This window comes from Cavia porcellus, unplaced genomic scaffold (assembly GCF_034190915.1).
Source record: "Cavia porcellus strain 051 isolate PalLab524CR breed Dunkin Hartley unplaced genomic scaffold, mCavPor4.1 scaffold_6, whole genome shotgun sequence".
In the NCBI taxonomy this organism is placed as follows: Eukaryota; Metazoa; Chordata; class Mammalia; order Rodentia; family Caviidae; genus Cavia; species Cavia porcellus.
In genome coordinates this window covers 17,138,402-17,210,490 of record NW_026947489.1, presented here as the reverse complement: position 1 = coordinate 17,210,490, position 72,089 = coordinate 17,138,402, and positions in this window count along the sequence as shown.

Here is a 72,089-nt window from a genome sequence, read left to right as displayed (position 1 = left end):
ATATCAAGAAGCTATTTACAGAAGTAATACCTGAAATTTCCCAAACATGAGAATGGAAACTGACATTCGGATTAGTGAAGCATATAGACTCCAAATAGCCATAACCAAAATAAGACTACACCCAGACATGTAATAATCACCATCCCAGAAATCCAACATAAGAATAGAATACTAAAAGCTGTCAGAGAGAAAAGACACATTAACCTATAAAGAAAAACCTATCAGACTCACAGCCAACTTCTCAACACAAACAATGAAGTCAAGAGAGCATAGAGTGAAGTATTTCAGATCCTAAAGGAAAATAATTTCCAACCTAGACTGATGAACCCTGAAAACTGTCCAAAACGGATGGAGAAATAAGATACTTCTATGACAAAGAACAGCTGAAGAACTTCATGCTCACCAAACCAACCCTGCAAAGAATACTGAAAGACAGTCTAGGTACATACCGGAAGAAACTACTAAGCAAAGCAGACAATTAAACAGAATGGAAAGATAAAGATGCAATAGCAGAAAGATAACAAGTCAACAATAAACTGATATATAACAGTTATAACCATTAATGTAAAGAGTCTCAATTAAACAATTAAAAAAAACAGACTGGCAGAATGGATCAAGAAACAACATCCAACCATATGCTGTCTACAAGAAATCCATCTAACCCAAAAGGGTACACAGTCTGAAAGTCAAAGGATGGAAAACAATACTTCATGCAACAGGAACTGAAAAAAAAAGTGGGAGTAGCTATTCTGTTTCCAGACAATGTGAACTTCAAACTAAGAATGATCCTAAGAGATAAAGAAGGTCACTACATAGTAGTTAGGGAAAAACTTCAAGAGGGAGAGATAACAATTTTAAATATACACACACCAAATTCCAGAGCACCCAGTTACACAAAGCAAGTATTAACAGAAATGAAAAATCAAATAAACAATAACACAATTATAACAGGAGACCTTAACACACCATTAACACCAAGGGACAGATCAACCAGACCGAAAATCAGCAAAGAAATAACAAAACTGAATCACACCTGTGAACAAATGGACTTGATAGACATATACAGAGTGTTCAGTTGAACAACATCAAAATATACATTCTTCTCAGCAGTACATAGGACATTCTCTAAAATGGACCATATACAAGCCCAGAGAACATATTTAACTGAATGCAAAAGAGTTGAAATTATCTCATGAATGTTATCAGATCATAGCAACATGAAACTAGAAATTAAAGATATAAGAAACTGCAAAAACCCCACAAACAAGTGGAAATTGAATAATACACTCTTGAGCAATCAGTGGGCCATAGGGGAAATTAAAGAAGAAATTAAACAATACCTATAAACAAACAAAATAAAAATACAGGTTACCGGAATCTGGGATGCAATGAAAGCAGTCCTCAGAGGAAAATTTATTGCACTGAGTTCCCACATGGGGAAAACAGAATGAAAAAAAGTAAACACCCTAATGCTACACCTCAGACATCTAGAAAAAGAAAAGAAAGTCAAACCCAAAGCCAAAAGAAGGGAGGAAATTATAAAAATCAGAGCAGAAATTAATGCAATAGAGACTAAGAAAACAATCCAAAGAATCAATGAATCAAAGAGTTGGTTCTTTGAAAGAATAAATAAACTTGATAAGCCCCTAGCCAACCTTACTTTAAAAAAGGGAAGAAAAAGCTCAAATTCATGTAATAAGGAATGAAAAATGTGAAGTCACTATAAACTCTGGAAATACAGATGATCATCAACACCTATTTCAAAAGCTCTACTCTCATAGGTTTGATAACTCAGAGGAAATGGACAGATTCCTAGAAACATATGAATTACCAAAGTTGGGACAAGATGATGTAAAACTGCTGAATAACCCAATTTCTATTAATGAAATTGAAAATGTAATTAAGTCCCTATTTACAAAGAAGAGCCCAGGCCCAGATGGATTAACTACAGAATTCTACAAGAAATACAAAGAAGGCTTAATGTCAACACTCCTCAGTATTTTAAATGAAATTGAAAGGGAAGCAATTCTTCCTAAGTCATTCCTGGAAGCAAATATTACACTAGTACCAAAACCTGAGAAAGACCCAACTGAAAAAGAGAACTACAGGCCAATTTCCCTAATGAGCACAGATGTAAAAATCCTCAATAAAATATTGGCAAACAGGATGCAGCAAATCATCAAGAAGATTATACACCATGACCAAGTGGGATTCATCCCAGGCATGCACAGTTGATTCAACATATGCAAATCAATAAATGTAATGCACCATATCAATAAAACCAAAGGTAAGAATCACATGATCATTTCTATAGAAGCAGAAAAAGCTTTGGATAAGGTCCAACAGTCATTCATGATAAGAACCTTACAGAAAATTGGAATAGATGGTCTTTACCTCAATATGATAAAGACCATGTATGACAAACCAACAGCCAGCACCATATTAAATGGCCAAAAATTGAAGGCCTTTACCTTAAAATCAGGCACAAGACAAGAATGTCCCTTATCATCGCTCTTATGTCACATAGTACTGGAAATACTAGCCAGAGCAATTAGACAAGAGAGAGAAATACAGGTGTAAAGATAGGAAAAGAGGAATTTAAATTATCAATATTTGAGGAAGACATGATACTCTACATAGAAGACCCTCCAAACTCCAATGAAAGACTCCTAGATATAATAAATAAATTCAGCAATGTAGCTGGGTACAAAATCAATACTCAAAAATCAATAACATTCCTATACACTAACAGCAAAATCATTGAGAGAAATGAGAGAAGCCATACCCTTCACATGGCATCCAAAAAAATGAAATACTTAAAAATGAATCTCACAAAAGAAGTGAAAGATCTCTACAGAGAAAATTATAATACCCTGAAAAAAGAAATTGAAGAGGATCTCAGAAAATGGAAAGACAACCTTTGTTCATGGATAGAAAGAATAAATATTGTGAAAATGGCCATATTCCCAATACTGCTATACAGATTCAATGCAATCTCAATAAAAATACCATCAACATACCTCATAGATCTAGAGAAATTACTCCTAAAATTCATCTGGAACCACAAGAGACCTGGAATAGCAAAGGCAATTCAAGCAGCAAAGACAATCCCTGTCTTTGGAGTCATCACATCACAGGAGTCATGACAATCCCTGACTTGAAGTTATACTACAAAGCTACTGTAATAAAATCAACGTGGTACTGGAATAAAGACAGATCTTAAGATCAATGAAATAGATTAGAAGATACAACCACAGCTACAAATACACTCAAAGGTATTTGATAAAGGGGCAAAACATGTTCCCTGGAAGAACGACAGTTTCTTTAATAAATGGTGCTAGAAAAACTGGCTCTCCATATGCCGAAAACTAAAACTAGACCCATGCCTATCACCATGTACTTAACTAAAATCTAAATGGATCAAAGATCTGAATATTATAACAGAAACACTAAATCTTTTGGAAGACAAATTAGGTAAAAATCTTGAAGACGGGGGTAGGTAGAGAATTCATGAACAGGAATCAAACTGCAGGGGAAATACTTCCCAGAATCAATAACTGGGATCACATATTACTAAAAAGTTTCTGCATGTCCAAAGAAATCTCCTGCATAGTAAAAAGAAAACCCACAAACTGGTAAAAAAATCTTAGTGAACTATCCCTCAGACCAAGGACTTCTGTCTAAAACATATAAAGAATTAAAAAAAAAATCAGACTCCAAAATTCAAAGACCCAGTCCAAAAATGGACATCTGAGATGAATACACCCTTCTCAGATAAAAAAATACAAATGGCAAATGAATACATGAAAAATGTTCATCTTCATTACTCATTAGATAAATGCAAATTAAAACCACACTGAGATTCCATCTCACTTAAAAAGAACAGCCAGGATCAAGAAAACTACCAACAACAAATGCTGAAAAAAAAAACAACAAATGCTGGAGAGGCTGTGGATAAAAAGGAACTCTCCTACACTGTTGATGGGAGTGTAGACTGGTGCAACAATTGTGGAGTTCAGTCTGGAGAAACCTGGGATTGGAAGTTCCATTTGATCCAGCTAGTCCACTTCTAGGCATATTCCCAAAAGAAGTGAAAACATCATACTACAGTGATATGTGTGCACCATGTTTATAGCAGCACAATGTGTACTAGTCGGATCTTGGAAACAACGTAAGTGTCTATCAACTGAGGAAGGAATAGAAACTTGTGGTATTTTTATACAATGGAGTACTACTCAGCTATAAAGAATGATCACATTGAGATACTTATAAATAAGTGGATGCAACTTGAGACCATACTCATAAGTGAAATAAATCAAACTCACATATATAAATACCATACAGTCTTCCTAGTGTAAGAAATGGTAAGAGTACATAAGAGTTTATGGTAATCATGATTCCCCATTACATTACTTTGAAGCCTTATAATGTTTTCATTCATTAGTTGGAATGGTTTTATCCTGGTTTGTTTGATTCTATTATCTGTGAACAATTTTGAAGAAAATTTTGAAGAAGACATTATAATAGCCAGTGCTGATTTAATATCATCTTTCTTTGAAATCCTATCATGCTTTTGTTCTGTTTTCATTGGTTCTATCATGTTGTATCTCATTAGGTTTCATTGTGTGTGAAATATAAACAAATTTTTATGGACAATGAGATAATATAGTAGCCATTGTTCATTTTCTGTTTTTTTTTATTTTTTTTATTTTTTTAGTTTTCTGAATGCCCTGTAATACTTTCATTCTCTTAAATGGTTTTATACTATTTTGTTATGTTTGATACTATGTAAAGGTGTGTGAAGGTATGTTCAACTATTTAAAAGGAAGAGAAATTATGGTAGCTACTGTTATATCAGGTTGTCTTGTGGTGAAGTAATGTGTTGCTTAAATTGTTTTGTTTTGATATGCTTTGTTATGTCCTCTTTTGTCTTAATGTCTCTAAAATAAAAAAAATTTAAAAAAAGATAATAATTGTGATAACCATTTATTGAATTCTTTCTATGAGTTAGTCATTACACTAAGTGGTTTATAGAAAACCTAATTCTATGTAAAATTCTGTGTTTAGTAATTTATGTCCACTTTAAATGACAGCAAACTGAGGCTAAGAATAATTAATTGATTACTGCAAAGCCCACTACTTAGCATAAGGTAGATTTAGAAATTCAATATTGTTTGCTTCAAGTACTTTGGGTTCTTAAATATTAGACTATACATCCCAAATGTGAACTGTAATAAAGTACTTCAAATTAAGTTATCACTGTGATTTAAGCAGAAGATAGTTCCTGGACAGTTAATCGGATGCAGTCTTTGTTTGTGGGGAATAAGCGGCCTGTTTGGTTCCATAGAAAACAGGGGAATCACAGGAGTGCTGGGCAAGCCTAGGTTCACCACTTAGCAGATGTAACGTACTGGCCAGTTTGTAGAACTTTGCCCCTCTGGATCTCTTTGCCTCAGCCTCCAGGCTGCTGGATCACAGAGCAGACCCAGTGTCAGAAATGGGGAGGGCACTGAAATCGCCATATTTCTTCCCCTGGCCCTCAAGCTTAGTCACTGTGTGTGACCCCTGAGACCATCACCACTGTTCAACATTTTCCTCAGCACAGCTCCTCTGTGGATCATGGACCCACAACTCTTTGTGGCTGTTTTTGCTGGCTGCAGGTCACCCCCTTCTTGTTAACTAACCCCTTTCATTAAACTTCAGGCCCAAGTTTAAGTGTCCTTTGTTCTCTTTTTTCAGAATCTGATTCATAAAAATGGCACAGTCTGTTTTCTCATATGTACAATTGATAGTAAAGCCCCCATCATATGCAGTAGGAGCTTAAATGAGGTAACAAATGGACCTGGTATGCTGCAGGATTTCATAAACACTCAAGGAAATGATCTTGGTAATCCTACCCTCTATTTTTTCACCTTCTCTGTGATAGCAAGTCAACACATTCTGGAGCATGGATAAAGATGGTTGCCCAGAGACTGGAGGAAAACTGTTTTATAGACCATCACATTCGTTAAAATATCAGAAAATGTCACATAAAATTCAGATTCCAAGTTCTTTTGCAAAGTTAGAAGCCCTGTTATTGGGCCAACTTGATCATAGAACAACTTCTAGTGGGAGCAGAACATAGGTGGCTTCTTTTCTTTTAGATAGGACAGGAGCTGTCGAGTTTACCACCATCTCCACTGTCCCTTATTGGACATTCACCATCTTGACACATGATAGTATCTGCCTTGTCTTGTAAACCTAACCATTTGACTTCTGATTGAAATTATGAAGTTGTAGAGGGCAGGTACCATTATGTATCCTCCTTTGTTCTCAACTGACTTGGTAATATATTTTAGTGAAGTAAACAACTTCCCATTACTCTTTGGTCTCCAGACATCTCTATGCTGCCACCTCCCACTCTAACCATCTGCTCTGCTAACCATCACAGCCCCTATTTGTCTGGATAAGTGAGGGAGACAGGAGGGAGGGTCTTGGTGGAGAGAAAGGACTAGGTCAGGAGCTGGCAGAGGCCACAAGTACTGGTGACAGGTGTAACTCAAGGGACAAGGTAAAATCATCCTGGTCCTGGAGGAATCATTTGTTTGTTTTCTGTCCTATCAGATGTCTCCCTAATTGGTTTAACATGGTGTGCCCCAGTCCCTCATTCCTGGTGCTAATTACTCAGTCCTGAATGTTCTCCAGATTGCATAGTTAATGCTCTTAAAGCTGTAAGCACTGTCCTTCTGCTATGCTATTCAGCTATAATTACCCTCCCTGCACCCAAAGCCAGGCAGTACGGGTTCCTTTTACTGGCTCTGGGTGCGTCCAGGACCCGGCTCCTGAATCCTCAGCTAATGGCAAGGGAATAACACAGCATCTGCGGATCATATCACTCTGTTGCCCCGCCTTTTTTAAATACAGACAACAACAACAAAAATCCACTCAGGTCTGCGTTCTATTATTTCCTTTTTAATAAGGGCCTTGAAATGTCAGCCTCAGCGATTACACTGGCAGGTGCCTGGACATCAAAGAGGGCACCTGTCACCAGAGGGATAATTGACTTTATTCAACCAATTGTCTCCCGGTTGTAATCAAGCCATTTCATTCAAATGGATTGTTCACACTGTTCTTTTGAGTGGGTGGGAAGGCAGCAGCGCTGCAATGGATGTAATTACCGCGGGTGGGGGCAGGGTGGGGGGAACTGAGCGCCTGAGCAGAGCTGTCTGCTCTCCTAATGCAGTGACCTGTCCAGGGGAGGGTTTTTGGGTGGAAAACCTAAGCGGGATTCCCTGAAGGTGGGGCTGCCTGCCTTACCTCTGTGCACTTTAGAAGCAAGCATTCTGCCTATTCATGTAGTCTGCCTCTGGCTGTGGGCAGCTTCCCCAGTCTGGGCATTGTCTCCAGAGGTACCACAGGCTGGTGAACCTCTGAGCCCAAGCATCCCCTGCCCACCTTGGGTATTTCAAAGAAGTGAGTGGAGCTATTGACCAAGATGGTTTAAGGGTCTCTGCTCTCCTGAAAGGAACTCAATTCTTCTTACTCATGAAATGTCTCTCAGGATTTAACAGATCTGGTCATCCATGGAGCAGAGGGCTCAGGCTCTGAACCAGAGGGAGCCTCAGGCAGTGACAGAAATCAGTGGTCCTCAAATTCCTCGCACTGCAGGCAAAGTAACGCTGACCTCTGAAGGGCTCTGGTGTTGGGTGGGGTACTGCAGGGTGACTTGCTGTCTATGAGGACCACGGGCTGCTTACAGCTGATTTTAGGTTTTAGATGAGCGTGAAGTCTGGACAGGGGCAAGGCCTGTGAGACAGTCGTGTGCTGCAGATGTGCCAGTGTCTGGCTGCTGGCTCACCAGCTATCTGCTGTGTGGTTTTCCAGCAGGTTATATTCTCTACTTCCATTTTCTCAAAGACAAAACAGGACAATAGTGTTATGAAATGAAACAAAAACTATTAAACTACATAGCTCAGTGACACATTCTTTGGGTGCTTCTTTAGGTGCTCAGAGACATGGAGCTGTCTCCTCTCAAAAGGAGCAGTGCTGCCGGACCCCAGCCTGCACTGGGCTGTTGAATCCCACCCTGCTTTGGGGACTTGTGAGCCATGAGAGTCAGGCCCAGGGCACTGTGAGCTTCTGGACCCGCCTTGGCGGCCCTGTGCCTCTGCCCCCAGGCTGCATCTTAAGTAGCAAGTCTGCATCAGTCTCACCAATGCTCATTTTCATTCCACACATCCTGTTCCTATGCCGCTCTTCTGGTACTTAACCACTTTCTATGATGTGTCCACTTCTCCTGAAGGGCACCCAGTTTGGTATTTTACACATAGTAAAGAAATTAGTTACATTAAAAATATAGGTACACATATACATACATATGTACAAGCATGTGTATAAGTGCATATTTCTGTAGACAAGTTTTTTAAAAAATCCACATTCTAATCTGTTTCGTTGGTCTTTGGGTATTTTTTTTTTTTGGCCTGTACCATGCTGATCTTATCCCAATAACTTTATAATATAATTTAAAGTCAGGAGTTGTGATGTCTCCTGTCTTGCCTTTGTTGCTCAAAATTGTGTTGCTCTTATAAGTCTCTCCTGGTTCTAAATAAATTTTAGGATTGTTTTCTCTAATTCCTTAAAGTTATTGGTATTTTGAACAAGATTTCATTAAATCTCAAACCAACATAGTGAAAATGGCTGTACCCCCAAAATTTTTGTATAGATTTAATGCAACCTCAATCAAAATACCAATAGCATACCTCAGAAAATTTAATAAGTGAAAATATTGCTAAACTAAGGCATCTTAAACATATATAGGGAATGAACAGTATGAGCCTATGACACTAGGAGTGATTAGCTTTTAGCCAAGAACCATAATTAATACAATCACACTTGGTACTGACCAGGCCACAGACAGGAACAACTCAGTTAGCTCATCTACCTTCCATTACCGAGATACTGTCCTGGTTGGTCAGAAAAATGGTAATTTCTTATTCAGAAGAAGAAAATGGCATAGAATGAGCTAGTAGGGGAAGTTATGTCAATAACTTTATAGAAATCTGCCACAGAAGGAAGAGAGACAGGACAAAAGGAGAACATAGTAAGCTGGATTTTATTTATGGAACCACCCAAGTTAGGACAGTCAAGAACATAAAGGGAGCATGGCCGGCCGGCAGAAATCAAAGTCACAGCCTAGTTAAAGATCACACACAGAGCCCAAGGTCACAACCTGCTCAAGATCACATGCACAGTTTAAGCTTCTCCACAAGTTCTCTTCCCATGCCTATCTTGGTTGCTATGACAACACATACTGACTTTATATAAATTATTGGTTATTATAAATTTTTCTCATTTTAACAAAGAAAGCCCAGGCAAATGACATGGTGGCCAACAGAGCAGCCACCCTTTGTGGCCCAATTAATGACATCATGTGTGAGGGTCCAGAGGAGAGACAGAGGAGTTTACACAACAGGGAATAAACAACATCATAAAGTAGGTAGAACTGGTATATTTGCTTGAGCCCCAATTGTCACCATGTCTTAGGTGGTTTTTGTTATTAAAAAGTAAAAGTGGGTAAATATTAACAATTTCACAGGGTTCTACCTAATATACAGAAAGGTAAGCTTGAGTCTCAGCTCCAATGAATCTCTGGGTATTGGATTCTGGATTCAATGTCTGCAGACATTCTAGCTATTTTTCATCTATTGTGGACTGCTTTTGCTTGCTAACTTTTGGTAGTTAGATTAATGGAAATAATCACAGATTTTTTCATGCCTATGTTTTCTCACAGGCATTATGAAGGAGACACTGGAGAGCTGGAAATGACCTGCTTACCAAGGTCACTCACATGCGTACATGGCCAGCAGAGTCACAGCAGAGTCTTCTGAGAGCAGAGCCATGCTTGGGAATTATTGTACTGTTGATGCTGTGTTGACACTTTTATCACTTTTGTCATCGAGTTTGTGCTTTGTAAGTGCAGTTCATGTGGCAGTAGAGCGTGCACAAGGGGCTTGGAGGCCTGATGGGCTTAGACATTGTGTTCTGAACCAGCGTGAGGCCCTGGACATCTGTCAGCATTCACCCCTCAAGGACCTCTGTACGTAAGATAATGAAAAATTAAACTGGAATTTAAAAATGCTAGGATCAGCTTACAGAAAGATGAAAGGAAAAAGGGACAAAAAATACATTTTCTTCTGAGTTTTGGGAAAAAGCTCTGTACTTTGCTATTACATTGGGCCCTGAAGACTATGGAACTAACCCCGATGGCCAGTCCCTGGGCAATTTCTCTCCACGTACCTGGGGGATCAACAATGGGCAAAAGCATAGGGTGGGAGACACAACCTGCGCTCAGGTTGTACCTTTGATGTTTAATATGGCCTAGTTGTTATATTTCAGAGAGGGGAATGCTCATTCTCTTTGGAGACTGGATAGTGTTCCATAGAAATGGGAAAACCTGGCAACTATCAGTGGTTTATGACTGAACATTTTGACTTTGGATTATATCTTTAAAGTCCTCAGTTTTGCCTTGGTGATAGCTCCATGAACTGAGGTGGCAGGTGAGTTATGAGATGATTTTCTTATGGTTTGATTTACCTTAAATATCAACTATTAGAATTCAATATTGTCCTGTGTATTAGATTACAGCTTTCTTTTAACTTGCCTGTTTTCCGCCAGAGATTAATTTTGATCCTGCCTATGTTACAGGTTACACACAGACACAGACACACACACACACACAGACACAGACACACACACACACACAGACACACACACACAGACACACACACACACACACACACACACACACACACACACACAGTAGCACCCAGAGCATGACATCATTTTATTTATATTTTGGGATGGATAGGTAGCAGCTGAATTCTCTAATCAGGAATATGCACTCCAGGGATAGTTAGTATTTTAATGAATTTAATTAGAAGCCCATATTCTAGGAGAAGCTACTATAAGCTTTTGACTATTTTTATAACATCTGCTAGTTAACATGAAAGATGTTAAAAATGATTTTTATTGGTGAAATGAGTGGTTATGTTAGACTACTTAAAATAATTATACAGAAGTAATTTCCTTCCATATGTTGGTCATAAGTGTGCCCACCAATCTGCTTTACGACAATTCACAATATATCTTGTGCCCAGTTCTGTTTAGGACAGGAGTTCTTGTTCTTTTTAGATTATAGTAATAAATGTAGTTTACAGGATGACATTACACGCGTGCATGTGTGCGCGTGTGCACACACACACACACACACACTCTATTTCTAGAGAAAACACCTCCTAGTTTACTTCATATAGTGCCTTCTGTTATTTTTACTGAATTCAATTGTACTACCCTGTTGTTGCAAATCACTAAATTCATTTCAAAACACATTTAGTGAGAGGCACACTGCAGTTGAAAAATCATAGAATAGATGCTTTAGCTTCTCATTGCTGTAATGAAATACCTGAGGTAGAATCACCTCATAAGAGGCTTATTTAGTCCAGTTGGTAGGATGAATGGCCAATGGTACCATACGACTCTGTGTTAAGAGTGGGTATGGGAACTGGGGATCACATCTCCAGCCAGGAAATGGACAGAGGAAGCGGGGACAAGCTCACCCTTTCGAAGCATCCCTCTCAGAAGAGGTGGCAAGGGGATGCAGAAGTACTCATCCTTATCACCTGAAGACCTCCCACTAGGGTCTTCCTCTTAAAGGTCCTACACCTTCCCAATAGTGCTGCACTAGGGATCAAGGCTCCAACTACACAGACCTTCAGGAGACACCCAAACCATTCCAAAACCATAGCAAGGGGACTAGCAGGAAGAACCCTGCCCCTAGAATATCAGTGCATACTCTGTGAATGAATCTTTCCTACTAGATACTGGTTAGGGGTCCTGCCATAGCTAAACACAAGGGTTTGTTGAGTTATAGAGCATGAGACACATGCTTTGGCACCAGGGTGCTAGGGGATGCCTGTGTGTGGATGTGGCAGAGTTTGGTCTAGGACTTGGCTCCACTGTCACATACCATCCGGTATGAAAGAGAAGAGACCCATAGCTCCCACCGTATTCAACCACTAGACATTTATTCCTGCCTCGAACAACCCAGTAATTATAATAACATTGGTTTAATTGCACTTGCAATCAATTTAGTTTTTAGCTGAAACATCATTATGGATTTTGGTGGATTGAATGATGCCACCTCCAAAGACAGGTCTATACAAAATCTGCAAATGGAAACTTATCAGGAAAAAGGAACTTTGCAGATGGAATTAAAACAATGATTTAAAGTGGAATCATACCAAATTGTTTGAGTGGGCCCTATGTCAAATGATGAGTCTTTATAAGAAAAAAACCAGACAGGATTGGAGACAAAAGAAGAGAAAAGAAGGCATGTGAATGTGGGGGCAGAGACTAGATAGTGAGGAGCCACAAGCCAGCAAAAGCTTGGAGCTACCAGAAAGATTTCCTGGGATGTGGAAAAAAAAGAATTCTTTCCTAGGGTCCTTGGAGGCAAGACAGGTCTATGGTACCTAGACTTAGGATTTTGACCTCTAGAAAGGTGAGGGAATCCATGTCTGTCTGGTTTTAATCACCAAGTTTTTGATAATTGTTGTGGCAGCCCTGGAAAATCACCACAGGCATTACAGGGCCAAAGAAAATAGAGATCTCTGATAATCATAGCAGTCGCTCTGCCTCAACCAGTATTATCTCATTCCAAACAATGAGCTGAAGATCTATTATGTAGGGCTTCTTTATCTCCACCAGCTTATTTAGAGTTGGCTTTCAGCAAAGAACTGTATCTTGTTTGATTCAAAATATTTTGAAACATTATTCACCATCTCTGATGGTGTTTGTAGCTCAACACTTCTTATGCCACCAGGATGAGTACTAAATTAGAAGCATCTTTCAACAATTGTGGGGGACATGCTTACCATGCAAGCAGGGATGAGCCAAATTTTTCACGTAGGAATAAGCAGATATATAAGACCAGGGCAGTGAATAGAAATGCTGCCTTTGTGAAAGAAAAAAGATACCCACTATCCATCAGAGTTTGGGATTTGAGATACAGGTTTAGGATAACACAGATAACGTCCTATTACAAACAGCGTAACAGAGAGAAGGAAAAACAGCAACCTTAGAATCTCATGCTTCCTTTAGAATATCAGGCTAAATCAAAACGTAAGAGATGCTGACATATATCTGTTAGACTTTTGAAGTCAGTTTGTCTCCAACAACGCTGCTAAAAACCAACTGTTTAAAAAATCTGAGGCAAAAACGTGCATCCCACACACTAAACACAATAACCTTCTTTGTTTTACCTTCAAACATAACATGACATAGGTATGCATTTTGAAGCTAAATAATGAAAGAAAAATAGATCAGCGTATTTATTTTCAATGGTTACTGAGACAGTAATTTGATCATTTCTACTGAATCAGTAAATCAGAAAGGTTGCAAAATATGATGGAAATTATTTGTGCAAATTGCCTTTGATAATGCCAATATTCAATTGTGTCTGGAATCTAATAAAGGAAATGTTTTTGGTTTGCCCAGAAACATTTATTTATGAGGGCCAGCATGAATATAATATTTGGGAAGAATTTAACATGAAAACCATTAGAATACGACAGTTTCACAATGATCTTGTTAGCTACTGTGGCCATTTCTCAGTACTCTGTTTATAAGACAATCATATTTCATGTAGCATTTACATTTCTTCTCTGTAAATTATTTAAAATGTGTTGATTTAGTTTTCAGGGATTAAGATGTGTCTGAAGTTATTTTATTTTAGCCAATCATATTAGCAAAACATAATTGCTACATTACAAGGACTAGGGAATTCCTGGTGCTATGCTTAGATCAGGTTGCCTTGGGTCATGTAATCATCTCGAAATGAATCAGTGTGGTTTCCAAGGATGTGGCCTTTATATTGCCCCTAAGGGTTTTAGTGCTGAAAGACTATCTGTAGAGAAAAGGGTGGCCCTGCTGTCCATAGAACAGAGAAAACAATGGCGTTATTCAGGAGAACAAGCGTATGTGTCCACAAATTCATGAATGTGCTTTGACAAACTAAAATATAGCAGAAGAAAATCTAGGCACAGGTATATGTTAGCCATGATTCTGGACAATGGACTATTGAGGAAATGTAAACACACGTTTGTTGTACTTTGCCAGTCTTCATTCAGAATTTTGATATTTTTTAGACACAGAAGTATTTAGGTTTAGTGGCCACTGGGTTCTTATTGGAAAGCAAAGGCCATGGTGATTTAAAGAGTTAACTAAGCTAGTATCTGGCACAGTCAGAAAACAATGAGTGTTGGGTGATTCTCGGACAATCCCACATGGAAGGCAGACCTGGGTTCCTTTCATGATGTAAATGAGTGAGCAGTCAGTATTCAGGAAAGACAGCTCCTCACCAGTGCTTTGGGTGCTGCTAAATTGCTCTGTTATTGTTGCATCTTCTAGTTTATCTCCAGTGTAGAGATGCATATTTGTCTGTCTTGGTCTTGCTACGCATGATCTTGGGTTACACATCCATGGACTGATTCATCCATTCAAACTCAGTTTGGAAGATTTTGAAATTCTTCTCATACAAAGAATCCTTCTTTTGTTAAAACACTTCTATCCATGAGAGAAAAATATTATTCAATTACAAACTATTTTAAAAACTTTTATTTTCTAAGCATATATAATATGCATGCACTATTTCACTTAATTCAGTAAGTTCTGGGTCATCTCAAATTTCAGGTGAAGAAGGGAAGATACAGAATGACCATGTAATTCATGCAAAGCTTTCAGTTTATAAGTGATTGGACTGGGATTTGAACGCATGTTAATTCCAAGCTCATGACCTTGAAAAGGGAAGACCTAATGTAGCCACAGTCTGTGTATTTTTCTCGTCTGTAAGACCAGAATATTTATAAATTCTGTCCAGCATATTCTACGGACTTGGTAAGTTCTGTAAGATGGCACATAGGACAATTTTGCACATAATGGATCATAATTACATACATGTGATATTTCTTATATAGGCTAGAAGAATATCCACAGGATTGAAGGGTCATCTTGTAAGTTTCAGATGCTAGGAACTTTGGGGGTTGCACAATGAGCAAAGGGGGCTAAAAAATGAAGCAAATATACCCAGTCTACAGACTGGGGAGAGGCCAGGTTGAGTCTGGGTAAGGTTAGGTAATCACCCATCCTAGTTTGCTCAGGAATGAAGGATTTCCTGGAATGTGGAACCTTTCGTGCTACAACTGGGGAAGTCTTGAAATTTCCAGATGCAATGGATGCCTTAGTTCACCTCAGTGGTGAACAAGATATCTGCCTGAGGAATATGACTTGTGGTTATCCAAAAGTGGAGCTGAAACTCATGTCATGGTGTAATTACCAGCCACTTGGCAGAGTTTGAGAAGTTGATACTCACTCATGGCACCATCCATGTTTCATTGTGCCACTCCTCTTAGAAGATCAGAGAGAAAAATGTGCCTTTCCAACACAAATGGAAAATTGGTAAATCACTCCAAGAGAAATGAGTAATTCTCTTGAAACTCATAGTATTCCGGAAGTGAACTCATTCCTTGGCCATAGACTCATGGCCATCTTTTGGACCATGACAGTTTCCTTCAGGGGAGAAGAAAGGTTGGCCAGGAGTCAGTTATTCCCCTTCTAGGTATCTTCCTGGAAGAATTAAAGACATTATGCCACAGAGATATATGTACACCCATGTTTTTAGCAGTACAATTTGTAATAGCTAGATTTTGGAAACAACCTAAATTTCCATCAACTGAGGAATGGATAAAAAAAGATGTGTTATTTTTATACAAGTGAGTACTACTCAGCCATGAAGAAGGATAAACATGAGACTTTTATAGGTAAATGGATACAACTTGAGATTACACTCTTACATGAAATATATCAGACTCACATGCATAAACATAGCATTGTCTCCCTGTTTTGAGAAACTAAAAGCATAATAAGGATCAACATGAACAATAGATATTGTGAAGTGGGAAGAAGTTGTTTAAAAAGAAACAGGAGCTAGGATAGGAAAAGGAAAAAAACAAAAAGGATAAGATGGAAAGAAAGCTTGGTAAATAGAAAGGAGAAGAGAGGTTAAAGGGTGGAGAGGGAGTTGCGAGAAAAAGAGGAATCAAAGTATGTCATGTAAATGTACAAATTTCCCATAATGAATATAATCATTGTGTATATCTAAGATGTACCAGTAAACTTAATTTAAAAAAAAATGAATGCAGGCATCTCAAAGCTTGCATGTAGCCTTATTTTTGAGTAAAGTCCCTCTTCTTAACTTGTTCTTTCCTTAAAAAGAACTTCTTTTCTTTCTAGAGGGGTTGTTATGGATTGAAAACTGGTGGTCAACTTTATGCCAGCTGGATTACATCAGCATGCATTGAGTGAAGATGCTCCACCTGCGGAAAGTTGCCAGGATAAATAAGTGGAGAAGAAGGGAGGTGTCGAGGGTTGAGGCATTAAGGAGGCATTGTGGCTTCTCCTACGAGTTGCTGTCTGAGCTGTTGGTTCTCCTGGAGAAGCTCTGGTCCTCACATCAAGCATTGCTTCCTAGCTCCGGAGGGGAAGACATGTGCTGCTTGGTCTCCAGGATGAACTCGTCACGCTGCTTCCTGGCACGTACCTGACTGTGCTTGTCGTCGAAGGAGCTCGGGCCCTCCGTGTTGCTGAGGATGGCCTGTGGTGTCTTTGTTGTGAGTGTGACTTCTCGGCTCCAGCATAGAACCCTCATCCCAGTAGCACAGCTCCTTCATCCTGCTGGCATAGACTTTCTGGCTTTCACTGCTGACTCTTGGGTCTTCCCAGCACGGATCTGTAAAAGAGACTAGCATGAGTCCTTGTGGGCTCTGGACTTCCAGTTGGACTCGTGGGGGCATTGTCCTCAGCTCTGGATTTTTATCTGGACTCATGTGGAACATTGCTGTGGGGTTTAGGCTCTTGACTAAATAATCTATGTCTTTGGTGTTGTGGATAGATTTCCTGCATTTTCCTGTGTTAACTTCTGGTGACCATTATAAAAAATATTATAAACTCCATGTCCTAATCCTAATTGTTCTCTGTGCACAACCCCTGACTACAACAAGAATCTTCTTTCTTTTGACTAATAAGTTCTTGACCTCTCCTCTGTAGAGTTTGGATAGGACCGAGTATCCAAATCATACCTGATTTAGAAAAGCTGGCCTCCTGCCCCACTGTACATGGTTCTTCTGAGGAACACTGCTGCCTTATTCTGTCATTTTCTTATTTCTCTATTTCAGATGAGCTCAGTCCGTGGAGTCCAATTCCTACCAACTATAAGTTAGCACATAGATCATATTTAAACAGAACCCTAAAGCTACTAAGTGTTCAGTAAGTTTGCTTACTGATTTTATCACTCATCTGCTTGTACTAGGGTGATATTGTGTTGCTCTTCTAAAATGAAGTTTAAAGATTCCCTTCTTTAGAAGGTGCATGTTTTGGGAGTATGTGAGTTTTGTCCAACATTATAGAACACCTACACATTTTAGTTGACTAGTCTTCTAATCTGAGTTTTAAGTCTTTTGAGGATCCAATGAGATAGTTCACAGGTAGTCCCTCCTTTGCACCCCTTGGAAACTACACTGTACAGTATAGCATGGATCACTAGTATGTAGCTTTCTGTCACTGTAACAAAATACCTGAAATAGTCAAAGAGGAAAGGTTTCTTTTCATTCACAGTTTTAGAGGTTTCAGTCCATGGTCAGTGGCATATTGCTTTTGGATCAGTGACAAGGTAGAACATAATGGTGGGTTATGTGGCAGAGAAAACTGCTCATATTATGATAGTTGGGAAACAAAGAAGGAGGAAAAGGAGGAGCCGTAACTCTAATACCCTCTTCCAGGGACTGTGAGGGAGTGATCTAACATACTTCCATCAGACTCAGCCTCTTAAAGGTTCTACTATTTTCTAATAGCACCATCATCTGGGAATGAGGCCTTCAACACATTAGGGGTCAAGCACACCAATCCTAACAATCACTCTGACTTTGTCCCTAAACCGTGAGCCTTCTGAGAAACAGGGTTGCACCTTTTCCTTAATTTCAAGGCTTGACTCAGTGTCTAGAATAAAGACAGAATCAAATCAACACAGTGTGCTGAAGTCATGGTACCTAACACATTCTTGCTCATATTAGGGCATCAAAGAATAATGGTTTCCTTCCGATAGGTATTGAGTTAGTAGCACAGGAAGTTAATCTTGATATTTTATTTCTTAAACCAACTAGTAAATCTACCTTACAAGGAAGATTCCTGAGAAATTGATTATAAAATGCCTTTAGCTCATGAGCACAATAGCGGTTACATTAAATAGAGGTTACATTACACAGTTGAGCTACCTTTCTGCTTCCCAAATTAGGCCTGCGGTAGGACATGCATTGTATTTCCTTTCCAGACTTCAGTTTCAATATGTTTTAGATGAAGTGGAAGCTTTCAAGACACAGTCATCAATATTCTCAGTAAGAAATCCTGGCTCTCTTGTAATTAAGTTGCCTTTTCCTGCTAATTTGTGTGCATCCCTGTAACACCCTTTTCCTCCAGTTAAAAGTGTCACTCACTGACAAGGCTTAAAATTCAAAGCCAAGGCAAAGAAATGAAAAGAACAAGAGATAGAAGCAATCAAATGGGGCACTTCACTTGAGCTAAGGTGTTTTTCTTCCCTTAGCATGTAGCCACTTTTGTGGTGGTGATTATAGTGGTACTCTGAGCATGTACATGTTGGACAATGTGTTTTATATTGGCATCTGTCACTGATGCAGCTCAGAAACATTTTAAAAACTGAACAAAGCAGTATGAACAGTCTGCTTTTCTCATCATATGTTTGTGGTCTGAAGTGTTTCTTCTTAGATAAAATAGACTTTCTCTAGCAGCTAAGTATAGAGGTGAATGATTCTCAGCTACTTACTGTCTATTCCACAGATGTTGTAGAATTAGAGAAGAACACATACCACTAGAATACATTTGTTTCAGCATCATGAAATACAAACATTTATACAATTGTAGAAATCCAAACAAGCAAACTTCAAAGTAATGAAACAATGAACCATGTTCAAAATGTGAGATGGAGTGTGGTGAGAAGAGGAAATATCTCTCAAAAGAATTTGAAAATACTGCATGCCTGTGATTTAAGTTTTAAGTTTAATAAATCAGGCAACTGATTCTTATCAGCCTCCAAACACTGCATTTTATTTTGTAATCTTTACCCTTTTAGTTTTTCTGTTTCCTAACAAAGACAGATTTCCTGATTCTGGTTGCATTAATGTTGGCCTCTCCAGTCTGATATAACCAGAATGACTGTAATAATATGCATAATTTAATACAGAAAGAAAATAGTAATTCCACATGTTATCCGAAAAAAACACATCTGTAAATCTCAGAAGCGCACATCAGAGAGTGGAGTATTAGCTCAGGAATAATGGGCTGATGTCAATGTCTCCATCCAGCCAGAAAATCTTGCATAGATGCCCCCAAAGTTCTGCTGTTATTATTCCCTTCTGACCTCCCAAATCGTTATTGGCGTTTGAAAGAAAATAATGACACACTTTCTGTATTCCAAATAAAAGAACTATGTAATCATGCAACCAGTTGGAACTCTAAGTAGTTACCACAGTGTTGGGTAATGAAGGGCGACTCCAGGCAAGTGTTCTTGGGAACAGCGCAACACCTCACCTCAACCAGCTCTGTGCTGGCTCTGAACTCCATCCATCATCCAAATACCATATTGTCTGCCAACCTTCCTTCATATGCATTGGTAAATCAACTCACTCAACATGAGGCATCCTTAGACATTTATACCATTATTTTTAGATTTTAAAGAACCATCAGACTTTTACTCTCTTTTTTTAAATCTTTTTGTTAGTATATGCTGGTAATATATAACAAATATGCTCACTGTGAGGAATCGGTACATATAGATGTCACATCTTGATCTTTTTTTTTGGGCACAATAGTTATTTTTTTATTTTTATTTATTTTTTTAAAATTTTATTTAAGGAGAAAAGAAAAAAAAGCAGAGAAAGGGTACAAGTTATACAGATTTGCAGAAAAAAACATGAACAGTAGGAAATCACTAGTTAATGGATTACATATTGTCATCTTAGAAATAATTGTTCAAGTCACAAAATTAAAGCTTGTAAAGTGGAAATTCCATCAATGATACTGCAAACAGTTCTGTTCAATGATCCAATAAAACTCTGTGATATCATTTTCTATCTTATACACTTAAATATACATGCAGTTATATAGTTTAGAGAACTTTCTTTTCCTCTCTTTTGTACAATTTGGGTTTCATTGCTCCCATGGTTCTTATTACTTTTTTGGAAGAGAGTAAAACCAAATGTGACATAACAGAACAGAATCGGTCAAGTCAAAAGGGTGGACATAATAGATAATGTGAAAATATAATACAAGGTGATCAACAATGGTTACCATAATGCCTCCCGCTATCTCTAATAGAATTGCCTATATCGTTAGTTATAATACAATTGAACAAAACAGTAAAGAATAAAACCGACAAAACCAAAACATTGGAGACATTGTAGGTCTTCAAAAGTAGATAAAAGTCAACGTGAATGGGCATTATAATGAGTCTCATTATCTTCACAGCTGATGCCTAAATTTTCGAACCTGATACTATCCAGCAAAACAGAATAAGGGAACATCAGTTAAAAACCAGATGGTGAGAGTAATACAGGGCTTTAAATCGAGGTAATGGAAAGTCAAAGTGGGTTACTATAATATATCCTGCTATTTTTTTTCCTTTAATTAAAAGGATAAAAATAAAAAAGTAAATAATGGAGTGGAGATTGAGATAAAAGAGGGCATAACAACGAAACAGCACAGTCAAAACATAACCATTTAAGCAGAATAGTGTTTCACCACCAGGTAATCCTGACCTAAAAGTAGTTACCATATTGTCTCTTTCCTTGAAATCCTTGAGTACAACTTCGTATACTGTAGCATTAAGTATATCAAAACAATGTAAAACCATTTAAGAGAATGACAGCATTACAGAGTATTTAGAATCGACTAACAGAAAATGAACAATGGTTTCTGTATAATCTCCTTGTCTTTAAAAGGTTTTTGCTTATACTATCGTACATAATAAAATCCAGTAAGATACAACCTATTTAAACCATTGGAGACAGAAGGACAAAAGCTAGATGAGACTTCAAAACAAGATGATACTAAATCAGTATTACCTATTAAGATGTCATTTTCTCCAAAATAGCTGTTCCTATCATCCAATCTTCTCTGCCTCATTTCTGTTGAGCTCTTATTCTGTCAGTAGCTGTTAGTTTGTCTTCTTCACTTTGTTCTCTGCTCCATTCGTTGTGGCCTCCACTATTTCTGGATTCTTTGTATTTTTCTTTTTTTAGAATATCCTGCAATACTCTCTGTAGAGTTGAATTGGTGGTTGCAAATTCCCCCAGTTCCTCTTTATCCTGGAAGCACCTTGTTTTTCCATCAATTTCCAGGGACAGTTGTGCAGGATATCTCAATCTTGGCTGGAGATTATTATCTTTCAAAGCTTGAATTATTTCCCCCCACGCTCTTCGTGATTTGATGGTTTGTGCAGAGAAATCTGCTGTAATTCTGATGGGTGCTCCCTTGTAAGTGGTCTGTTTCTTGTCTCTGACAGCTTTTAATATTCTGTTCTTGTATTGAATTTCTGGAATTTTTATTATTATATGCCTGGGTGTTGCTCTGTTTGGGTTGTAGGTAGCTGGGGTCCTGTATGCCTCATACATCTGAGTATCTTTACCTTTTGCTAAATTAGGAAAATTCTCCTGGATTATTTCTGTGAGTAGCTTTTGTAGTTCATTTGTGTCCCTACTTCTTCTTTTATGTTCTTAATCCTTAAGTTATGGATCCTCTTATCATCTTCTTGTCTTTGTATTATTGCTGTTTGTTTCTTTGTTATTTTTAAGAAGTTTTCCATTTCATTCTTCCATATTACAATTCTGCCCTCCAGTTCAGATAGTCTGTCCTTAGTTTCTTTCAAGCTGTTATGCCAGTCTTTGATAGACTTCTTAGTTTCTTGGTAGTCCCTTTGAACCTGCTTCACGTATTCTATGCTTTCCCTGTTTTCTCCATCAAACAATTCTCCCCTCTTTTTCTGTTCTTCCATTCCACCATCTGTTTTTTCCTGGGTGGTGCTTAGCATTTCTCTAACTATTTTGCATACTTCTAGCTTCAGGTCGTTGATAACTTCATTCCTGAATTGGTCTATGAGGCTCTCTATATGGTGCTTTATGTCTATTGGTGCGGTGTCCGCTATTGCCTGTTTCTCAGAATTGGGGGCCGAGGAGCCTTTCTTGTTGCTGCCTCTTCCCATATTCCCTGTTCCTTATATATGCAAGCTTATATGAGAGGCCCAGCTTCTCTCCCTGTCAGCCACAGCCTGATCGAATTGTGCCGGTTAGGTGTTCCCACTCACCGCTGCACACCAGGCAGCCTACGCGGGGCCCGCCCCTCCTGGCCTCCGTCGGGCTCTGGGATCTGGGTTGGGCCAGCCTACGGGGTCCGCCGGCAGCGTCACGCAGGCCAGGCACTTTTCACCAATCCTGCCCGAGAGGGGAATGTGTGGCTGGAGTCGCCACCACGCCCTGCTCCCGCAGGACTGCTCGGGCCCAGAAAGTCCGCTGGAGTCAAACTGTGGTGGAGTGTCAGTTTCTCTCACTCACCTCGCCACAAGTCAGAACATGCCTCCCTGCCTGTCCTGTTTTCGACTCCGTTCGCAGACTCCCGTTCTCAGAGTTTCCGTGTGTCTCTCTCCTTGCTGAGCCGATGTAGAGGCAGCCAGCCACCACGCAGCGGGAAACCCAAATCGCGGCTTCCAATGGCGCGGGGTCCAGCAGAGGCTTTTCTGTTCCTGTTTTAGCACCAGGACTGCATTCCAAGTTGGTTTCTCTCAGCCGAGTTCGTTCCTGAGTCAGCAGAGCATAACTCCACCTGCTTATGTCTCTTTAGTCCGCACCATACCTGGCTTCTGAGCCTAGTTTTTCAGAGAGCCTCCGGTAGTTGCTGTTATCTGTCCGCCATGTTCTCCCGGAAGCACATCTTGACCTTCTTCACTTTCCCTGATCCTTTTACTCCTCCATTCTAAGATCCCCTTCCCATTCTCAAAAGTTTTACCACTCTGTTTATAATCTGTCTTTTATTTTCCTCTTAAAATTATATATACTTTGGGTTTCTCATACAGGAGAAACCATATGGTATGTTATCTATGTCTAATTATGATCTCAAGATGCATCCGTTTTTCTGAAAATGACTCAAATATACCACTGGACTCATTTCACTACGAAAAAAACAAAGCCAGAGTTTATATAAATTTGCATCAGATAATGCAACAAATAAGTGGCAGAATTGCAATCATTGACATTTTCTCTGTAATCAGTGTCAACAGTTTTAAAAGTTGTAATTTTCAACATTATCCAAAACATTGTAGAAGGGTGGTCAACGGACTGATCTGAACTAGTCATGGCAAGACAAAAACGAGGTGATACTAACAGAAGGAGGGGCAGGATCTCAGAAGTGACACCCACACCTGAGGGAGGCAATGCTAACAAAGCAGAAGAGGCAACAGGTGTTCCCACTGCAGCAGATACTGTGCAGGGCACCTTCTGTCTGCAGCTGCTTCATGCTCCTGCAGCAGGAAGCCAGGAGGGAAGTTGCAATAGCTGCAGAAGATGCAGACGGCTGTGTGTGTTCAACAACTCTGAGCGCTTCCAGTAGAATACAAGGTGTGACTAAAAACATGGTAATGTGCATAAATTTAAAAAATTACAATGAAAGGCACAGTGTCACAATTCTCCCTCAAAAAACTTCCCTCCACTTCAAACACACTGACCCCATCGCTCTATCACTTTCTGAAGCAGCTCTGCAAGTTTTCTTTCCTGAGTGTCTTCAGCTGTGCTGTCATAAATATCTCAGTGTCCTGAATGAATTGAATATTTTTACCTTTCATCGTCATTTTGACTTCAGGGAAGAGCCAGAAATTTTCCAGTGCCAGATTCAAAGAACAAGGTAGATGAGGTCACTCTGTACTATTTTTACAAGTCTATGTTTCTGTTAAATGGCATTCGGTAGCAGCATTCATTTTGTTTTTGATGAAACATTTTGAACACACCCATGAAAAAGAATTTCCAGAACTGGTCCAGAAAGTAGCAAAGAGAATCGTATAAGTGTGTTCAAAGAGAGTGGAATATTTTTAGCTGACTCAAGGCAATGTGTTTTCTACTGTAATAAATTTTTAAAAATTTAAATCATCACTGAATTCTTTGGTCACCCCTTTTTCACCCTCCAGGATGTTCCAGTTATATATTTTTTTCTTTTATCATAACCTCATGAAATCCATAGCTGTCATCTATTCCAGAACTATAATATTTTTCATTTCTTATATTTTTCCAAGTTCACCAGGTGAAGGATCCAAGATATGGTGACTTCTATCTAGACTAAGATCATTTACAGCCCTCTCAAATTTTCTCTGTCTGATAACTGATTAAGAGTTGTTATTCCCATTTCTTGTTGAAATTTTGTTAAGCTTTATGCTCCAAGCTTGAGTATCAAAAACACTTTATTGTAATGCAATGGATGAGACAGGAGGTGGAAAGTGAGCAAACTGCACTCAGCACTGCAGTTGGGCTCAGCTCACACATTTATAAAGCTCACTTCTGAGGTCACACGAAACATAGTGTCTTGGAATTGCTCTGTGGGTCATCACATATTAGCTCTAAACTAACAATTCACTTGACTTTTCCTCATTTATAAAATAGGGGTAGTAATATTTTCACCTAGAATGACCAACAGTTTATAAATGCTTAATAAATTCCAGGTCCATCACATATGAGGGATGGGATGATGATACCTACTGTCATGATTGATATTTTCTGATATAGCAACACCCTAAGTGTCAGTGACTTAACGTGTGAAAGTTTATTCTTCATGTTATAGAGCACTGTGAGTGTGAGGAGGGGCTTGGTTCCATATAGTCATTCAAGGGTCTAGGTGGCTTTTATTGTAGGTTTCCACCATCTTCTGGAACCATACCATGCTCTGAATTAAGTCCAGGAATGAGAAAAGTGACTGGAAAAAGAGATACCATGGAGAAGGCAAGTCAGTCTTGTGGACCTTAGCTCAGAGGTTGCCCTCATTATTATTTGGTCTGTTTCCTTGTTGAGGATTCATTCTATGGCCTCCCCAGCTATGACAGACCTGCAAAAGTTTGTCTCCTGGATGACCAGGTAGATGAGGTCAAAGATTCTAGAAGGCATTTGTAATCACAAATGCTTCTAAACTGAAGAATAGTACTGAGAATTTGGTTAGATCTCTGATAAACAGCCAGATAACCACTGCTCAGTGTCAGCCTCTGTAAATGCAGCTATTGCTAGCTTGGAATTTAGCTCAGAGGCATAAGCCTCTGCCTAGCAAGCTATGCCCTGAGTTTGATTCCCAGTACCAAAAACAAACAAATTAACAAACAAACAAGCAAAACCCAATCCCTTGCCAAGATTGTGAGGCTGTGACAGCACATTTGGAAAGAAAAACAAAGTCCCAAGTGCCCTTCTAGTTTATCTTGCAGCTACAGCCTGCAAAGATTGGCTTTATTTGAGGCAGGCATCTGCTCCTCTTTACAGTGGTCATCAGACAGTAGGTGACCCCTCAAAACCATGTCAAGGACCTGTCAGGATCTTAGAGAAGAAAAAGAATCAAATCAAATCCAACAAAGCAGAATATTTATACTGATATAAGGTCCAAAAAAAGTTCCATCTATTGCAGTTGTTTTATTTGCAAAAATATTTTATCCTTTGTTCCCTACATTCTAACTATGAAAGCTTTGCTTCAGTGTCTCTTTACCATCTATAAAGTAAGGATAAGAGTCATGAGAATGAAATAAGATGTTAGGTCTTTCTTTCTTTCTTTCTTTCTTTCTTTCTTTCTTTCTTTCTTTCTTTCTTTCTTCCTTCCTTCCTTCCTTCTTTTTTTTCTTCCTCCCTCCTTCTCTCCTTCCCTCCCCTCCTCCTCTCCTTCCTCATCAAGTTTCCCAGGCTGACATTGAACTTGCTGACCTCTTGCCTTAGCCCCCCAAATAGCTGGGATTACCTACCGCATCTGGCTTTGTGTTAAATCCACTACGTATATTTACATGCCTTGTATCATAGATCCTTTTATTCATGGAGAATATATTACAAGTCCCCAGAGGACTGTAAACAATGTAGAATGGTTTTTTCTATACCGCCAAGGTGTTACAAAGATATGGTATGTGCTTAAATTTTAAATATCCATTAGTAGATGTTCATGGCACCTAATGATTATATTCACTGTGAGGAGCTAGAACGTGTCCATAACACACCTTAATTCGTTTTGCTTCCCTCTCTTCTCCCTTCCACTCCATCTACATTTCCCCCACTGCATTCCCAGCTCCTTTGCTGCATCTCTTTTTTCTCTATTATCTTTTACTTTGCTCTTTCTTTACATTTTGGGTTTCTTATACAAGAGAAACCATGCGCTATCACACTTGTGTGTTTGATTTATTTTACTTACCATTATCATCTCTAGCTGCTTCCATTTTCCTAAAATTTCCAAATATTTGTTACAGTAAAGGACACATTGCTATTAGCCTCCTTCACAATCCTCCTCCTCACCGCCAACATGCTTACTCCATTTCATTGCCATTCTCTGAAGCAGCTGTAGAGGCCTTTTTCATATCTTTAGTTGTGCCATCACAGCGGCCTCAATGTCCTGATTAGACTCAATATTTTAATCATTCATGGTTATTTTGACTTCAGGGAAGAATCAGAAGTCACACAGGACCAAATCCAGGAATAGGGTGGATGAAGACACGCTGTAATCTTCTTACAAGCCTGATTTTCTGTTGGATGATGTCCACTATATTGATCACATCTCATAAGAAGACTTTTGAGGGGGATTAATGGCCAGTGTTACTTTTACTATAATAATTCTTATGTAAAAAGAACTGATTTTTAATTACTCTTCATATGTAGGATGTAATTTGTTGTTTAAATCATTTTAGTTGAACAATTCAGTAGCATTGAATACACCTACAATACAATCATTACCGCTATTTCCAAAGCTGTATCAGCACATTAAAAATGACTCCCCATTTGCTCCCTCCCCCACCCCATGGCGACACGTGGTCTATTTTCAGTGTCTATGACTTTGCTTTCTCTAGATATTTCATGTTTGAAGAATCATGTCCTTCTGTGTCTTGTTTATTCCACTCAGCATATTTTCAAGATTCATGCATGTTGCAGCATGTGTCAGGACCTCAGTAGTTTTTAAAGCTAAATAGCATTCTGTTATATATATATGCTCCTCATTTTGTTCATCTATCCATCTGTTGAAGGACTCTCAAGTTGTTCCTGCCCTTGGCTGTATGAATGATGTTTCAGTGAATGTTGGTATACAGATTTATTTGATTCCCAGTTTTGCGTCCTTTGGGTTCACTTCTACTCACCAGTAGAATTACTAGATAAATACATATCCTACAGACCATTATGTTTATCTCCTTGAGAAACCAGCAAACTGTCTTCCAGATAAGAATTCCTGTGAACAACACTCAGGAGTTCCAGGTTCTGTAAGCCCTGCCTGCGTATTTGTGTTCCCTGATACTCAGTTATCACAGTGAATATAAATTTGAATCACATTGTCATTTTGATTTGTGTTTCTGTAGTGACTAGTGGTGCTGAGTATCTTTTATGTAAATTTTGACCGTTATGTATCTTCTTTGTGTAATTATCTATTAAAGTTCTTTGTTCATTTCTGGATTGGATTTTTTTAGAACAAATTGGTTTTAAATACTGTCAATTAGTAATAACTGATTTTAAATGAAGTACATCTTCAAACATTTAATTTTGTTTACTTAATTTGTCAAGTTCAGAGAGAGAGATTTGAAAAACTTTAATTAGACCTGTGTTGAATTCTTGTATTTCTACTAGATTTGCTGTACATGTTTTGTTGCAAGATTGTTTAATGCTTCAGGGTTCATTGTTTTGTTTTCTTGGGGATAACAATATATCCTTTGTCCGTATAAAACATTAGTTTCTTTCTTCTAAATTTGGTTCTTTCAAATTTTATCTAACTGTCTCCTTTGCTGTTTTCTATTTCTTTGTATTTTGGCCAGCCTCATTGTTTTCAAACTTTATATGGTTTTATGTTGTGTATATCTCCATACATGGCTTATAACAGGATTATAATTTTTATTTAATCTAGAATAACTTGTTTTTAAAATTCTTCCTGTTGCCATCACTGATGTAGCTGGTGCTATTCCAAACATTTGTAATGTTTACCTTTCGAGGTCCTCTTGTGCTTTTTTCTTTTTTCCTACTTCTTGATTTTGTCTACTTAGTCTCTTTGCTTCAGTTTCCTTTTTGCAACTATTAAGGGTAACATCCTCTTTCCTTTTGTTGTCCTGGTACCTGTCCTACAATTTTATTATTTATTTATTTTCACAACTACAAGATGAAGAACTGTGTGGAGAGTGATGATTCCCACTTTGAAGGAGTCAGAGTTTGCGACTGTTAATCATGATATGTCAACATGAATGGGTCAAGAAACTCCTAGCAGAGTTGTAAAATAGAAGTCCACGTGTATCTTTGGATGACTGACGTGCAGGCCAGCAAACAAATGGACAGAGACCCATTCTGGATGGATGTGGCACCATCAGAAAGGTTTGGTTCCTGAATCAAATAAAAAGGGAAAGAAGGAGAGGGTGTTCGCATTTTAGAAGAGTTCCTGTCTTCACCACTGCCTTCAGATATCGGTTTCCAGCTTCTTTAAAGCTTTCCAACATGGCCTCATACTGCTGACCCGCTAGTGAGCTTCAGGCCATCAACCTTGGACTGGTGCTAAGTCCTTGATTCCTCTGGTTCTGGGGTTTCCATACTCTTGGGCTGAAATGTACTAGATTCTCTAGCTTTCCAGTGTATACAAGGTCATTATAGACTCTCCTACCTCTGACTCTGAAAGTTACTTAATAAATCCCGATTGCATATATATATATATGCAATGTAGACATGTGTATGTATGTATATATATATATACATACAATATATGAGTGTATATATGCACATATATGTGTTTTTACATATTTATATATATATACATACACACATATATACATATATGTATATACATATATACATATGCAAAAGGAATGGACAGAAAAGCATATATATATATATATATATATATATATATATACAGAGAGGATGTTTGTTATTGACCTAGATATGACTGGTATGTGTCACCTCCAGGTTTTAATCCATATTGTTCACACATCCAGGAGCTCTGACATCCACCTTGATCTCTGTCTGACACATAACTGTCTCCTATCCCAGCTTAGATATTGCTTCCTAGGGAACCCTGACCTGGCTTTAAGTCCTGGGTGAGGCACCTACTGCATGTTCCCAGGGCACTCTGTCTGGTCCTGTTGCAGTAGGACTGCAGCATTTTATAACTTGCTTTTCCTTGTCTCTTTTGTGTGGTGGGAGACACTTTGCCTTCCTCCTGTACATCTCAGCATCTTTTCTTGTCTAATGCAAGGCCCTAGGATCTGTATTTCAAATCTATGCAACACTTTTCTCAGGCTGCAGTCAAGGACTCACTAGCATAGATGGCTTTCGTAGAGATAACTGGAGTTGCATTGTTGGACAATATTCAACATTTCCAAGAAAAACAGTTTTGCTAAAGGGATATTAGGTCAGCTCCTCCTAGGCTCATCATATTTTAAGGAGTATCTCCTTGCTCTTGTACCATTTGTAGACAACTGCTGGAGGCAAATCGGAAAACAGTGAGCTCCCAGGACTGATTGAGCCTCAGGGCAGCACAAAAGAGCCAAGGGAGAAAGTCCATCTGCATGTACCTAATGCTACTGACTGCTTGGCCCAGTTCAGCGAACACATCTAAATTTACAGGAAGCACATCTGAGGCCAGACATCATTTGGCTTTTCATTTCAACAGTCGCTGACATGGATGAAGAGTGTTTATGTGTTAATCCTCATACTTTGTCCTTATTCATCTCCTGCATTTAAAAGAAGAGCAGAATACCCAGGAAATGCTTGTGGGAGGATCTGGGCTCTGCTTCATCAACATGTGCATCATTGTAGCTGTCTGAGAGAGCCAGACCTCCAGCTACTTGCAGTAATAAAGATGATGCATGGGAGAATAACTGAAATTTAGATTTCCTCTGGCTTATTCTCACATGGAGAGCTCTGCTCGCTCCTGAAAAATACCATAGAGACTGTGTATACCTATGCAGGCTACAGGAGAAGGTGAGAATGCAGATGATGTCAAGGCAAGACTGCATGTAGAAGTGATTGGATTATTTAGCTGAGTCTATTGTACTCTACCTGGCCCCTTTTTAAACACAATTTCACCTTGCTTCGGTTGGTCACAGAAGTCCATGCAACCCCAAAAGAATTTATTTCATTGCCTAGCTTGAAATTTTGTTTTTACTTATGTGTTCTTTTTTAAAAAACATGATTAAAATGGTTAATTATTTCCCAGTGCTTGAAATTTTAGTGTTTACATTTAAGACTACTCTCTGTTTTCAATATTTTATTTGGAGTTTGCCAGTTATAATTATTTAGCACTATGTTGTAGTACATCTGTGTGTGTTTTTACTTCCAAAGCCTAGAATCAGGTTATTATATCAAGTTTTATATATATATATATATATATATATATATATATATATATATATATATATATATTGGATAACTTTATCTTACAGGGAATGCACGTTTCTGTCAGCTTCTCTTTACCAAGTTGATGAAGGATGAATTTCTGCCCTAGAGTTATGGGGATGGATGAATACACGCAAATGATAGTGCACAGACAAGAGGAGAGAAGTTTATTCATCACATATATTCACATCTCTATGCTGTGTGTGTGGTCATTCAGGGACTGCAGTCAGGAGGAGAAAAAATGCAGACTGTGGGTGGTAGGAATTGAGAGATCAAGAAGGTGGAATGACTGCTAGTTCACAAAGGGTGGACTGGCTTTTTGAAACAATACACAGTCTGGAAGAGAACTGAAAGAATGTAAAAATAGGCAGGGATTGTGCCTGCCTCCTTTAGTATGGTGAATTGTTTGGATGGAAGACTTTACCCAGGAATACAGAGTGGGGAGGGGAGCTTGCGATTATGCCAATGAGATCCTCCTAAATTCAACAGATGGCTAGGTATCACATAATGTGGAGCCTAACTTTCAAGTGTGACAGCAGAGTATAGCAACTCCAGGAGACACCATCTGTCTTACCTGTTTTTCTCACTGCTGGGACAAAATAATTGACCCTCCCAAGTTGAAGGAGGAAAAATTTATTTTGACACAGTTTGTGGAGGTTTCAATCCATAGCCAGCTCCAAGGCAGAGTGGCATGGCAGAAGGGCACCCAGAGGGAAAACAGTCCATGGTAGATCAGGCAGGTCAGGCAGGAGGTAATGAAGCAGCACCAGCAAGCCTCCCTTTCCCTTTTATCCCATCTATACTACAAGTCATTTGGTGGTGTCATCCACACCCAGGTTGGGGCTTCTGATCATCCACACTCAGAATTATGTTAAATCAATCAATGGACTAATCCAAATATTTCACCTCTAACTCATTTTTATATACCCTTAATCCATATTCACATACTCTAGGTCCAACCACCACCAAAAATCCCCACCTATGAGTGCATGAAGCTTTGGGGGGTAATACCTAGGTACAAAGCATAACACCATTCCTACCATGGTCAGGAATTCTTGGGTACACTGATTGCAGGAAATAAAGGGGTTGATTGGAGCTTTCATAGTTGCCTAATGTTTTGGCCTTGATGTTGCTCTACTGATTGAGCATTGTCTTACTCAGAAGAACTATCAGACAGTATCTATTGTTTTAACTTGTAAATGCATTGCAAGCAGTATTACTCAAGGTGCAATCCTTGGACCAGCAGGAGTATCGTTTATCTAGGTGTCATGGTTTATGTCCTTGGCCCCCAGGCCTCATGCCTTTGCATTGTGCATTTGTGATTGGTTCATTGTCTAGTGCTTGGATTGTTGATGTCAGTGCTACACCCACATGGGGTGGAGCCAGGATGTGATGTAATGGCAGGAAGAAGGCGTGTCTCACTCCTTTGCCAGTTTCTGCTTGCTGTTTGCAGCTGCCATGAACTGTGGCTCTGCATGCCACCCTGCCTTGGAACCAATTGAGTATGGACTGAAACCTCCAAAACCTGTAAGAAATAAACTTTTTCTTTCCCATCTTGGTGCATCAGGTATTTTTTCTCAGCGATTAGTAAAAAGTAACTAAGACACTAGGTTCCCCTTAAAAATGAGCATACTTAGACTCTGTCCTAGAAATACTGTGCCCGAATCATAGGGAAAATTCCAGGTATCTGTTTTTGTTTTTGTTTTTGTTTTTGTTTTTGTCTTTTTCCTTTTTATCGGTACCAGGGATTGAACGCACGACTGCCTGCTTGCAAGGCAGGTGCTTATGCCACTGAGCTAAATCCCCAGCCCCCTAGGTATCTGTTTTAAGAACACTCCCAATGATTCTAGTACCTGCTAAGGTTCCAGGACTGTCTTGGGGTATCTCATGACAATTGCTCTCAATCTAAATTATGCAGAAAAAAATGAAAGTAGTAAGAAGGAAAAAAGAACAAATAAAGGCTGACTATTTTTTCACTTCTCCTATTTCATTGACTCACTGGTATATTTTAAGCATGTTCCTTTAGGTAAAAGTCTTCAGCCACCTGGAAAGGAAAAAATAAATGAACACTCCATTGACACCATGGTTCATACCATAAAATAGTGGGGAAAGTATTGTGTGTAATTTTAAGGTAAAAATGTTTTCATATATGTAGACCAAAGTGCTGATCCCAGAACAAATGGGGACAGATAAAATAAAGACAAGCTGTCACAAGCAAACAAATAAAATCTACTGATCATGTAGAGTATTTTAAACTTGCAAGAGGGAGAACACCATCATGGCAGTCTTAGTGATGTCTCAAATGGGAAAATTATGTGAGAATACAGTAATCTCTGTTTATCCATAGTTTCAGTTTCTGTAGTTCCATTGTCTGAGGTCAACTCTAAATAGTCTGAAAATACAATATGGCTAGTTTGAGAAATAAATAAGTCATCAATTTTAAATTACCTGCTATTGAGTTTTATGATGAAATTACTTGCCGTCTCACTCAGTTCTGCCCACCATGTGAATCATCCTTGTCTAGAGTATCTGTACTGTATATACTACCCACCAGATAGTCAGTTAACAGCCCTTGCAGTATTGCAGTGCTTGTGTGCAAGTAATTTTCATTTTACTTGACGTTTCCAGTGTGCAAGGATGTGATTCCATACATTTAAGTATGCAAAAGAGAAACTAGAAAGAGCTCCCTTTTAGAAAAAAATGATTTATCATGGGCATATGTGTGTGTAATCCTGTGTGTATGTGTGCATGAAAAAACAAAGAATATATGGTGTTCAATGCCGTTGTAAAAATCAGGGACCTATTGGGAGTCTCAGAATTTGTTCTTTGTGAAGAAGTCTGGAAAACTGTACTTAGAGGGCTTTCAGATCTGGGCTTAATTATATTAAGGAAGAATTGCAAGATGGAGAACTGAGCATGGTCTATATAGTAATGGATATTTTTGGACTGGTGGGCACAGCAGAGTGATCAGAAATGAGCACATTTTATTGACAAGAAATATGAACAACATATGGGAACTCACAAAGAATGCCTAATACTTAAAATCACATAATTTTATTTTAAAGTGGATTTTTAAAGGTTCAAACATCTCTAAAATCTATTTATGTTGAGCATCAAAGAGATGCATAATTGTAATAGTGACATGCTTTAATTCAGCATCACTTTCACCCTCAAATTAACACAATCAAATTTTAAATTTTGTCAACTTTTATTTCCTTTTGATTGATTATCTCAGCTTATTTGAAAGTGATTAGAGATTATATTCATTGCAAGCAATTCAAGAATATTTTTGTTTGTAGATATGTCAGTTTAGAACAGTATTTTTTATGATTCTATTTTTTATCAGTTTGTATTTGTTCTATTGTCTCAAAATAAATAACTTTTCCTTCTATGTTGAATTTGAAAAATTGACTCTACAATTCATTTACAATACTGTCAGGTGTTCTATTTTTTTGACAATCTCAGTTTTTAAAAGTTGTGTTACAGTTTAATAAGTCAGGTGAAAAAATGGAATCCATTTATGAAATCAACTTAATACACTATGTGTTTGAAACATCTCATGCCTGTGAAATTTTCCTTCTGACACATTAATAACTGTAGCGTTACCTTTTTACAGGCATAGGAACAGTGGAATAACAGTAAAAAATTACTTTAGAAGTGTCCAAATAATCTAAATGTGATTATTTTCATCTGATCTAAATGACAAGCTATGCTTCAAAGACACTTTAAAGTTGTGTTCAGCAGAACTGCCAGTGCTCAAGCAATCTGCAGGTATGATCTTAAAATCTAATATTTGCTCCATCCTAAAAGGTTCAAGATTACCATATTCTAAAGCACGCAGGTTTAATCACTTGCACCTGTGCCTCACATTGTGCGCTTTCCCAAATGCAAGGCAGGAGCTCTCCCAGACTCCATGTTTCAGTTACCCAGACAAGGAAATGGCAGGGTTCACAGCCCATCCTATTTCCTTAGCCTTCTCTGCAGTCGTCTGTGCAGCACGTTCCTTCCTTAGCTTCTCCCACTCTGACAGCTCTCATTAGTGTCAATTGCCATTGGCACCTGAGAGGCCCAGCCCCATGCAGAAGGCATAAATTTCATCTTAGGTTTGTGTGGGAATATGATTCTGGTATATATTTTGTTTTTTGCTAGAATATTAGATGACGTTGAATGTGAATTATACCATTGGTATAACAAGAGCTCTAGGGGAGGGGACAGAAGGAAGAAGAACTACCCTGGAAACTTCCAGATGTGTGCAGAAGGGAGAACCATAAATCTGAAAGAAGAGGCATAATGCAGTGGGCTTTTTTTGGACTTCATTTTAGTATGTTGCTTATTTAAAATACAAAAACACTCCTGTGTTACACTTCACCATACACTTGTGATACATTTGACATGTATCTATGAAAAAGAATCTTGGGGTAGAGAAAATTAAGGACCTTCTTTAAAAGTTGGGGCCAAAAAAGTTGGTCATGTCTTAAAGGAATCTGATATGGCTGAGTAGGTGCTGTCCAGTCTTTCTTTTTTGCCTCAGTAATGTTTTGTCCAACAGAAGATAATATGTATTCAAAATAGTCAGATTATCACAAAATAGTTTTTTTTATAATCAACCCTACAGTTATTTTGTTTACTGAAACAAAGAAAGCATCCATTTATTAATTCTTTGGAAGGCCCACCATTTGCAACTTAGCACACACAGTTGAAGAATATTTTGGATTTCCTAATTCAAGAGGCAAAATGTAACCAAAAGCAATAATTTATAAATATTGAATCTGTCTTTGCTAATAATGTGGAATTGTTTTTCATAGAGTAAACATAATTTTTTTGATATAATTTTTTAATAAAACAAGTATGAAATTGTATAAAAATCAAGGTCTGCCAGATTTATATGAGAAATATAAAAATATTGGGCTATACAACTATCTGGGACTTTAACTTAGTCTTTCACTTTATGATGAATTAAAAATATAATCCAAAGGAATTCACTGCAAAATTATTAGTATTAATAGGTGAGCTCTTAAATGTTGATAGTTGTAATACTTTATAAAGACTAATAAACTTTTCTTTGGTTTAAAAATGACTAAAAACAGTAGAAAAAATACCTGATTTTTTAAAGTCATAGCATCAAAATACAACTAGAATGAATGTTTCATAAAAGGGAATTTCATTTGACTAGAAGAAGCAGAGACCTAGAGTAAGAGTAATTGAAATGAAGGAAATGTTGAACTTTTATTTTTAAAAAATTAATATATTGCATTCCTATGAAAATATGATATCAAACTAATTGGAAGATCCTTTGCACCAAGGAGCTGGAAGGCAACTGTTTATTATGCTAGTGGGCTGGTAGAACCAAGTCCCAATCATCAGCTCTGACTGAGATCAAAACAGAATTATACGCATTTGTATACACATTTACTTATACACATTTTATAAGCAAGAAGTACAAAAGCTGATAGCAGATTATCATAAATCAGTTATATGAATCAAGTCATATGTTGTCAGGCAGGTTTATTCCAGGCAGGTTAGTCAGAGGGGTTGTTTATTACAAGGTGGGAGAAAGCAGGGAGGGAGCTGGGGCTGAGTGGGTGGTTGAAACTAAGCATATCATTGACTACTTTATCTCAGTTGGACCATCCTTGCAAACAGAGTGTGCTTATATGTCAGGCAGGATAGGCAGTCCAGATAAATGTGGTCAGACTGAGTCAGGTCAGACTGCCTTTAAGTTGTAGCTGACTGTCAGTTGAGGCTACAATGATCTAACTATGTGGCAGGGTTGGTGAGCACATTTTGTCTTAGCAGAGCATCAGAATGTTGCTTTTTAACTTTTCTGTGAATATAAGATATGAGCATACAAAATTCTCCAAATGATATTAGCACAAACTTTTCAGTGAATAAAAATGATAGTAGTATCATGATCTTGTTTTTTTTTCCCTTTTCCTTCCTTCCTTTCCCTTTTCCCTCATCATAGTTCCTCTTTCCTTTTGAACAATTTCTTCCCATTTCACAATATGTATTGTACATTTTGGACCTTATGTACCCTTTCATTTTTTCACATCAGGGAGACTATACAATGTTTACACGTGTAAGTCTGACTTATTTTATTTATGAGCATGGACTCAAATTATATTCATTTGCTTATAAATGTCTCAAGTTTATCCTTCTTTATGGCTGTATTATGGCTTCTTTATGTCTCCAATGTATAAAATGATGACATCTGTTTATCCATTCCTTAGTTGATGGACATTTGTGTTGTTTTAAGATTCAAAGACTGGCAGTGAAGGCTGAGGTGGAGATACCCTCCACTGTATCTGTAGGGTAGGGTGCACATTTGCACCTGCACGTTACATCATGATTCAGGAGAGCCCCTCACATTCTCCCCATTATATCACTTTTCAGTTGTAGAGAACTGACTTTGCTGAATGTTAGATACAAAGGAGTATGTTCTTGCACAGAAAGGGGATTATTAAAGCATAGGCAAGGATAATCAAATAAACTTAACTCTGAGTTAAGACTTCAGGAAGAACTCTTGAAGCCATGAGAAAAAACTGAGCCACCAAAGGAGCTACTATTCCTTCTGTATCAAGATGCTGCTTATGTAACAGGAATCTGCCACTCAGCTTGTTGGTTCCAGAGTCACAATGCCTAGGGCATCACCTCAGGAAGGGACATCACTATAACCTGCACAACTGGGAAGTTGTAGCACCGTAGCTGTCTTCAAAACCAAGTAGTTTCTGCTTCAGTCTGTACTCATGTTGTAGTCAGAGGTTGTGCAGAGAACAATTAGAATCAGGACATGGAGTTTATAATATTGTTTTATGATGGTCACCCAGAGTTAACACAAAGAAATGCGGGAAATCTATCCGCAACACCAAAGGCATAGAATATTTAGTCAAGGCCTAAATCCTACAGCAATGTCTCACATGAGTCCAGATGAAAGCTCAGAGCCCATGACAATGCCTTCCTTGAGTCCAAATGGAAGTCTAAAGCCCATGAGGACTCATACCAGTCTCTAATGGATCCGTGTTGGGAAGGCCCAAAAGTCAACGGTGGAAGCTAGGAAGTCTATGCCAGTGGGGTGAAGGAACTGTGTTGGTAGGTTGAGGGTTCTACACTGGAGCTGAGAAGTCAAACTCACAGCAAAGACCAGGGATGTTCTGAAAAGCACCACAGCCATCCCTCAGTGACACTTGAGGCCACTCCTCTGAAAAGCACAGTTGAGTACCTGCCAGGAAGCCAGTGTGATGAGTTCATCCTGGAGACCAAGCAGCACGTATCTTCCTCTCTGGAGCAAAGAAGCAATGCTTGATGTGAGGACCAAGGCTTCTCTAGGAGAACCAATGGCTCAAACAACAACTTGTAGGAGAACCCACAATACTGCAATGCAACAACCCATTAAGGCCTCCTTCTTCTCCACCTCTCTATTTATGCTGGCAACTTTCCTCAGGTGGAACATTTATGCTGGCAACTTTCCTCAGGTGGAACATTTATGCTCAGTGCCATGCTAATGTAATCCTGGTGGCATTAAACTGACCACCAGTTCTTAATCCATAACAACCTATGATTTCTCTGACTGGTCATGGAGCCCTTGGCTGATGTTTCTTCCCCATTTCAATGTGTTGCCACTTAGCATCTGGTGACTTTAGGGTCTTTCTCTCTTACCCAAGAATTGGCTGGCATACCTGATGAACAGGCAAACACAATTTTGTCTAAAGTAAAGGGAGATAAGGAAAGAATGAAGAAAAGAGAAGAAAAGAAGAAAAGAAAAAAAGAGAAAAGAAAAGAGCAAGAAAGATAGAAAAGCAAGAAGAGATATGCCTTGCAGGATGGGCCACTGCCAAAACAGGAGGATGGCAAGTGAGCAAGATCACTGTGGCTGTGAAGTCAGTGGTGCTGTCTTATACTCTTTCACATTGAGTTTATGGAGCATTGCACTGTCCATGGATCCTGCTCATGCCTGACAGGTCACATCATGTTCTCTAACCTTTTTTCTGTGCCTTTTGTAACTGACACGCTACTTTCTATCTTCTAGCCAGCCTTCCCTGCCCTAATCTCCTACCTCAAGTGGACTTGCCGGCAAAAACAGTAGGAGCACTTCTACATATGGTTTTATCTCTATCATCCAGATCTTCTACCTATGCACTTGATGAGTCAGACACTCATTACTTATGAAAACAGAGTTGCAGAATATCTGGGCAAAGCCCTGTTTAGTTTACAATCTTGGAAATACAGGAAGATGAATTAGAAAGGAGTTGCAATATAACAAGTACCAGTCTATCACTGCATCAGAACTTCCAGGCAAAATGAAAGAGAAAGGAAGGAGGAGAGTAAAGAAACATCTTTTCTCTTAAGATCAACCACCTTCAAGAAACTTCTCCTGAAGCCCCAACCAATGATTTTTGTTTGCTCTTTATTATTCATAGCTACCAGCAAGGGAGACCCAGAAACAGTATTTTAACTGCATGCTTTTCACTCTGGAATAAAAAATGGAGCTTTTTTCCCCATCTACTAGGGAAGATGTAGATAAAGAAGACAATGGAGAACAGTCTAGTTTGAGCTAAAGTCTACTATTTTATTTTATTTTTATTTCTTTGTCTTTTTTGAGACAGGATCTTGCTATGTGGTACAGGTTGGCCTTGGGCTCACTTTGTAGCCCATTCTGGTCTCCAATTTGCAATGATCCTCCTGCCTTAGCCTCCCAAGTGCTGCGATTACAGGAGTGTGCCACCATACCCAGCTCCTACTATTATAAGTATAAAATAGCCCCTCAAATTCTTATATGTATGGAAAATGACTGGTTTTGGGGAGCTATACTCATCAGTGGATTCATCTGTTAATGAGTTTGATACTTTTATAAATAGGAGGTGGAACCTGATTGGAGGTGGGGTACTACAGGTGTGCTCTGGAAGGATATATTCTTATGCCTAGGTTCTGTTGTATTTCTGCTTCCTGGCTGCCATGATCAAACTTCTTTCCTCTATTGGGCCATTTCGCCATGGCCTTTTTCCCTGAAGGTAACCAACTATGGAGTGAGTCCTCTAAAACTATGAGCCAAAATAAACCTCTCCTCTTTCAAATTGCAGGTGTTGGGTATTTTAATCCTAGTGATGGGAAAGTAACTAAGGCATCTACCCTTTTGTTTATCAGCATCTCATCTTTATTTTCTCACATAAAATACTTCCTCCTTTCCTAAGAAGATATCCCAAGGTCCTGTTCAGGTGGTGTACACGATTCAAAGTCCGGGATTTCTGAGCGAATGTGATTCTCATTATCACACCTGGATGTGGCTTTTGTGGTCAAGTGACATATGAAAATGGAAAAGATATTCTCTGCCAGAGCATCATGATGGAGAAACAGTAGGATGGTTATGACTGAGCTCTTCGTTTCAGAGAAGGATAATGAGGGCATTTATCAGTCACTTCCACAGTAATTATGAGTTCCTGCTGGGCAGGATTAGCGAGGCCCCCTGCTCTCCCGGAGCAATTTGTTCATTTGAAAGTTCTCTGCCCCGGGAGGTTTGTCCCCCACTGGCTCCTTTCTGAGTTGTCTGTTTCATAGGATGCCATTAACAGTGTGTACCCAATGCATGCCAACAGCTGCAATTTTCCTTACAGTTTCTTGCAGTCTGCCTTGCAAGATACAACAGGTGACAGATTGATCACGGGTTTGCCACTGCATCACAAGGGTCAATAGGACTCCAGATGATGACAGGTGGCTTCATACTGCATACAGATCAATTGCCTTTAAGAGGCTAACTGTAAATGTTTACAAAGATCTACATCTACATGAAAAGCATCCACTGAGTTTTATTAGAAAATGGAAAAGATGTAAGTAAGGAAAAGCTAAGTTCCCAGAAAGCAAAACTGAAATGGAAATGGAAATTCTCCCAAAACAGGTTCTATACAATTCAAATCACAGCCCTAATAATCTAGTATGATTTTTTTGTAACTTCACAGGATTGTTCTAAAACTCATCTACGTAAATAAAAATGCATGAAAACAAAAACATTTGGAACAAAGAAAAAACAATAATGAATGTTTATAGCAACATTATTTATATACACAAAAGTTAGAAAAAAACTAGCGTCCATCCATAGGTGAATGGGCAAACATATTGTGGCACATCTGTACAGTGTTACACAGTCATGAAAAGGAGTGAAGCCCTGATACGTTCTCCAACAGGAATGCAGCTCAGAAGCATTCTGCTTCATGAAAGAAGTCAGATACAAAGGGTGACATAGTGTAGGAGTCCCTTTATAGACTATATCCAGGATAAACAAGTCAATAGAGACAGAAAACAGGTTAATGTTTATCAGAGGCTGGGAGAAGTGGGATAAAGAGTATCAATTACATAAGGTATATAGGATGTTTTTATAGAATGGTACAAACTTTGATACTAGCTAGAACTAGGGCCTTCACAATATTGTGAATACACTAAATGCCCCTCAATTGTGAAGTTAAAGTGGCTGATTACATATTTGTGTATCATCTCAATAACAATAAAACAAAAATCATTATGGAAAACCATTTGCTGGTCATCCCCTAAAATTAAAAATAAAAACTACTGTATGATCCAGCAAACCCACTACTAGATATATATCAAAAGGAAATGAAATCAGTAGATCGAGAGACCCCTGTACTCTCATGTTCATTGCAGTGCTATTCACCCTAGTGAGGACATGGAGTCTATCAGCTGATGAATAGACAGTGGAAATGTGATAAGGTTACAAAATGGCATCTGTTCAGGCACAAAAGGAAGGTGACCCTGCCATTTGTGGCAATAGAGGGAAAGAAGTGTGGTAAGTGAAACAAGACAGGCAAAGAAAAACAAGCACTGCCTAAACTCATTCATATGTACAATCTGCAAAGCTGATCTCATAGAAGCATCATGCAGAATAGTTGTGACCAAAGGCTGGGTGGGTAGCAGGGAGGGGAGCAGGAGAGATTGCTCACTGGGTACAAAATTACAGTTAGATAGCAGAAGTTCTGATGTTCCATTTTATAGCCGAGTGGCTGGTTAACAATATTATATTTATATATCCAAGTAACTAGAAAGAAAAACTTTGAGTTTTCTCATGATAAAGTGAGGATAAATTTCTGAGGTGATAGAATATTATAATTGCCATGATTTGATCATTACATAATATATACATGCATCAAAACATCAGTTATACCCCATAAAAATATATAATTATTATAAGCCAACTAAAAATTGGAATGACAGAAATCCATGTGTACTATTATGGTCACATCTCTACCATACATAATAATTTTAAAATCAAGTTGCAAAACAGTGTATATCATGATGATAAATTTGTAGACTGAAAAGAGAAAACAGAAATAACTTTTGTGTTTACTTTTTCTTGCATCAAGTAACACTAGATGAAACAAAGCATTAGCAAAAGTGATCTCCTCCATGAAGAGTAAAACAGGACTGATGCAGAAAATTATAGGAAATATACCTTTCATAATAAATAATTTTACACGCATCATTGGGAATTTTACCCCCCAGGACTGTATTTCCTGTTCAGACTCAGTAAAATGTTAAGTGAAATAAACCAGTCTGAATAAGGTGGTAAGGTTTTGTCAAGTGCCATCTTGGATATGTTTCTCTTCATATCGTGGAAGGCTTCAACTGTTCCTTTTGCCTTGTCTTCTCCTTTACCTAGATCTATTTTCATCAGTGTTTATGTTTTTGGTTTATTGTGCTGGGAATGGGCCCAGGGCCACCAGGATGCCAGGGGAGTGCTCTACCACTGAGCCACATTCCCTGTCCCTCTCTCTATGTTTTGATTCATCTCAGTGTTGACTAGAGTTAGCCAGTTTTATAAGGAGAGACTTCGTAGCTGTTGGTAAGCAGTGAAGTCTTATTTACTTGTGTGTGTCTAAGCTGGTACTCAAGTTGTTCTGTTTTAATTGAAAAATCTTTCCTACTCTTTCATTTTTATCTGATATTAAAGGTTGCGGTGAAGAAGTCTGAGGTCAACTGGAGTTGTTTTTTCCTTGATGTGACAAGATTTTTCTACCTCATTTGATGTAAGATTTTTTCATCTTAGAGGTTTAGCAATTTAAGAGGGTGCAACTTGGTATTTATTTTTCTGTATCTGTTGTTCTTGGATAAATGTCTGCCCTGTGATTCACAGATTCAATCATATTTTATACTTTATGGTGTGTAGTTGTACATATTCCCTTATTTTATTGATGTTAGAAATATTTATTTTCTGTTCTTTATTGTTCCCAGTGGAGTTTTATTCAAGACATTTTACTATGAAAATTTTCGCACAATAGAGAAAAGGGGAAAGAATTTTACAAAGAAGAAACGTTTATTTATTTCGTGGGCTCTACACTTATATTTTACAGCATTTGCTTTATGAGATATCTGTTCACATATCCATCTTTCTATTAATCAGTTGACCTTATTTTATCAATGTATTTCCAAGTAACTACATTAATACATTTCCATTTCCAACAAACACTTCATCATGAATTTCAGGAAAATCCAGTACTTGTGTATGAGTTTTTAATTTTTGTTCCAAAAGGAAACAAGTGTACAAATCTTAAGTCCAGGCATATACTTATATAATTTAACCCCTTATCAAGGTAGAAAATATTACAGTCACCTTAGAAGTTCCCTCATGTATTCTCAGCCAGCGTCTACTTCTAGTTTTTTCCTATAACACAAAACCACTACTCTGATTTTTTTCATCATGGGTTAATTTTGCCGATTTTAGATCTTCATATAAGGGAAGCCATAGAGCATAGGCTGTTTGTGTATGAAAACTGCCTTTCTCGCAACATAATTTTTGATGTTCATCGGTGACATTCTACATACCAATAATCTGTTGATTTTATTCCTATGTCATAAACCATTGTTTGAATACCAGATAAATTTTTTTAAAATGCATCTCCTGAAATTGGACAATAGGAGCTAATTGCAGTTTGTGGTTATTATAATAAAACTGCTATGACCAGTTTAAATATACTTTTTAAAACATTTAAAATTTTCATTTATTGGTACATGTGTGCAGTGTGTAATGTTTATATTCCTTTGGGAGGTTGTAACATGCATGTAACACATCTTAATTCCTTTCTCATCCACCTTTTTTACCCTGGGGGCATAAATGTGTCTTTTCATAAATATGTAATTCCAATTCTCTTAAGTAAATATTCAATAGAAAGGGTCAATTCAATGGAAGCACATGCTTCCCCTTATAAGAAACTATCTCATCACTTTTAGAAGTATCTAATAAACACATTTATTCATTGATATAAATTCCTAGAGATGCTTTGTACTGCTTATACACATGTTAAAAAAGAAAATGGTTTAAAATCAAATTAATTATTCTATGATAGTAGAACTTTATTAAACTAAGTTTAGTGTGTGTGGCTTTTTATTATTAAATTTTTTAGTTCAATCTTGATATACATAATGATCACATTCATCAAAGGGCATTTTTACCTTTACATGATATATACTGGATCCACTTTTTCTCCCTGTCCCCCTCTGTTCCTTTCAACCCCTTTTCCCTTCCTTATTTACAAAGCTTTGTTTGCATACAATCTTCCCTTGCCATTTTTTATCTTTTCCCTTCCTTTACCCTTCTCCCTCTCTAGTTCCCCTTTCTTTTGAACAATTTCTTCCTATTTCACAAGCCCTTTTATACACTTTGGTCCTTGTCTATACTCTTTGGTACCAATAAATAAATCAATGTGATAATGTGTGTCTGATTTGCTTCATTTAGGAATACGTTCTCAAGGTGCATCCACTTACCTAGAAATGTCTCAACTTCATGCTTCATTATGATTGAATTTTGAATATTGTATTTTTAAAAACACACATCTTTTTTTAATTACATGGTTAGTGGGCATTTAGGTTGCTTCTAAGATCTAGCTATCACAAAATGTGTTGCTATAAACATGGGTGCACATATATCACTATGATATGATGTTTTCAGTTCTTCTGGGAAGACCTAGAAGGGGTCAAATGAAACCTTTCATCCTAGTTTTCTGAGGAATCTCCACAATGATTTCTACAGTGGTTGTACCAGTTTATATTCTTATCAACAGTGGAAAAGGGTTGATTTTCCCCCATAGCTCATCTAGCATATGTTGTTGGTTGACTTCATATATCAATAACACAATTGGAATCAAATCTCAGTCAATGACATTCTCATTAATTTTGTTATTAAATCATTTGATAAGCAGAAGTCTACATTTGTTGAGGTCTAATTGTTAGTTTTTCCTTTAAAATTATTGCTTTGTTCTAAGAAAGCTTGATTACCCTTGAATCATAAAGTTATTCCTCTATAGTAAGTAATATAGAGATTTACATTTAGGTTTTGACATATCTCAAATTCATTTTTGTAAATAGGATGTGACATGAATTGAGAGCCATGTATTTTACAGACAGATATAAATTATTACACCATAATTTACTGAAAAGTATTTTATTTCTCCATTGGATGGTTTTAGTGAGTTTGTTAAATATCAAATCTTCATATTAATGCAAGTTTATTTCTAGGTTATATATTCTGTATGATTTATTTGTCAAAAGCTTTGTCACTGCCTTAATTACTAGAGTTTTTTAGTAAGTCTTAAAGGTAAGTGCCTTAAATCTTCCAAATTTGTTCTTTCAATAGTCACTATGATAATATTGTCCTTCATTCCACAAACATAGTATATTTATTTTTTTGGTCTTAATTTCTGTCAGCAATGTTGTCTAGCTTACAGAGCACAAGGTTTGCTGATACTTTCATAGTTTTTCCAGAAATAATTGATATTTTTTGACAGTACCATAAATTATTTTCAAAAAAATTTAACAATTGCTACTATTTTATAGATATATTTTTAGATTTGGTATATTAACCTTAAATTCTCTAACTTTGCTTAATTAACCTATAAGTTCTAAAGCCTTCTATTCATACAATTAAATATATTGCTTTTTCTTAATGGCTTCTCAAGTTAAGATATTGCTTGTAAAGTCTTTTGTTATATCACAATTAGAAATGCTTTTTCAACATATTTTATACATTTTGCATTTAGATTTTAATAATACCTGTTTTTTATTAAGTACATGTTAAGTTAGGAATAGCTTTGAGATCATTTAATAATAGTTAATCACCTTAATGTTACTTATTGATGCTACCTATCTTTGAATTGAGCTGGAATTGCTTCTTTTTTCACACAATAGATTTCAAGAATACACAAGTCTATTTTCAGGATTTGACCTTGATCTAGTGATTTTTCTGTCTATATTTTACAAGTGACTATGGTAGTTTTATAAATTATGATGGCTTATTTTTAAACATGTCCTGGCCAATTCTGTTCAGATTTTTTTTGTTAAAATACAAAATGACTTTAAGTTTTATGATACACCCTGTAGAGTTTTTTATGGAATTGTGCTAAATCTATAAATGAATTTTAGATATTTAGCACTGAATAATCCCTTCTAAAATACTCATCTCCTTTCTTTAGATGTCATTTTATGAGTTTGTAATTTCTTTGCATAAGTCTATGTTATTTTCCACCAAGTTTTCACGAGTATTTTGTAGTCAGTATCATTGTGGGATCTTTTAGCATAATATCTTCTAATAAGTTGTTAAAGAACAATTGATTTTTTCCTAGTTTTTATTTTCATTGTGTTCTCAGTATAGTTGAACACAATTGAAATCAAATTTACAAACTGTAACTAATAAATTGAATAGATAATTGTCCCTTTCAAAGCAAAAGGAAGAAAAGTTGTGAGCACCAAAGGCTTTGCTCTTACTTTAAAGAATCTCCATGAATATCATAAACCTTACCTGTACTTTCTATGTGTAGTTGAATCACAACATGACATACAGTGAGTTGGGAAATTAATTAAAGTGTTTCCTTTCTACTGAAAACTCAGGGATCCTCCTCCCAAAATCTGTTTTTCCTATTAATTGCATTTTTCTTAATGAAAAAGTACAATATAAAGGAATGGAGCCCCATTGCCTCATTTTCAACATTTAATAACTTCCATGAACTTGGACTGATCATTTTGTAAATTGACTCCCTCAGTCTACTCGATGTGAAAAATAATAAAACCACCTTCAAGCTCTTACTGCAGTTGTGGGAAGTGGCAGTTTCATCTGAAAGAGTGAGCAACAAGAGAGATTAGAGAAATCTCAGCATGTTAATCAGGTTTCTTTTTGGGCAGGAAGAAACAATGCTGAATTTCAGATGCAGCCTCCAAATTCTAGAGTGGTTAAATCTGTCCATTTCATAGTGTTATACCATCTAAGACAAATACATTTGTCAGTGTTATCAAAAGAATGAATAGACTGGGAGATATCTCCACCTGTGCTTCTTTAAAAAACACAGGCATTTGGATTCAGAAATGTCACCCAATTTTCTAAAGTGTCTCACCAGCCAGGCTTTTATCCTCATAAAACTGAATATAATAAAACTAAATGTAATGCAGATTTCAGGAGAAAAGCTCTCCCACTTCCTGTCAGCCATACAGGTATTTAGACGTCCTTTTCCTAGGTGTTACTGTGGCATCCCAAACTTTCATTTGTTCAGCAGGAAGCCTTTGAGTCTGTCAGTCCTGAGCAGTGATTTTTATTTTTTTGTACATGTGCTTATAATGATTTTCTAAGGCTTAAAATGCAGATTGTTTGTCTGACAGTGATTATCATTTTTAAATTTTCTGATTTGAGGGGTAATGGCTGCCCTGATTCCAAATTTTATAGTTGAAACCAGTGAGTTGAGTTCTGTTGATTTAATGTTATAAAAATTCTAGAATCTATACCCAGTCTCTCTCTTTCACAAGGTGTTTGTCATCCTGAATGGTCATCACTCATTGTCAGTTTTATCTTATGTTCTTTCTTTTAAGATTTTATTTATACTTTGGATTTCTTATATAAGGGAAATCAGGCAATGTTTAACCATTTGTGCCTAATTTATTACACTTGGCATTATGGCCTCAAGGTACATAAATTTTCCAACAAATGGCTCAATTTTATTTGTCTTTATGGCTGAGTAATATTCATAATATAATATAAAATTTTGAGTTACGTTGTAAACATGAGTATGTATATATCACTACAATATGATGCTTTCAACTCTGGAGAAGATACCCAGAATGGGAATAACTGGGTTGAGTTGAATTTTTATTTTTAGTTTTTGAAAAGAAATCTTCATGCTGATTTCCATAGTTTTTGTACTAGTTAACATTCCTATCAATAAGGCAGGAGGTTCCTTTCCCACGGCAGCCTTATCAGCATTTGATTTTGAGTTCTTGATGATAGCCATCCTGGGAAGGGGTAAAATGGAATCTCAGTGTTTTGATTTGCATTTTTCTGTTGGCCAAAGCATATAGCCTTAGAATCAAAACCAGATATACCTAAAACTCATGCACTTGCTAGCATAAGATATTTACTCTAGTCACCATTTTTGTTTCCTGTCCATTATCCTAACTCCTCATCTTCTACTTCATCAGGTTTTATCCGATGACAGTTGAGAGAGCAGTACGCAAGATGAGATTTTGGATTCTCCTCTGTGTGTGTCTTGGTTAATCATGTGTGTGGACATTTCTGTCCCCTGCTTGATACTTGGTAAAGGCTCAGAAAACACAGAAACTAAATCAAAGTCAACCATCAATTTCCCCCTTTAATAGGTGGAGTAATGAATAAGATTCACCATTGGAGTAACTCTGTGCTCACATTGAAAGAAACTTTTCTCATTCTTCTTACACATAAATTTTCATTGACATTATGCAAAAACAAGATAAATTTTCACCTCAATTTAGGTTTAGATATCAAGACTGATCACTCCACACTTTCACTAGTTGATATAGAAAGGTCTATTAATTCCACAGCGAGGCTTTCTTGAAAGGTTAGAGTCCACCTCTCCAGGTAGCTTAAAAATGGCCCCAGGACAAGGAGAGAAATCACTTAGGATGTTTACTGTTTGAGGGCTTGGGCCATGGTGAGTGTTCTCTCAGGTAGGAAAGGGTTCAGATGGTTCTTGAAATTCCCGCTAGTGCTATAGGAAGGTGTCTTGGGGCTTTCTAATTGACTTCCCTAGATGTGGAACAGAAGAGCAAGGAGCTTACAATTTGTCAACAAGCATATAAAACAAGTGCAACCATACTTGCTTTACAAACTATCCAGAGTTATAATATCTCTTTTAGTTATCTATGGTAGTGGTTCCATCTTATTGAAAAGACCCCCAACACCCAAGAAATAACGCTGGTTTCCAAAACCAATATTTTTTTTTTGTCACTAAGGAAAGGCCAAGAAATTTTCAGTTCTTTGGCTCACATTTTTTATCCTCAGTCACAATTGTGGAGACAGTAACCAGTCATAGACATACAGTGCTCAAAGTAGTATTTAAGGCTTATCTCAATGACATCTCCCTGAATGCTGGTGAGAAGGAGATTAAGTCAAGAAATTAATCCCATACTTTTGGTTTTCTACAATGTGAGCCACACAAAGAAACTGATGGCAATACTATGTTAGTGATTACTGTTACTTCACCATTAGGTGACCAATTTCTGATCTTTTTGCATAACTAAAGACAGAGGGAAAATTCTAGATCAGGAAAGGATGAGAAGAAGAAAGACAAATTTTGAGAATAGAGATAAAGAGTGGATGGGTAAGGAAGGCAGCATTTATCCATTAGCCAAGCAAAGCCTCATGGACTACCTTCTTCCTGACTGACAAATACAATATTCTAATTATAAAAGAATCCTTTGAGCCAAACATAAGAAATCTGATCCTATTTAGTGACAGGTGATCAAGTTTACTGCTTTTGTTTTTGGCAAACCAACACAGAGAAAAAATTCTCTCTTGTGACAGAGGGAATCTGTCAAACTCTAGCACAAAGACTCAACTCCTTAAAAGTTGGGAAGCAGTTTAATTTGTTTTTGTAAAGAGACTCTCCCATGCCCCATCCCTCAGTCTCAATGCATAGATTGCAAATGGAGAATGGGGAGGAGAGGGCATGACTTGGTTACTTTTTTATCACTGTTGAGGTAAAATAGCTGATAACTTAAATTAGGGAAGGGAAGGTTTATTTCTTATAATTTTGGAGGTTTCAGTCCATACTCAGCTGGCTCCAAGGCAGGGTGGCACTACAGGGCCACCATTCACAGCCCCCACAAAACAGCAAGAGTTAGCTAGGCAGAAGAAAAAAGACATGCCTTCTTCCTGACCTTAAACCGTATGTTGGCTCCTCCCCTGGGTGGGTGTAGGACTCACACTATGAATCCCAGTGCTAGACAAACAATCACAAATTCTGGATTCAGCTGCATCCATGATTGCATGAGGATTGGGTGGGGGGCATCAGAACACAAACCATAACAGGGCAGAAATTGGGAGGAATGGGATCCAGCACAGCCTCAGATGAGCCCAGGGGTACTTTTCCACTTCATAGGTCATGGGCAAGACTCTTGACCTCTTTCTGATGGCAGATAATGTATGAAGACTGCGGCAGAGTGGAATAAAGCAGCTGGATGGCTACTTTTCAGGTGATTTCTCTGAGGGCTGGAAGGAGTTTTTCAAAGGAAAAGGTCGGAAAACTGTTACTATGGTAACTCTCCAAATTCTGAAGTGATATAATCAGATAAAGCTCCAGAGAGAAAAGTGAAGTGCTAGATTTTACATACATGGACAGCTACCACCTACAAGATGGGCATTCTCTTTGTTTTTTAACTTTAAGCTGAAAAATAAGAAAGAAATAAAAGATTTAGAAAAAAGAAGAGAGAGAGGGACAGAGATATGGAGGAAAGGAAGAAGAGAGAAAATAAAGGGAAACAAAACATTGTAAAATAGATGGAAGGAAGATCAAACATAATTTATTCCAGTTAAATATCCTTGATAGTAAGAAACAGTTGTCTGTAGAATTGAAGCTGAGAGAGGGAAATTCAATTCTATATGATTTTTAAATTTTATGGTATATGAAATTTGATAGACTTCACTCAGTTACTCTGGATTTCTGCTAGATATTAGTATATTTGTAATGTTCATTTTTATAAGACGTATCCTAAGATAATTGGTTTGTTATCAATTTACCCTAAGATTTGTACCATTTCATTTGCAGTGGCATGCGGTTAATGACATTATGAAATATAAAGATAATACATATCTTTGATAGAAATAATGATACTCATCAGAGGCTACTTTTGCTTTTACTTCTAAGGCAGTACAATTTAATCTATTCTGAGTAGCAAAACATTATTCTTGGGAGCAGAATTTATAAAATGCTTAAAAATAATTAGATTAATTATTCTACATCAGAAGCCCACCCATCATGTGGGTTATTAATTCAGCTCCATTGTCCCTCTGCCTCTGTCACACTTGCCTTGTAAAATCCTTTCAAATATAACCCACTGGACTCCTTATCTGTTATGTGTGGGCTGAATGCAGTTTGAGAAACACACACACCTGGACTGGCTGACCATGCTTTGGCCTACAGTTCTCTTGGACTCACTGTGAAGAGATCCATACACAATGCTCACCATATTTTTATATCCTTTTGGGTGTCTAGTGAAGCCCTAATATCTCATCTTCAGCTTTAATTAATGATTTTCTGTCACTTTGCTGAAAACTCAACAACAACCCCCCCCCAGAATCTATAAGATAATTTCTTCCGTCTCCTATGCCAACCTCCTAGCTCATCATCTGCTGTAACGATGCATCCTGTTTCCTGCCTAATACCATGGATTACATCCACCCTGCAGCACAAGGTCAACTCTTCTGTCTGTCATTGGATTCCCATTCCCTCAGGACATTCATAACTGTTGATCCCACTATCACAATTCTCTCTTTTCTGCATCATCATGGTTTTTCCTTTTTTGTAGATCATTTTCAAGAACATGAAATGCTGCCATTTTCACTCTTATATTTAAAAGACAAACACAAACTTGTCCTGATTTCTCTGGTATCTACCCTGCTCTGTACCTTTGCTGGAAAATTCTTCGGAGCTTACACATGCTGTGGAGCCATTTCTAATCATTGTTTTGTTCTCATAATTTAGAGATGCAGCTTTCATGGTGGTTATCAGTGATGTCCACATTGCTAAATCCTCCAGCTAATGCTCAGTCCTTCTCTTACTTGACCTAGAAACACTTCAGCAACTTGAATGACTGGCAATATCTCATCTCTCAAGTCTCACCCTCCTCAAATACTTTTCTCAGCTTCTAAGACATCAAGATTTTCCTTCGCCATTACTCTGTTTCCATCAGTCTACCTTGCTGAATACAGCCTTTTCTAGTATCCAACCTCCAAATATTGAAGTTTGCTACCCAATATATTCTTAGTTGACTTCTAAATTTCTATTTACCTAGCACTTTTACCCTGAACTTCATATGTATATATTCAACTCCCTATATAACATATTCATTTCAATATCTGACAGGCAAAGAAGTGTAACCAGTGAGTTCTTCCACTACCCACACTAAGTCTCCTGTCTTGCAGCATTTTCCATAGAGTACATGGCTACACCATGCACCCAGTTGCTCAAGTTAAGGTTTTTGGAATTGTCTTTGATTTATCTCTTCTCATATTTCAAATGCAGTCTCCTCTCAAATTTTACTGGTTTTAATTTCAAAATATGTCCAATAGTCTAACTACTCATTTTCTACAAGGCTGCTAGGTTTCTTAAAATAATCACATCATTTCTTGACTTTTTACATAACTTTAATCAGGACTCTGTACTTCTACTCTTACAATGGCATAATTTTTTTAGCACAGTAGTCAAAGAACTTCTTAAAAATGAATTCAGACATGTACTTAAGCTTTTTTGAGGCATCTGATCTTACCAGAAATAAAATATGGTCTTCTGCAAGACCCTCTAGTGTGGCTCCTATTAATCTTTCATGCTTATCTCCTACCACTATTTCTCTTACTGTTCTATGTCCATACTAATTTTAGTGTATTTTTCCAGTCACACAAATGCTCAGTTTTAGGCTGTTGTATTGGCCAGAGTGCTTTTCTCAGAGTTTCTCAAGTAGTTTATGTCTTCTCTATATTGTGAGTGCTATTCAAATGTTGGCCACACTTTAAATTATGCCAATTGTCATTTATCCTGCTTACCTTTTTTCACTGCACAAACATAATACTATGTCCTTATTTGTGTCATTTTCGTTAGTCTCTAGAATATAGAATCCACAAGAGGCTTAGTTTCTTTTGTTCATCTGCTATGTTCCTGGAGAAAGCATAATATTTTTCACATGTAAACCCTTAATAAATATTTGTTACATTGATTAATGAATTAATGAATCAGACATTTGTTTAGATGCTCCATTAACGAGGTATCTCAGTTATTTTTGTGATCCCTGTCCCTCTATGGAGTTGGAAGATTCCCAGCATTCTATGGCACCAGAAAATTGAAGATCAAGTCCTTGGTGGTCAACATACTTATGCATTTTTGGACACCACATGATGATGTTGTTGACATCGTTTATTTATCCTTCTTTTTCTTGAGTCCCAGAAGTATCCTGCATAGTAATCATAAGCCAACCCAAGACTTGACACCTACAGATAACACTCATTTGGGATGTTGTCTCTTATTTGGGAAGCAATTCCTACCATCCACTGCTTACCTGTTTCCCCTTCTGATAGAAGGACAAACCTCATAGAAGAAGCTAAATTTAGCTTACCATCAAAAGACTTCCATCTGTTGCCTCTTTGGAATTATCAATAATTATCAGCATCACTGAGGCTGGTAAGGTGAGATTGCCCTTTCCATAAGCTTTGGCTAAGTCTCATTGATATCAGAGCTTGGAGAATAAGAGATGAGTAGAAGGAATTGGAGAAATAGCAAGGGAAAATCATATCTTGAGTAGAAGAGTTTTCTCTACCTTGTAAGAAGCCAAGATTTTCAGGAATTTATAATAGGGATACAACTAAGGTGAATTAGGAGCCATCAGATAAACACTCCTAAAGACAATAGAGCTCTAAATCTCTATTTAAAAAGCATTTGGTACTTTTTAAAAAGTTACCTTTTGAAGGAGAAAGGCCTTGACACCATACTTGGAAGGTGTGTCCCAGCTAACTGCAGGGTCCAGAGGCTCTGAACTTCTCCCAGCCACAAGGCACTGGCACAACACTCTGGAGGTGCATCCATGCTAGCTTCCTGGGTCCTGGAGGTTCTGAAACCATCCAGTCAGACAAAAGATCCAGGAAACACCAGTCCATATTCTGGAGGTGCATCCTGGCTGATGGCACCGTCCAGAGGTTCTAAACTCCTCCCAGCCAGTCCAAGGCCCTGGCACCACCCTCCAGGATTGTGTCCCTGGTAGCTGCATGAATGACCCAAGAAAAGAAACAACTCCGTGAAGGTATAGAGGAAATCAGATCAGAAATAATCTCACAGGCAAAAAAAAAAAAAAAAAAAAAACCCTGACAAATATTATGAAAGAAGTGTTGAGTATATCTAAAGAAGATCTAGATTAAAATAGAGGAACATAACAAAATGATGGAAACCTGGAATGAACCATATAGGACAGAATTAGAATGCATGAAACAGATTCAAAGGGATATTCAGGGAATTAAACATTACACTGAAAGCTGATAAAACCACTTGAATGAAGCTGAAGATAGACTCTCAGACCTTGAAGACAGGATGGAAGCTTATGATCACTAAAGAAGAGATCTCTCAAAAATAACAAGGAGCCAGAAAAGAACAATTCAACAGCTGCAAGATGATGCAAAGAGAAACAATATAAGATTGATAGGTGTCACTGAAAAAAAAACAGGGGTCAACACAAATGACATATGAAGACTATTTACAGAAATAATTGCAGAAAATTTTCCAAACAGGAGAAAAGAATCTTATATACATTTAAATGAAGCCTATAGAACTCCCATTAGCTATAACTAAAATAAATCTTTACCCAGACATATAGTAATTAGGATATCAGAAATTCAACACAAGAACTGAATACTAAAACTGTCAGAGAAAAGAAACAGATCACCTCTGAAGGACAGCCTATCAGAATCAAAGGAAAAATCTCAACACAAACTTTTAGTCAAGAAGAGCTTGGAGTGAAGGGTTTCAAGTCCTGAAAGAAAACAACTTCCAACGTAGATTGATGTATCCTGTAAAACTATCTTTGAAAATTGATGGAGAATTAAGATATTTCTATGACAAAACAAATGAAGAAATTCATGACCACCAAAGCAACATTATAAAGAGTACTGAAAGATACTCTAGAAGGAAATAAAGATAACTACAATTCCAAGAACAACAGAAGAAGGAATCCACTAAGCAAGGCAAACAATTAAACAGAAAAAGTAGAAAACCAACAACAGAACGACAACATGACAGGGATAAATCAGTATATATCAGTTATGTCCATTAATATAAATGGCCTCAACTCACCAATAAAAAAAATCAGATTGGCAAAGTGGGTCAAGAAACAAAATCCAACTATATGTTGTGTACAAGAAAAACATTTAATTCAAAAGGAAATTCCTATACTAAAAGTCAAAGGATGGAAAACAATACTCCATGCAACAGGAATCCAAATAAAAGTAGAGGTAGCTATTCTGTTTGCAGACAATGTGAACTTCAAACCAGAATGATCAAAATAGATAAGGAAAGTTACTACATATTTGTTAGGGGAAAACTTGAAGAAGAAGAAATTACACTTATCAATATATATGCACCAAATATGGGGGTATCCAATTATGTAAGACAAATCTTAATAAACATAACAAATTGAATAAGCAATAATACAGTTATAGTGGGGAATCTTAATACCCCATTGCCTCAGACACATCAAACAAAGAAGCAACAAAGAAGAAACAGAACTGAATCAAACATGTCCAAATGAACCTAGTAGATGTGTATCAAGTGTTCCACCCTAAAACATCAGAATACACATTCTTTTCAGATGCACATGAGTAGTCCTCTAAAATACTAGCCCACATAACATGCTCAAATAAATACAAAATAATTGAAAAAATCCAATGCATATTATCTGACCATAATGCAATAAAATTGAAAATTAATGACAAGAAACTCACAAGAACCCCATAAACACATGGAAATTTAATGACACTCTCCTATGGGTCATAGAAGAAATTAAATAATATCTAGAATCAATTGAAAATGCAAATACAATTTATCAGAACCTGTAGGGACAGAATGAAAATAGTCCTCAGAGGGAAATTTATAGTAGTAAACTCCCACATCAGAAAAATGGAATGAACACAAATAAACAACCTAATGCTGCACCTCAAACTTCTAGAAAAAGAAGAGCAAATCAAGCCCAAACTCCAAAGAAGGGAGGAAATTATAAAGATCAAAGCAGAAATCAATGCAATTAAAAGTAAGAAAACAACACAAAGAATTAATGAATCAAAAAGTTGGTTCTTGGAAGGAATACATAAAATTAATAAACCACGGGGCTGGGGATTCAGCTCAGCGGCATAAGCGCCTGCCTTGCAAGCAGGCAGTCGTGAGTTTGATCCCCGGTACCGATAAAAAGACAAAAAAAATTAATAAACCTCTAGCCAACTTTATCAAAAGGAATAAAGAAAAAATTCAAATCCACACAAGAAATGAAAAAGGTGAAATCACTACAGATTCTGTGGAAATACAGAAGATCATCAATACCTACTTCAAAAACCTTTGTTGTCACAGGTTCAATAACGCAGGAAAAATGGCCAGGTTCCTAGAAACAGATGAATTACCAAAGCTGGATCAAGAGGATGTAAAATTGCTAAATAACCCAATTTCAGGTAATGAAATTTAAAATGTATTTAGAACCTTACCAGTAAAGAAAAGCCCAGGTCCTGATGAATCCTATAAGAAATTTAGGGAAAACTAATTTGCCAACACTCCTCAGATTCTTCAATGAAACTGATAGGGAAGCAAGTTTCCTTAACTCATTCTGGATTCAAGTATTGTCCTAATACCAAAACCAGAGAAAGACTCATCCCAAAAGAGGATTAAAGGCCAATCTCCCTAATGAACACACATGCAAAAATCCTCAATAAAATACTGGTAAATAGAGTGCAACAAATCATTAAGAAGATTATATACCATGATCAAGTGGGATTCATCCCAGGAATGCAGGGGCTTTCAACATGTGCAAATCAATAAACATAATGCACATATTAACAGAGCCAAAGACAAGAATTACATGATCATCTCAATAGGTGCAGAAAAAACTTTTGATAAAGTACAACACTCATTCATGATAAGAACCCTATGGAAAATTGGAATAGAATTCTTTACCTCAATCTGATAAAAGCCATCAATGAAAAACTCAAAGCCAGCATCATACTAAATGGTCAAAAACTGAAATATTTCACGCTAAAATCAGGAACAAGACAAGGATGTCCATTATTACTACTCCTATTCAATATAGTGCTAGAAACATTAGCCAGAGCCATTAGACAAAAGAGATAAATAAAATAAATAAAGGTAGGAAGGAAGAAGTTAAAATATCATTACTTGCAGATGACATGATACTCTATATAGAAGACCCCGCAAAAGTTCACTGAAAGACTTCTAGATGTAATAACCAAATTCAATAATGTAGCTGGATACAAAGTAAACATTCAAAACTCAATAGCATTCCTGTACATAAACAATGAACTTATTGAAAGAGAAATAAGAGAAATCACACCCTTTACAATATTATTCAAAAAGTGAAATACGTTAGAATCAATCTAACAGAGGTAGTAGAAGATCTATTCAGGGAAAATTAACGTACTTTGAAAAAAGAAATCAAAGAGGATCTCAGAAAATGGGTAGACATTCCTTGTTCATGGATAGGAAAAACAAACATTGTAAAATGGCCATTCTCCCAAAATTTTTGTACAGATTTAATTCAATTCCTATCAAAATATCACTAGCATACTTCACAGATGTAGAGAAATCATTCCTAAAATTCACATAGAACCAGAAGAGACTTAAAATAGCAAAAGCAATTCTGGGCAACAAAAGCAAAGTAGGAGTCATTATAATCCCTAACTTGAAGTCATACTACAAAGCTAGTATGACAAAATCAGTATGGTACTGGGAAAAAAACCAGACCTGATGATCAATGGAATAAATTAGAAGATATGACCACAACTGCAAACCTACTCAGCTACCTCATCTTTGACAAAGGGGTCAAACATGTTCACTGGAAGAAAGACAGACTCTTTACTAAGTGGTGCTGGAAAAACTTGCTTTCCATATGCCAAAAACTAAAACTAGATCCATGTCTATCACCATGCTCTCAATTAAAGTCAAAATAGATCAAAGATCTAAATATTTAAAAAGAAATAACACTAAATCATCTGGAAGACAGAGTATATAGCGATATTGAAAATGTAGGGCTAGGCAGAGAGTTCATGAGCAAAAATCAAATTGCACAGGAAATATTTCCCAGAATCAACAACTGGGACCTTGTCTTATTAAAAAGTTTTTGCATGTCAAAAGAAATCATTAACAGAATGAAAAGATAGTTCACAGAGTGGGAAAAAATTTAGTCACCTGTCCCTCAGACAAAGAACTTCTATCAGGAACATATAAAGAATTGAAAAAAACCAGCCCCCCCATTCAAAGACTCAGTCCAAAAGTGAGATGAATACACATTTCGCAGGTGAAACAAATATATGAAAGCATGTTCAGTGTCAATGATCATTAGCAAAATGCAGATTAAAATAATACTGAGATTTCATCTCACTCAAGAAAAAATGGCCAAGGTCAAGAAATCAACCAACAACAAATGCTGGAGTGGTTGTGGGGAAAAAGGCATTCTTCTCCACTCTTGATGGGAGTGTAAGCTTGTGTAACCACTGAGGAAATTAGTATGGAGATTCTGTAAAAAGCTAAGATTAGAGGTTCCATTTAACCCACCTATCCTGCTTCTGGGCATTTGCCCAGAAGAATTGAAATCATCATACCATAGTAACATATGTGCGTCCATGTTTATAGGAGCACAGTTTGTAATAGCAAGATCTTGGAAACAACCCATGTGCTCATCAACTGAGGAATGGATAAAAAAAATTATGGTGTTTTTATACAGTGGAGTACTACTCAGCCATAAAGAAAGATTGTATTGAGGCTTTTATAATTAAATGGTCATGTGACCATACTCATAAGTGAGATAAATCCAACTCACATGTGTAAATACCATATTGTCTCCCTAGGATAAGAAACTGAAAGAGCAAATACAATCCAAAAGGTACAAGAAATAATGTGTAAGGGTAAGAAATTTCTCAAAAAGTAAAAGTAACTGGATAAGGGGAGGAGGAAAAAAAAGGAAAAATACATAAATGTGTATACTTATACAATTGTACTAGTTCTTGGAAAAGAACAGTTAACATTCATAGGATTAGATCAGTTTTACATGTCTAAGTAACCCTTTGAAGGTAACAATATGCGATATTATAACCATTGTTGAATTCTTAGCATCTTGTTTTGAAAACCTATGCTGTTATTGTTTTGGGCCCCTTGTTGGTTGGTTGTCTCTTTTGCTTTTTGTTATTCTTTTGCTAAAAAGAAATTTTAAAAAATAAAAAAAAATTACCTTTTGAATGAAGTAACATGTTATTAGTTCTCTCTTGCCATATCATCAAAGCTGGAAATGCTTCATATGGTAATAATATCAATGACTCCAGAGAGCATGAGAGATAGCATTGAACATAAAAGCGGTATTAACGTTCAGTTGTTTCATGGCCAGAACATTCATCTACTAGACTTGATAGCATCTTTTTGTAGAAGCTGTCTGAGAGATAAAGTGTGTCGTCTGTCTCCATAGTGGAACTCTATCAATTGCTCCTTGGAATAAACTTCTGAGAGCTGATTCAGCCCAATTCTTGGCAAACGGTGAAATGTAACCTTAACAATTCATTTGTGATAACAGCTGGGAATGCAATAAAAGAATCATGTGGCAGTGGTTTGGTTTCAAGCCGCTAACATGACCTCCCTAGTAAGTACCAGACATTGCTTTCATCTCTCTATTTTCTGCTGAAAACACATAGTTGGGACATAACAAAGATACTGAAATCAGAAAGACATTGATTCAACTCCTGTTCCAGCTACTGGTTACATCCTCTGGGGTGATTTTTCTAGCCCTTTTGTAGCTGTCTGTCCTCATATGCACTATGATGTTAATAATTTCGCTTGTGTAATAGTGTTGTTTGATTAAATTAAGATCATTAAAGAGCTGCTTACAGAGTCTGTTGCCAGAGTTCATAGCCAAAGCTTAATTATATGTGCAAGCAACTATTGACTCAGCGATGCTGCATCACAAGCCAGTCCAATGCTGAGTGGTTTTACAATGATTCTCATGCACTCTGCTTTTAAAAAGTCTGCAAGGGATTTTGTTACTATGGGCCTCAATGCACAAACTGCTTCCAACTGTGGTTCAGGGGCCTTAGCTCCAGACTGCTAGTTGGGTTCAGTGCTAAGCCCCATATGTTTATTTACTGGGCCAAATAATAACACTAAGAAATAATTATGACCTTGGCCATGCTTGGTCATTAGAGAACCAGGCAAACCAAGAGACAAGCACATTTAAGCCTGCTTGTATCACCTATGCTGTCATTCCATTGGTCAAAGCAAGTCACATGGTAATTCCAGCACCTATAGGGTAGGCTAAATTCCATTCTCAGTAGAATGAGAAAAAGTGGTTATCTGCTGAACAATAATTTTAATTATCACATTATAATACTGTTATGTAATGATGCTTTATATATGTATAAAAAGATGATCGTCATGATGAAGACTGGTAGGTAGAAAAATAAACTATTGACTCCACTAATTTTGTTTCTTTGCTTTGGCCGTTAGGTAGCACCTACTTGATTGCCATTCAAACCCATCCAGGGGGCTGGCAGAGCTTACTTTTGGGTGTCTGGGTAGGTCATAGAAGCGTAGCTTTGAGGTCTGTGTCTGGTTCTTGGCCTCTTCCTCTCTGGTGCTGTTTCCCTCCTCTGCTTCCTGGCTGTCACACTGAGCACCTTTGCTCCGGCCACACCCTTCTTCCATGTTGTTATTGTCTTGGAGCCAACTGGCGGTGGATTGAATCCCCAGAAATTATGAACCAAGTGATCTCTCTCCTCCTCTCAGTTGTGGGTATCAGGTTTTGTGCATGTTTGTGAAGAGAAAGTTTACTAATACTGTTGCCTCAAGCAATATTAGGCTTTTTTCCAACTGCATACTGACTTTAAGGGTAGTTTTAGAGCTTGACTTTAGATAAAATGACCTGAGTTGTGTAAATCTTTTCTATAAGCTTGGTAATAGAAAAATAAGAAACTAAATGAGTAATTACAATTCACTCCTTGCTGCACATCAGCTAGCTCATTTATTGTTTTGATCCCTTGTTGGACATCTCTGAACCTCAGTGCACCTAACCTGAATATGGAAAGATACTCTTTAAATTCCTGTTATTTTACTGTTTTCCACAAATGAAAGGTCTTTTGTTTTGCCAGTTAGTCTCATGCATTTTAAGTCAAACAAAAAAGTATTTAATGCAGTCAATTGCCTTTCATTTGAAGTGAGGCTGAATCAAATGCCAAGTATGGCCCTGTTACAGAACAGCTCATAGACGTCAGCACCCACCAGACTGACCCACCAACCAGGTTTTCACGTCTCTTGCAGGGATGGGGGAGGCAACTGAAGAAGGCAAAGCAGCATGAAGTCAGATGTCATGCCTTGAATATTCCTTTCTAGAACTGTAAAAGTGAGCACATGGGGTGACAGTAGGGAAGCTCCATATGACATATAAAGGGAAAAGAATTTGTCACATGTCATTTGGCAACACAGTCTTCTTGCTGTCTCTCATTGATTTAAAGTTTTAAGGAAAGGAAGAGAAAGTCTCTGAACTACTCACAGATGGTTGCTATTAAGCCTACAAGAAAACATCCTGTGAAAGATTATCTTATCAAGTTTGATTTTTTCTACTCTAAAACCCAACGGGCAAATAAACCAGAAGAAATGAGCTAAAGGTTCTCTATGAAAAATATGAATTGGGCATAGAGGAAATTGCTTCCCTTAGAGGACTAGTAAACTTTGGTGGATATCTCAAGATTAGTTAACAGCTTTTCTTTCCAAATCTATTGAAAAAAGGTGAAAGAAGAAAAGAATCCATTGACATTTATTGTTAATCATACCTGGGGTCCTATTAATATCACAGAAACCCAGCCAGTATTAATAGCCTTACATATTTAGAAAACAACTCAGAATTATTGGGTTAAATATATTAGTACCCAAGGAAATGCTATTAAAAATTCAGTATTGTTCTCCAACTTAGCTTCTTATTTTTCTGCTATACCACATTTTTAAGATATGCACATAGATTTGGAAAGTTTTATTTGTTATAACTAACAGCAAAGAGAACACTGAATTAATGTTCACAAAGTTCTTTCAGTCTGAGACATCTGTGAGTCTACGATAGGCAGAAAGTTATTTGCTCTGCTCCCCAAACTGTGTGCTATGCTGCACATATTTTTTGCTTGTTTTCAGCTGTCAGTCCCTTGACTGCCCCTCTCGGCCATTTTGCAAATCTTGATTATATGCATTTATTTTCTTTTTTTCAGTTTATCTGGAAGACACAAAACCTCAGGAAAGGGTTGTTGAGCGATTGATAAAAGGTACATGAAATATTTATAATTATGGATTATACTTTTGTATCCAATAAATGACTGAAAGAAGTTCTGCGATAGAAACTTTTAGAAGATAATAGAATGTGTCAGCTGGATCACAAAATTATGTACTTGCTCCACTTCAACAAACTGTGATAAATAATCCTTTGTCTGGGGAATGTGCCTGGTACTTTCTTTTGTATTGTAAAATTATGCTAGTCCTTGTCACTGAATTTTTGGTTAATAACTCAAAGAAATCTCTGGATTAGAATTTATCTTGTAGATGCCAGATGTTGCATACGGTTACTTGGACAACAACATATTTTAACAATTTGACACTTGATTTCTACCATTGCCTCAGACAAAAGAGATGTGTATTGTTTTACTAAATTTATTTGGTTAAAAATGGGGTGTGTCTCATGTCTGAGAAACATTTCTCAGTTGAACAATGAAATGAGAAGAAAAGCATTTATTCTTCTTTATTTGTGTTTCCATTTGTGCCTTTGTGTGATTGCTCTGGAACAGAAATACTTTCTTAAAATGCATAATCAATAGCAGCAATAGAAATTCCAGGAAGAAAACAACACAATGTAAATGATAACTTCCTATTAAAGCTTAGCCTTATGCTGTATGACCTTTCCAAAAAGAACTGAATGTTTAAAAAACCTGAAAAGCCACAAAGAGAAAATGGAAATGAACAGTGATCAAATGTAGACAGAGGAGTAGAGTTTTTTCTTAACTGAAAGGGAATGAAAGAAATCACAAACAGAAGGATCAATAGATTTTTCATATCCAAATTACAATTCCTCTCACACTTGTTTAATGGGAAAATAAACAAGGGGAAATACTTGCTTTCAATATGACACACAATGATATTTTTAGCATACAAAGAATTCATGCCAAAAGCTTATAAAAGCATTAAGTTTCCCATAAATAAAGAGGAAAGGGACAAAGACAAATTAAAACCGAGGTATATCACTGGCTAATAAACATCTGGCATTTTTTAGCCTTACTCAGTATCAATGAAACGGAAATTAGAATAACAATGAGATGCTATATTTAACTTGGGTTAATAGAACTGTAAGAAAAGAGAGTATTCAGTGTGACAGGTTGAGAGCAAGGACTCAGACATTTTCAGCACAGTCGGAAGAATGTAAAGTGTCTCTAGCCTTTAGAAAGGAAACCTGTCACACAACACAAGAGCCTTTAAAAATCCCTGTAACCCTTCTTCAAAAACTGTGTTTTTGGAGTCGTATTAATTGAAATGATCTGAAGTGAAGAGGTTTCTGCTTAAAGACATCTATTGTAATGTTTTTTTTATTAATATTTGGAAATAAACTAAGTTTCCAAAAACAAGGTTACTAGGAAACATTAGAGAATAAAAGATAAAGCAGTCATTGAAATATTGTACAATATTTTTACAGTATCGTAAGATGCTTTGGTTTTAGAGTTAAATATAAAAATAGAGAATAAGACTTAATACAGAATGTGATCAAAGCTGTCAAGTGACAGAAATGACTGTCGGCAGTAGATTATGATAAAACACGGATTGTGATTCATGTGGCTGGTGAGATTATGGGTATGGAGGCCATGTAATTTATTTTTCAAGTGGAGACATGGAGACTAAACCAGGGTGGGATCAATGGTTATGAACTCAAATCCTCCAATCCCTATGGTCCAGCTTACAAATCAATTCCAAATGAACTTTTGCTAAAACTGTACTGGCAAATAATAAATAAATGAATGAGATTAGGAAATACTCACTTGAAGGTGTGTTTGGAGACGCATCCTGTAAGGAATTTGGTATGAGAAATAGCTTTAAAAGGTGAAAAGAAAGTAGAATTGTTGAATAAACAGATACTAGGTCAGAAACAAGGACTAGAGATCATTGTATTTAAACACTTGCAGAGTTCTTAACATTTGATAAAGAATTACTTATAGGCATTGCTATGCAATGGCATACTTGGAGCCATCAGAAGAACTAAGGGGCACACGTGTCCTGATCTGGAAACATTTATCTTATGGTTTACATGGAAATAGGCAAGAGGACTTCTGTATTTATAACAGATATTCCAATCTGACAGTCCACTAGCAGGGTGAGGTCTAATGAAGCACTTACTTGGTTTGCTAGCCTAAGAAACTTGATTTAATTACAAATTTATAAACCAGAAGTTTACATATTTATCTGGATTCTTAACTTCCCAAGAAAAAGTAGAAATTTTCCTAACCCTGGGCATCTATTTTATGCCCACAGGCAAGAATCCCATGGAGCGCCCACTGTTCCTTTGGGGGAGCTGGCTTCCTCGTGCCCCCAGCCCTCGCCCCCACCTCTCTCTACCATCTTGTTTTTAGTTTGCTCCCCTTTGCCTCCCTTGAATCAGTACCTGTTTCAGTCTTGTTAGAGGCTAAATTAACTCGGTGTATTTGCATTTTCAAAAGTGTAAGAAAAAATTCAGTTCACAAACAACAAGACTGAACTGTTCACAAGAAACAGTTGCTTCCAAGGGACAAGGGGGACAGGCATAGAGAAAAATGAGATTCTAACTTTATATAAATGTTATATTAGGCTTAAACATAATTGCAATTATCTTGTTATTATGTCAAATTTAAGATAAAAATAAAATTACCTATTTTATGTCAAAAACTTTGATAAATGCAAATTGGCACACAGTTGAGGAAATTTATTGCATTATTTATTGTGCATTTCTTAGAAAGATATCTGCAAGATTAGTCAACTATTGTTATGCAAAACTTACATCAAAATAACAGAAGCATGGTTGGGAATGTGCTATAGCACAAGCGCCTGCTTTTCAAGCACAAGGTCCTGGGTTTGAGTCTCAGTATCAAGTTAATTAATTAATTAATTAAAATAATAGAAGCAAAGAGAAATACATTTAAGTAAAAGGAGCAAGGAAGACAGTAATATATGCTCCTTCAAGATCATGCTGGCCAATGGCTGGGAGCTGTAGGAAGGGCGGTTGTAACAGACTATGAGGCCTCTCTAGCACTGCTGGTTTTACAAAGTAATGGGTCCCATGTCACTGGCATCATCTGAACAGAGGATTCATTCAGAATGTTCTGATAGAGACCTCAAGGCTGCCAGGAGACATCAACTCTGCAACCTGGGGTTCTTCAGAAGCTTGGTTCAGGCACTGGCCTCAGCCCCCATCTCTTCTCCAGACTTGGAGCCCAGAACTGGGGAATAACTCAGAACATTCCACGTGCCTACTGCAGAGGGCAGCCATTCCTGGACAGTACATAGGCAAGTAGAGAGCAGGGAACTGAAACCAGGCTTAGAACAATTCCATATACAGGGTTTGAATTAGCATACAGTAAAACCTTGTTTTTTATCATTCATTCCAGAAACATGTTTGTAATCCAGGCATCCAAACATGTTTGTACATCAAGGCAAATTTCCCCATAAGAAATATGGGAGTGCAGATGATTCATTCCACAACCCAAAAATATTCATCCGAAATGACTACAGTACTTTAATGTAATAGAAAATAATAAAGAAAATGCAAAATATAAAGAAAAATAAACAAATTAGTCTGCACTTACCTTTGAAAACTTTTGTGGCTGATGTGAGGGAGATAGAGAGAGGAGGGTTATTGTTTAGAAGAACTTTTAGTATCAAAGAATCACTGCCATCCTTTGGCTCAGTGGAGTCTTTTTCTTTTCCTGCATCTTTAATGAGGACCCTATCCAAAAATACTTGCTTTTGCCTCCTTTTGAGAATTTCACAGAAATGTGTCATTGCATTGTCGTGAAACTGGTTCATCACTTGCACTGCTACAACCTTATTTCAGTGGTGCATTTCTATAACATTTTGCACTGTTTTCCATATTTTAAATATTTCCCTCATCTTGTTTGAAGTGAGGGATTGCTCCACCCTTTTTTCCTTCTTCTCCTCCTCCTCTGTGGAGGTCTCCATCATCTCTCGATGTTGTGAGATGACCACCCCTAACCATGAGGGGAGGAGGGGAACAGACAGAGACAGAGACAGAGACAAAGGCAGAAACACCATTGGCTTTGTTGTGATCATGTGCTGCTTGGCATCACATACTCATATAACTCATATAACGTATTACCCACTTGTTTATCAAATTTAAATTTATCATAAATGTTTGCTCATTTGGAAGAACACTTGTAGAATAAGTTGCTGCAGTCCAAGGTGTTACTGCATATACTATTTTCAAGTTCATTTCACATTATGATTTTTTAAAAAGTTATTGTAATCCTGAAAATAGGACATTTCTGAAACTAATCGTAGCCTCCTTCTTCCCCCTGAAGGAACCCAGCATCCTTCCTTATTCTTCTGGCCTGTGCTTAAGTCCTTGTTGCTGGAATTACCAGATATGTACTCCACTGCTTCTGGCTTCCTTCATGCAGCATTATGTTTGTCAGATCCATGGTGCTACATTTTGTCATTTACTTGTCTGGGAAACAACAAAAGGGAGATCAAAAGTGTTCAGCAATTTGCCATGGAGAACAGAAAATGAGCCAAAGAAATTCAGTGACTTGCTTCAGGTCATGACCAGTTGCTCAGGTCCATTCACACCCTGACTCTCCTACTCACCCCTTGAAGGGCTTGATTTCTTCTCTGAAACTCAAGTGTTTCATTTGCAAAATGGTAACCTGTTAGAAATGCCTCATAGGCAGTCAGTGGTGGCTTAGATGAACAAATGTTTGTTAGAAGTTAATGAGATCACGCACATAAAATCTATTATGATGCTTGTCTCCTCTGGGGCACTCAGTAAAAAGTAGCCACAGCTGAAAAAGAGGCCTGCTTATGAGGGGGGAGATCTCAGAAAAAGGCTAGAGTTTCAACATCTGGGAGGACACATTGAGCTATCAAATACCAGAAGGAGAGTTAAACAAATCATATGTGAGCATTTCCAGTGTCTGCATTCTTGTCATAAAGGTGACCTGGATGACCAGCTATGCTTCCATTGCTATCTTAAAGGTTAAGGTTTCTGACAGCTCTCTCACTGACCCTCTGAAGGCTCCTGAAGTGTTTATCTGACCCCCATTTGTTCCAGGCTTTGTTGATATATACAAAAATGTCAGCGTCTTGAAGTTAATCTCTCCCCAAGTTTTTGACACATGTACAGCCTTGTGAATTTGCGACAACCTCTGGGACAGCATTGCTTTTTCTCAAGCAACATGTAAAAATCATCCAGCTGGCAGGCTGAGCTGAGAAATCCACGTTCATCTAACTTGGTTTGTGGCTAAATGCTCTCTGGGGTTTTACTTATTTTTCAACTTGCTCTGACTGTGAAAGTCCCATCTTCTAAATGTTAAGTCACTGAGCCGTGAAGGGTTGTGACATGGCCACAGCCGGTGGGCAGTATTAGTTGTTCTTTAATGGTCTGTATGCCTGGTGCTAGCTGTTGGGAGTATGGGAATGGATTTCTAAATATTGTAGCATCTTTATCCTTTAATGGCTAATAACTATCATTACTGTTACTGAGCACATAGGCTATATCAGTCTTTGTGCTGGCTACTATCTCGGTGTTTCATCTAATCTTTAGAATAAACCTCATCAAATAGGTTTATGGCATTATTTTATAGAGAAGGAAACTGAGATCCAGGAAAGTTAAATAGTTTTCTCAAGTTTAAACCACTCAAAAATGGCAGAGCTGGGATTGGAGTCTAGCATTGTCTAATTTCAAAGCCAATATCTTCTCTGTTCTATGAAGTATGGCATAAAAGGGCTGGTGTGATGCCCATTCTGGTTTGACTATTGTCTCCTTTGGAAGTCCTGCAATGTTTACAATGCCTAAGTTTTATTGGTCTTGTTCTCTACTGTTTTGTCCAACTTTATAATATCTAATGAGATAGACAATTCTTTTTAAGGAAACAAGAGACAACGTTGATAACCATTGTTGATAACCTTGTACTCTGTTCTACATCATGTGCTATGTCTATCCTTGGTTTTGACTGACAGCTTTGTTTTGCCATATTTGACTTTTTTCTCTCACCCCCTAAAAAAATAATAAGAACTAAGGAGTAATAAAATCCAAAATGTGTAAATTTTGTTGTAAAAAAGAGAGGGGAAAAAATAGAGCTCTAACGGATATAACAGCAAGTGTGTTTAGGAGTGTTAAATAGCTGACTATATTAATGTTTTTGGATCATTGAACACAGCTGTTTGCAGTCTCTCTGTTTGAATGTCCACTTTGTATTCTTTGATACTGTGATTTGAGCAACTATATCCAAGATGATAATATGTAATCTATTAACAGGTGATTTCTTACTGTTATTTTTTTTTTTTTGTATTTCTGTATTATGTGTACCCTTACACTGCTTTGTTTTGTTTTGTGTTTTTCTCTTTTTCCTCTTAAATAAAATTTTTTAAAAAAAGGGCTGGTGTATGGAGCCAGGCTAGAAAGGTGGAATTTGACCTTACTGATATACATGGGGCTCTAGACTATTCTCAAACCTGTGATTTTCTTGTCTAATCTTCCAAGTGCTGCCAACCTGCCTGTAGATCCACTGAATATTTAAAGTAATATGTGTTGAAATCAGGCCCTCAAGTCCCAAATTCATTCCCTGCTTTTCTTTTCTACTCCCACTCCATAGTCAAATCACTGTCACGTTTTCCAAGACTGCATGAGCCACCAGGCCAGACCCATTTTCATTCCTGCCTCCCTTTAATCTATTCATCTCAAGATAGCCAGGAGTGTCATTTCAAACACACAAAGCACAATTTTTGGAGGCAAGTTAAATTTTCCAAAGATGGACTTATCAATGTATCTCATTCCAAGTATTTCTTTTATTTTTGAGGTTTCAGTATTTTATTCATTTTATCTTAAATGATGTTAATTACAGCATTTGACCAAGCATTTCTCTTTATGAGAAGACACTGAGGCTTGTTCATAAATGGTAGAGTCTGTGTTTCCTCTGTGTTATGTAGGGAAGGTTTTTGGGTTGGTCTCCATGACTAGAACACAATAGACTTCCAAGAACTAAACTAGAGAATGCAGTGAAAGCTATACTGCCCTTTTCTTTCAGTATTCTCACTTTGGTAACACAGCACCATGTTGTTAGGAAGCCAAAGAGCCACATGGAAGGACCAGGTGTGGTCCATCTGTGCTCTCACTTGGAAGCCAGCCTCATTCCCCAGACATGCCTTTGGTTGTTTGTGGTTCCATTTGATGTCTGCATGCTGGGAAGACACTGGTGGAGTTATGTCTGTCTGGTACACATTTTTCATGGGAGAGGGAAAACCAGCAAAGGTGACATCACAGGATGGCTTCTTGTGGCTGTGCATCTGTTAGATCAGTAGCCAGAAAAGGCCACAGGATCGAGTGTGTTGTCGACAGACAGTATATTCCATAAGGAAAAAGAAGATGAAGCAAGGATAAAGATGAAGACAGCAAATTTCAAGCCAGAAGAGCCTTCCTGAGAAAGCCAATAAGCTGGCAACTTGGTCTTGGACTTTCCAGTGTCCGGAAAACACACGAAGTATATTTACATTGTTTAAATCCTCCCATTTTCAGTATTTTGCTATGGCAGTAATCCGGGCTTATCTGTCATTCAACTGATTAAGAAAAACAATAAGGCGAATATTACAAAGGAAAAAAAAGTCAAGGGAGTTGAGCGTGTGCATAGCCACAGCCCATGGACTCTAGATTGGGAGAGAAAAAGGGTCATGAACGGATGTGTGGTGCAGGGAAGTATTACACATGACTGTGGAGACAGAAGTGAATTAAAGATCTACTTGGAAAGCCTGTATAGTCTCTTTCTTAAGGAGATGAAGTAAAACAGCGGGAGGGGATGCTGAAAGAGTGGGATGTCTTCTATTAAGATCATAGAAATGATACACGTAATCGACAGTGGCAAAGCCTACTGTACACCCAAGGGAGTGAGAATCTGAAACACACAAGAAGTTGAAACTGCAGAGAAAGGTTATACTCGTGGATGTTGAAGAATCAAGGAATACAGTGACTATTGGGGTTGCAATAACAGTTGAATGGCTAACTCTGAGCCCAGTGCTTATGTCTTGAGGGAACAACAAATACTTGTGCACAGTGGATTGAGCAGTTTCATCAGGATGGGATAGAAGATGGTGGATTTGGAAGGTTCAGGCTTCAAAACCACATGTCGTTATGAGCACAAAACAAAAAAACAGACAAAAAAAGTGAAGTGACAGTGAGGACTGACGGGGATACAGATATCCTCGATCCACTTTGAAGCAAAATTCAATTGGAGCCAAAAGATAAATGCCATGTTGTGAGGAAAAACTAAAAATGGAGATTGTGTTAAGTTTCAGAAGCCAAGAGGAAGGAAGCCAGGAGTTGGGCACGGCAATGGGGTCCCGTTAGGGAATGTGCAGTGATTTATGGCATCAAAGACCAGGTCACAGAGAACTATCTGAGGATCTGGACTTCTCACGATCACCAGTGCACGATGAGAGAAAAGCATCATGAAATTCATCACAGGTCAGTGATTCTTTTGTTCAAATCTGTTTCAAAACACATTCTCTGTATTTCTCTGGGTGATAAGGAATTAGGTGACACCATCTAGGCTGCTTTGTTCTCTGGCTTTCTGTTGGTTTTGGCTAGTGAGCCACTCTAGCAGGAGATCAGAGGCAGCAGGAGAGAGGCCAGCATTTCCCCTCTTTCTCTCCACCACTTGGTAACTTTGACAGTGCCCATGGCCCTCTGTGTCCTGGCTCTGTGAGTGGCCCCTTCCCCTCTGTTCTGGCCCATGCTCAAGGTTTGGGGATCCCTTCGACCTGTGCCAGTCTTTTGGCGGTCACCATTTCTTTTGGATTCCCGTATCCTTATCCATACCTCAGCTCTTTTACTAACTTTCTGTAGTTGAATGGCCCATTTGATTTGTGCATGGAGCCTGGGGGCACCCTCTATTCCTAATAGAGGTGCCATATATAGAAGCATGCCCATTTTATATAAATGAAACCAATGTAATTATTAATAGTATTCTGTTTTCCTCTAAAAAATATTTTAATCCTGAAAAATTACACAGTCATCTATGCCCAGTCCTCGATTTCCATTTGCTTTAGTTCTAAGTGCTTGTGACTTTGAAATGCTGAATGACTTTATCCCAGGCCGGTGTTATCTTGGTGTCTTCCATCTTTCCTGTAAGGTGGGAGGCTGAGTGTCTGGAGAGAGATTGACTCACTAGACTGGGAAAGGGAAGGAAACTGGAAGAGCCCAATCTGGTCTTTATTTTTATTCTTCCAACAAGAGAGGCTAAAAGCAAATGAGAAAACAGGACGTACCATGTTTATGATTTACATTTTCCATTCCTAATCATGTATAATGAAAAGACACCTCCCTAGGTTAACCAGTTCATTAATTTCCTATCTTCTCTAATTTTACATGCAAGAAAAGGCAACTCTGCTACTGGACCAGGTGAATTGAGAGATGCCAAGTGATTTTGCCACCTTGGGCAAGTTAAATTAAGCTCTTGAGGCCTTGACTTACTCATTTTTAAATGGGAACATAATTGTATCTGCCTATTGGAGTGATCAGAATTAAATGAGTTAATGCATAAAGGTATAAAACAGGGCCTGATACATACATGGTAAGCATTATGCGGTAGTCACTGCACTACACATGCACACATGTGTGCATGCGCACGCACGTGTGCACGCCACACATACACACACACACACACACAGAGTGGTGACAAAATAGGTTCATGGAGACATAAGGAGTAACATGTAGCAGACAGGAGAAAGTGACTCTGCTTTGGCAGGAAACACAGAACGGGCGCTATGATACAATACTGTTACAGATCATTGTACTTTGTGAACTAAAGGGCAGTTTTCTGTCTGG